This window comes from Notechis scutatus, chromosome 2 (genome assembly GCF_049901735.1).
Source record: "Notechis scutatus isolate UNSWTSFEM ecotype Mainland chromosome 2, rNotScu1.2, whole genome shotgun sequence".
NCBI classification, from domain to species: Eukaryota; Metazoa; Chordata; class Lepidosauria; order Squamata; family Elapidae; genus Notechis; species Notechis scutatus.
Genome location: NC_142010.1, coordinates 98,791,750 through 98,863,838, shown reverse-complemented (window position 1 = coordinate 98,863,838; position 72,089 = coordinate 98,791,750). Strand labels below are relative to the sequence as shown.

General features: G+C 35.8%; 1 protein-coding gene across 7 annotated transcripts; it reads left to right on the top strand.

Moving 5' to 3' along the window:
- Window positions 1-13,130: 13,130 nt before the first annotated feature.
- On the top strand, window positions 13,131-52,689 carry GABRA1 (gamma-aminobutyric acid type A receptor subunit alpha1). 7 transcript variants are annotated; one of them, XM_087955498.1, is made up of 11 exons: window positions 13,643-13,728; window positions 14,539-14,656; window positions 15,800-15,888; window positions 20,075-20,187; window positions 27,489-27,556; window positions 35,089-35,309; window positions 36,356-36,438; window positions 38,136-38,279; window positions 42,639-42,791; window positions 45,890-46,092; window positions 49,691-52,689. In XM_087955498.1, the coding sequence occupies exons 3-11, from the start codon at window positions 15,821-15,823 to the stop codon at window positions 50,003-50,005; spliced, it is 1,368 nt and encodes a 455-aa protein (XP_087811624.1). In that variant the 5' UTR covers window positions 13,643-13,728; window positions 14,539-14,656; window positions 15,800-15,820; the 3' UTR covers window positions 50,006-52,689. The 7 variants fall into 7 exon arrangements, with proteins under 7 accessions (XP_087811621.1, XP_087811625.1, XP_087811624.1 ...); XM_087955496.1 differs by having other exon boundaries at window positions 14,539-14,661; XM_087955495.1 differs by lacking the exons at window positions 13,643-13,728; window positions 14,539-14,656 and adding an exon at window positions 13,131-13,596.
- The last annotated feature ends 19,400 nt before the right edge of the window (window positions 52,690-72,089 follow it).

Genomic DNA, 72,089 nt, shown 5'->3' with positions numbered 1-72,089 from the left:
AACTACCTTCTCAAGAAAGAGACCCTATATCATTCCAAACAAATGGTTGTCCAATCTCTTCTTCAGAAGCTCCACTAATGGCATACCCACAACTTCTGGAGGCAAACCATTCCACTGATTAATTGTTCTCACTGACAGGAATTTATCCTTAGTTCTAGGTTGGAACTTTCCTTGATAAACTTCCATCTGTTACTTCTTGTCTTACCCTCAGGTGCTTTGGAAAATAGGTTGACCCCCATTCTTGTGAAATTTGAGATGTGTCCAATGTCAGAGAAATAACTGTTCCAAGTCATGAAAAGTTCTTCACAAGTCCCTGTCGTGCTAGTTTTAATGACTGGTCTTCTTCTGAGTTAAGTAATTTCTGAGCTTTTAAGTCATTCATAACTTTAAAGGTTAAAATCAACCATTTTAACTGAGCTCATACAGCAATTGACAAGTAGCACAGAGCTTTTAAAACCAGTCATGATAAATTCCTGATGTCTAGCTTCCATATTCCAAAGTATCTGAAGCTTCTGGAAAGTTCAGGGTTAGCATACATGAAGCATATGACCCAGCAAACTATTGAGGATATAATTAAGATATTCCCTAATCTTTCTACTGACAGTTGAGAAGTGCTTAAAGAGAGTTACCATTAAATTGTTGTTGCAGATAGAATGCCTAAGATAATGAATAGAAAGGGCTTTTAAAGTAGCAAATAAATGCAAAATGTCACCATTGTCATTCAGATCAGTTAATCATGCAAGGTAATTATTGACTTCTTGAACCTTTTTATAGATACAGATTAAAAAACATAAATAAATAAATAAATAAATAAATAAATAAATAAATAAATAAATAAATAAATATATCTATCCAGCAATCCTGGATAGTTTGCCCCAGAATTCCTCCAGGACCATTTCATCAGAAAGGTGACTTAATTATGGAAAGCTTATAATTGTTCCCATAGAAGTATGATATTTAATTGAAAAATAATGTTAAAGAAGTTAAGATTTTAATGAATACTAACATTAATGATAGAATTGAATTGGAATTATATGTGTTGTTTTAATTAGATATATTTTATATATTTTTTTCTTTTTTTAAGAATATAGTATGTATTTTAAGAATGTACCAAGCAGAATCCGAATGGAAGTTATGTATTATATTGAATGTTATAACTTTAGGGTATATATTGAAGCCTAAATAAGAGTTAAATGGATAAACTTAAAATATATAAAGGCGTCATACTCCAATCAGTAACCACAGGAGAAACTTTGTTTAATGAGAAAAGATAATAGATAATTGAAACAGGACAGACAAAAAATATAAATATAATGATTTGAATTGAGATGAGATAATTAAAATAAAATTGAGAAAATTAAAAGAGGGGAGAAGCTATGCAGAAAATGTAAAACAGTAATAAGATATGGAATAGAACATAAAAATGAGCATGAAATTGAATTTGTGTCTGTACGAAGAAATGTAACCCGGGATTAAACTACTTTCAAAAAAGATGTTTTATTTGTATTTTTTTTTGTGAAAACTCAAATAAAATTTACAAAAAAAGAAAAAGAAAAAGAAAGGTGACTTTAAAAGGAAAAATGAAATCTCATCCAGAATCAGGGGTAGGCTGCTGGTTCAGCCCGGTTCTATAGAACCTGTAGCTGCGAAAAGCAGCTGACACTGAACTGGTTTGGTGTTTGGCCCACCCACCTGCCCAGGCTCTAGATTGTCTTTTATTCCCTGCTTTTCCCTCCTCAGCTGCTTTGCACGGCACAGCTGAGGTTGAAAAAGCAGGAAACAAGAGGATTTTCAAATGCTGTGTACCCGTGCGCAGCGCTTGTCAGCTGTCCAGACGGCACAGTTGATGGTTTCTTGCAAACGCTGCACACACGTACGTTATAATTATCCACAGTTCGGAGATCCAGCAAATCGCTCCACTGGCTGGCCCCTCCCCTCCCCTCCCACTCACTCCGTACCTGGCATGCGAGCCATCCAACTTGCCTGGTTTGGGAAGTTGCTATTTTTCCTTCCCCCACCCCCAACAATCAGCTGTTCTGCTCTGCCTGGAGATTTAGATTAGCTAGAAAGCAGGAAATCCTTGGATTTTTTGCCTTCTAGCTAATCTAAAAGCAGAGCCGAACCTTCCTTAGGACTGAAGCTTTTCAGCGCAGACTCAGGTAGCTGATTGCAGATAGATAGAACTGTAAGTGAATCTGTGATTCTGTGAACAACTCAATCTGCCTGCCTGCTTTTGGGTAAAGGTTGCTCTTTTTTTAAATAAAAAATTCAATATTTACATACATGGTGTGTTGTGAGTTAATTTTGTGAGTTTACTTACAAGCAAATTTTATGTGACAGACTCAGGTAGCCAATTGCAGATAGAGAGATCTCTAAGTGAATCAGTGATTCTGTGAGCAATTCAATCTGCCTGCCTGCTTTGCCTGCTTTTGGGTAAAAGTTGCTCTTTTTATTAAAAAAAAAATCAATATTTACATCAATATTTATAATATTTACATACAAGCCATGCCCACCCAGCCACATGACCACCAAGCCACACCCACAAATTAGGCCACACACGCACAGAACCGGTTGTTAAGAAATTTGAATCCCACCCTTGTCCACAATATAACTTAACTATTATCTGAGTGCTACGATTAGGAACATTTAGCACTGCAGTCACACCAACAACTGTGACAGCCATGCTATGACAGAGTAAGCAGAATTACTCTGGGATTTATGTCATTGTTTGGGCACTTGATCTACAATTAACTACTTTGACATTCAAAAAGCATACATTGTATTATAACCGTGGACATACTAGTATCTATCCAGATGAAAAGCAGACAGGCTTCATATTAAAGAATAGTATTAATACTTTAGCAAAAGATTGTAGGAACTTTTTTTGCATTTTTGTGCATTGACTAAATCATGAAGGTATAAGATTACAGGTCATATCCAATTTTTCATGATGTTAACCTGCTTTGTGCTTGAATCAGTTATTATGCCAATCTGACAAATTTACAAATGGTACTGTTATTAATGCATGTTTCTCTACCTATTTATGCATTGCTTATGCATTAAGCCAGGAATGGATAACCAAGCAGCTCCTAAACCACATGCAATCCCTCAGCTGCATTTGTGTGGTTTTGCTTGCTTGCTGGAGAATTGCAATAGTTTTCCGTAATTAGTTGAAATGAGGAAATCTAAGATGTGTGTCATCAACTAACAAATAAGAAAAACGCATTCTCTCCCAAATATTTTGCCTCATTTATCCCACCCTTGCACTCGAGTTATCATTTGACATAATAACAAGGATATAATGATGACTCTAACTCTTTGCTCCCATCGAGTGGTGGGCTGGAATTTTGCAGACCAGATATGGTATCCCTATCTCACTTAATCACATTTGTTTTAAGTATGGGCAGAGAATGGACAGCAAAGGAGAGTTGAACTGGAACTCTATTTCTATGAGCTTCAAGGTGGCTATCTCCCCTACATTTACTAATTTTAAGCCACTGATTTGAATACATATCTACTTTCTGGACAGTCTTTCTTCTGAATATTCCTTTGTATCAAGTGGCAATTTGAATTATTGAATTAACTGGGGTACTAGTTCATTTGCCAGCTACTCAATGATTATCTCAACATAATCTTTTGTGGTTGGAGCATTGAGGTACACCTCTTATGGCAAACATGTGTCAAAATCACAACTCAGCATCATGCTCTTACAAAAAAATTATTGGAAGCCATCAAATGATTGGGTTATTTTATCATAAGAATAAACTAAAGAGTCCTAAAATCACCATTTTCAGGATGATTTGGGAGTATTTGGAGGTGTGGAATTTTAATGGTAGGAATAATAGCAATGTGGAAGGCTTCCTGCTCAAATTTATCCTTTAAGATTTCTCCAAAACAGCAATATTAAGTTATTGGGGCAATAAGTAGTGTTAAATCTTCCAGGGATGGGATTCTACCAATTCAGACTGGTACTTCTGAAAGTAGTCTAGTTTGAGAGCTGTAAGTTAAACATGAGATGTCAGTTACCTATTAAAAACAGATGTTATTTTTGGGGGGGATAAGTCATTGCAGACAACTCATGGTGGCCAACTCACTGCGGGACAATTTGCCATGGAACAATTCATTTAATTTAATTTAATTTAATTTAATTTAATTTAATTTAATTTAATTTAATTTAATTTAATTTAATTTAATTTAATTTAATTTAATTTAATTTAATTTAATTATTTAATTTAATTTAATTTAATTTAATTTAATTTAATTATTTCATTCAGTTACTTTTATTATTGGTGACCATGTTTTCATCAAAATTTTATCGTAACTCTTGTATTTCTGGATTGACTTTCTTGTTATATTATTATTGGCCATGGTTTTGTCGAGATTAATTTAACTGTTGTATTTGTTGGATTGTCCCACAATGAGTTGTCCTATGGCAAGCTGTTCTGTGGCCAGTTGGCTGTGGCAAGTTGTTCCATTCTGTATTTTTGGATTCATTAATAGCTCACAGGAAACTGTTCTACTATGTCTTAAACAAACTTCATTTACAACAGAATGCCTAGTTGTGGGTACCAGTTATAAATCCAGAATGACAAACTGTAACAAGTTCATAGGAAGTGTGCTAAGATGGTGAAGGTCTTGAAATCAAGCACTTTGAGGAACAATTAAAGGATCTTTAGCTTACAGAGGAGATGACTGAAGAATGATACAATTGCTGTTTTAAAATTTTGAAAGGTTATCACACACAGAAAAAAGGAGTGGACTTAATTTCTTTTTTAAAAAATTTTTTATTGGTTTTTAAGACAAACATAGAGAAATAAAACATAAAAACATCAAGCCATCTTCCATATATATACATACAGTGTGCCGGTTGGTTTACAAATTGTTTTGTGCTTCCATTTCGTAGTCTTCAACTACAATTGCATTGTATATATTCTCATATTTTCAATCAAGTATTAAATACATTAATATCATTGTTAATCAATCATTTGACTATACTTTTATTCATTCATGTTTTACCAAATAATCATATTTTATTTAATTTGTTTTGTGACAGCTCATATTATCATCTCAAATCTATCCTACAATCATTTTGTAGATGTAATAAGAAAAGAATACATCTTTATATATTTATTATTTTTTAAGAATCTACATATTTCATTACCATGTTTTATTTTCTGACCATTGATAGAATAGATCCCAGATTTTATAAAATTGTTTATCATCTTGTTCTCTGATTTCAAATGTCAATCTACAAGGAGATGAATGGCCAATCAATTTCTCCTTTAATCTCTCATTTTATTGTCACACATGCGTATACCCCCACCCACCCATAAATCCATATCACTATATCCTAGTCCCTGCCCTTTCTCGGTTACTTTTATTTAGAATAGGGCCCAATTTTTCATAAAAACATCCATGACTTTTACTTTATTACCATTTGTTGGCAAATGGCATGAGATATTTCCAAGATACAGATTCATAATCTCATATATATTCATATCAACCTAGATGATGCTAATTCATATTTTCTGACATAAATTTTAGCCATTTTGTTCATAGTTTAACTCACATCTGCCTAGATTTTTTTCAACTCACCCTGTCGCACATCACTCAGGTTTCAAACCTGGGCTGTCGGTTTGAGTCTTAACCACTGAGCCACCGACCACCCCTTGTTGACAATTGTCAGTAGTTGAGTCTATAAATATTGACTCCTATGCCCATCATGGTTTGGATCAAATGATGCTTGCCTATAAATTGTTTTTAAGAAGATGGAGGGAGGGGCAGATTAGGTTACCGGCCTCAGTCATTGCCATCCCACAATGAAGATTTCCATGTGAATAGTAAAGCCAATACTAATCAACTTGGGTACATTTTGACCATTCCATTTCAAGCACAATCAACATCCAGTTTTACTTCAAACATGCTCATGCCATTCTGTGCAATCTAGAAAATATCTAGCAAACCAACTGCTCACACCTCACCATTTTAGAAAGTATGTGGAGTGTACTGACACATACCCAGGATGCTTCTATCTTTTATATATTTATTTTCCTCATGCCTACTGTATTTCAGGGAAGAAATGAAATTGAATCTTTCTCAGTGATTTGGAAAATAGGATGATGGAATCCATTCTAAAGTATTATTCAGTCAAAATCTCTTAAATGTATTTGAACTTAAGGTCAAAGTGACATATGAAACTACCTTTAAAACATCTCTCTCTCTCTCTCTCTCTCTCTCTCTCTCTCTCTGTGTGTGTGTGTGTGTGTGTGTGTGTGCGTTCATTTATGTGAGTTAAGCTAAATCTGGGATACAATACTTTTTAGAAAATTGCATTTAGAAAATAGCAAGCAGACTAAAAAGAATGCTAAACGTGCATATACATGAAGACCAAAATGGATTTCTCCCGACCAGACAAATTAGGAACAATTTAAGAATAGTACTAGATGTCTTAGAATTTTATGAAGCTCACCCCGAAAAACAAATTACACTTATGTTTTTAGATGCAGAGAAGGCCTTTGACAATTTAAATTGGCAATTTTTAATCCAAAAAATTTATAATATGAATTTAGGCACCAAATTTGAAAATATTATAACAACTATTTATGATACACAACAAGCTAATATTATAATAAACGGGGAATATACCCGCCCAATAAAAATAGAAAAAGGAGTCAGACAGGGCTGCCCACTCTCACCCCTGCTCTTCATATTATCATTAGAAACATTATTAATGCGAATTAGACAGAACCCAGATATAAAAGGATTAAAGGTTAAGAAAGAAGAATATAAGTTACAAGCGTTCACGGACGATATGATTTTTTTCATTGAGGAACCAATAGAAAGAGAAAAAAAATTGATGAATGAATTAGAACAATTTGGAGCAGTAGCTGGACTCAAAATTAATAGGAAGAAACTAAATTAATGACTAAAAATTTAACAGAAAAACAGAAAATAGAGTTAGAAGAGGTTATGGAAATACAAGTGATAAAGAAAGCTAAATACTTAGGAATATGGTTGACAGCACATTGTAAGACACTCAAGGAAAATAATTATGATAAATTGATGCAATAGGTAAAGAAGGATTTAGAAACATGGGGTAAGCTGCAATTTTCATTATTAGGCAGGATTGCTGCCATTAAAATGAATATTCTTCCAAAATTTCTATATCTATTTCAGACGATCCCAATTAAAGTACGCAAATTTTTTTTTGAAGAACTTAACAAAATAACTGTTAAATTTATTTGGCAAAGGAAAAAAAGGACTTGCACTTCCAAACTGGGAGTTGTATTATATTGCTGCCTCTTTAGTATGGTTGAAGGAATGGGTGAATTTAACTAACAAGAGAATATTATTTTTAGAAGGCCATGATTTGCAGAGGGGGTGGCACGCTTTTTTATGGGATATAGGGAAAACTAGTCAGAAATATTTCCACAGACATCTACCGTGTTTCTCATATAATAAGGCCGGGTCTTATTTTTTTTTGAGCCCTGAAAAAATGGCTAGGTCGTGACTTAATTCCCCCCCCTTGCATCTTCGGGTGGGTGGGTGGGCAGCGACAGCTTGGATGTTGACCTCGGCATTGGTGGGGCACTTCGTATCGGGGTCAACGCAGGCAGCACCATATCCAGGTATGCAACAAAAGTACTTCCTAACGGCAAGCCCTCCCACCATCCCCCCCCATTTCACATGTTTTAATATAGGCCTTAATTTGGGGGAGGGGCTTAATTTCATTTCATGCCTATAAAACATGCTGGGACTTCCTATTGGGAGAGGCTGTATTGTTGGAGAAACAGGGTAATCAGAGACTCATTATTAACTAATTGGAAGAAAATATGGAAAAAAACACTATTTAAAAGTACCAATCTGGATTTCAACAATGGAGGCGATGATTCACCCAAATAATCTGGATATCACTAAAATGATTAAATATAAGGACCTATTGGATACACAAGGAAATTTGAAATCGCGGCAAGAACTTCAAGAGCGAGGACAAAAAATTGATCAGTGGGCATACCTTCAAATTCAAAGTAGATATAAACAGGACAAGAAAGAATTCGGAATCAACTCCAGCAATTAGATAAAATTTTATTAGGATCAGACAAAAAAAAATATAACAAAATTCTATAATTATTTATTAGAAGTCGAATTAGAAGAAGCAATTGTAAAAGGGAACATGATTGCCTGGAGTAGGAATGTAGGACGAAGCATCACCTTAACAGAATGGGAAAAGGTCTGGGGTAGAAACAATAAGATTACAAAGCCGGTAGCATATAAAGAAAATGCCTATAAAATATTTTATAGATGGCACCTTCCTCCTTCGAGATTAGCGAAGATGCTCCCCAATATGAGTCCGAATTGCTGGAAATGCAAAAAAAAAAGAGGGAACTTTTTTCCATATGTGGTGGTCCTGTACAGAAGCTCAAAAATATTGGCAGAAAATTAGAATTTGGCTGGAAGAAATGACAAGAGAGCAGATCGAATACAAACCAGAGTCCTTTTTGTTAGGGATCTTGGACAAACAAATATCAAAAAAAGCGAAATACATAATAATACACATTTTGACAGCGGCCAGATTAGCTTTTGCCCAATGTTGGAAGCAGCCTCAGGTTCCATCACAGGAAATGATCATTCAAAAAATTGTGCAGAAATGGACAAATTAACTTTGGCACTAAAGGATAAAGACACCTCAATATACTACAATAGCTGGAACTATAAGGTAAAAGAGGATAGGATAAAACCATAGTAGTGATATACAGATATATGTAAGGATTAGGTGTGTGTATATGGCATAAATTAAGGGTTAAAAAAATAGATCTTACAAACTGTTGAAAATGAGAATGTTTTTAATTGTTTTCTATTTTTTCTTTCTATTTTCTTCTCCTTTTTTTCTTTTCTTTTCTTTCATATGTGTATGTGTTGTTGGTTTGTTTTAATTGTAAAATCAATAAAATTTATTTATTTAAAAAAAAAAAGAAAATTGCATTTTGGCTGGACAGAGAAGAAATGAGGTTACACGTTTGTTTGACAGAGGCCACTTATAATTTGCCATTCTCTATGTATACTAGTCATATGCTATTAAAATCTATACCATAATTGCAGGAGATTTTAATACATTAGGATTGCACTCTAAGATTTCCAAGGACATTCAGTGAAGATCACATTTTTTTACATCCTAAAAAATAGTTAAAATAAGCTGCCTTCTTATGCTTGTATATTTTACTAATGAGAAGTATTGTCTTCTTATGCTGATATATTTTACTAACAAGAAGTATTGTGTCATTAGTTCTCATGTACAATATTGAATTAGATCTAATAATACCTAATAACAAAGCTTCCTTTTAAAGAACTTGCAACCCTGTAATCATTTTTATAGTTGTTTGTTTAATTCAAAAGGCTCACTGAATTTAGGAGAATTTTATCTCAAGCAATCACATATGTTTGCAGTCCATATGGCTATTTTCTATATAAAACAAGTAAACCACTAAATATTTTAATTCAAACAGCACAAAGCTCTGTATGATGAAAAATATATTCACTGGAAAACTAGCTCTATGGGTTTTTTGTAAAATCAATCTAGCATTCAAAATCATAACAAAATATGAAAAAGATAAAGAGGGTGTTTAAAAGATTCCTGGCTTATCTATTGCCACTAAAGATCAAAGTAAAGACTCTAGCCATATCACTGTGGGTAAAGATCAAAACATTAGAGACAAACTAGTGAAAAATCCTTATTCAAAAGACCTTCATAAAAAATCCCCCATATTTCTATCTCCGTTAAACTGAATGATTACAAAAAGAACTGAATATACAACTAGAAAAACTTTTAAATGATTATATTGTGATTGCCTTTAAAATACTAGCACTTTCCTGGTCATTTCACTTCAGAATATTCACCTAGAAAAAATACAAAAGAAAGCAAACATGAAAAATATGAGATTTTTAATTTATGTTACCTTATGGAGAAACAGATTTTTAGCTTAGAAGTGTAAGAAAAGGCATAATATAAAATCATGTAGTATAAAAAATGTGGACAAAGGTAAATTTTTATCTCCCAATATTTGAATTTGAATCATTCATCAAAGCTAATTGAGGCGAGATCCAGAGATAATAAAATAAATTGCTTCTTTATATAACATAGTGTTTAACAGTGGAATTAGATTTGATGATGGCTATCAACTGAAATGGCTTCAAAAGGAAACTAAATAAATTAATGGAGGATAGAGTTTTCAGTGGTTCTTAATCATGATGACTTGTATATTTCCACCAAAATTAAAGGCAAATGGTACTTTGATACTGGAAGAGGCTTTTGCCTTTATGTCCTACTTGGATATACTTGGTCAGCACTGAATGACAGAAATGGTCTTATTTAGTAAGCCGCTTCTTCAAACAGCAGGAATATAAGTTATTCACTCCCACGACTTTCAACAGGCAGAAAAAACTGGAAAATCTATACCCAGAGGATATTTCTTTAATATCACTCCTGTTCTCTTGGTTTATATCAGGCAAGCCACTAGACTAGTCATAATGTCTGCTACATTGGAGCTTTGACTTGGGCATGAAATTGCTCCATGAGTTTCCTGCATTAATATTGTTGGAAGTGCAGGATTCTTTCCCAAGATCTCTATTTTGTTCTCTGTGGCATAAATTCTACATGCCAGTAGGAAGAGATACAGGGAAGAACTCAACTCCTATCCTTTTTGACTTTTTTCCAAGTAGGCAACTATCTGTGGAATATATCCTCTTTTATTAAGGCATCCTCTAGGAGTTTAGAATGCCAATATTCAAGCATTTAAAATAACAGAAAAAAACCTTCTGTAGATTGAGTAGGCTTTCCTCTATAACAATTGCCTGACATGCAGAGGTTTATAACAACTGCAAGGGAAAAGGTATAAGCAGCATGTTGGTTTGTTCTTCCTTTCCTTAAGCATAATTAACTCATGTGCCATGTTAAAGATTGGTTTTAAGGAAGAGCAATAAAGAAAAAACCCCACACTTCTATGTTTTACTACTACTCTCATCTCATGCTTCAGAGAAGACACTATATTTTTACTCCTGTCACCCTTTCCAAGATTAGTTATACGCTGACACTTTGGAAATTGCTAAATTAAAATCTAACGAAAACTCCACCCAAGAGGTTAATATCTTCATCAACTTTTTCATATGGATATAAATCCTTTGAGAAAATATTGAACTACAGATCTCAGTATCAGAAAACGTTCTAAATATTTCCAGAATACAGGAGCTTTTTTTTTTTTAAAGATGCAATTTTCTTTCCAGAGAGGGAGGAAATGACATTGTCACATAGTCTGGTGAGAAAGAATGAAGTGGAATGAATGTTACTCCCCCAAATTTCAGAGTCTTAGTAAAGCCCCCATTTTAACTCTCTCCTCTTTATCTCTTCTTGATGTATTGCTTTCTTATTCACATGAATGATTTTTATTTTCAGCTTAGGACAATTCTACCATCTCTTTTCCAATGCCCGCCCCATTCTATAACAGACCACTATATTCAAATCCAGTAAAGCATTTTTTCTTAGAAATTACCAGTTATCAGCTTTTCTGGAAGTTCACATTCTGTGCAAAAAGGCATTCACAAATGGGCAGGGTTTTTCATTCTGTTCACTAGGGTTAGGTGCTGCACAAAAAGAGTATCTTCTCCCCAAGAGTTGAAATATTTGATTGTAAACGTACTAACAGTGGCTAGGATTGTATTTGCTAAGAATTGGAAAAATGATAAAATACCTATGCAGGAGGAAGTTATTAAGAAAATTATGGACTGTGCTGAAATGAGTAAATTGACATTTGAAATTAGAGAACAAGAAGATAAACAATTTTATATGATATGGGATTTGTTTTATCAATGGTTGGACAATGGTAATGTAATACACTAGATAATTTTGTGATAGAAATTTAATAGATTGATATAAGACATAATATAGACATATATAACCATTGGTTGAAAGTATAACATAAATTCTAAGATAAAACCTGGAACATTTCGTATAAAATGATGGAATATCACAAAAGAATAGCACAAAAGATTTGTAACCAACTGCCACACTGTATGTATATAAAATGGAAGATGGTTTTATGTTTTTATGTTTCGTATGTGTATGTTTGTTTTTAAAAATAAAAATTCTTTAAAAAAAAAGAAAAATATCTCTTTCCCTTTAGGCTTTCCAGTACCATGGAGAGCTCCATTGCTGGTTCTTTTTTGCTTTTAGAAATGCACCCATTCATAAAATGAGCAGTTGAATTCCACAGATGAGTAGTAAGGAAAAGAGATGGAAGGCAATATAGCTTTAGGAAGGCATATGTATACTCAGAGAAAGTCTAGTATTTAAGGCCTAATAGTTTGTTATTGTCCAATTGATTTTCTTATTGTGCTGGGCACTGTGGAGAGTGAGAGATGCTTTCTTAAAAAGGAACAGAATTAAAAGGATGCTTAGCTGGTAAGGGTCTTTCATTGAAACTGATTTTAAATGGTAGTGTGTTTTTTTAAAATGCTGCTTTTATTACTTATTCTCCCGCACCATTTGGCAAAGTAAGTGAACTGTTCACTCAGAAACAGAAGTGACACACACACATCCCTGTCAAAATATACCCCCTTCCCAATAGAGCTCGCCTTTCTCCACAATATTGTAAAGATTGCTTTAGACAAATATTACCTCCCAATTAAGAGTAACCAAAGATGTAGAATGGCTTAAGCATTTTATGCTTTGAACAGATCTTTCTTGAAGCCTCAATTAAGCACCCAGTGCCTCTCTTGGCTGCACAAGACCTTTCCAATGGAATCACACAGAAAACATACCCAATGGGTGCATGTAACGAGAGAGAAAAAGAGAGAGAGAGAGAGAGAGCGCTTTAATCTCTTCCAGGTACCCTGTATATTTATAAACTGGAAGAATATTTGTCCAAAGACTGAATAAAAAGAGAGGCAGAGTGGGGCCGATGAGTGGTGAGGGTGGTGTTTAGTGACGGCTATCATTATTCCGCACCAGTTTTCGGTCGCAACTCTCTGAAGATTGTAAGTGTAGTTTCTGTCCTCCATCTGGTCTCCCAAACATTTCCCTTCCCTTCCACAGTAAGCACCACAACAGCAACAGCCATCGTGATGCAGAGTGTAGAAAGGATTTGAGCGTGCAGCCAGAGAGAAAGAGATTAGGGCGAGAGAGCTGAAGTTAAATTGTGCTGCATATTTGGAGAAAAAAAAAATGGGCGGATTAGTCTCTAGATGAGAGCTTGGTACCACCTTCCTTTCTAAAATAAAATCTCTCTGGCATGAAGTCACAGCCTATTTCACATCCGGTTTACCCCGGGACGTACTACTACTGTCTTGGTAAAGTGCAAAGCTTTTTGTTGTAGAGCTGCGAGCCGAATCCCACGGAAAGGGAATCTGGGTGTTAAAAATCGAAGAGCAAAGCAGCGGCGGCGGCGGCGGCGGCAGAGTCCATGATGGCTAAAAGCTCGTGAGTGACTGAGAAGAGCCTCGGAGACTCAGTGCTCTAAAGCGCCCTCGCAGCCCTGGCTTCTTGGCGGAGCCGCTCGGGCAGACTTTCCCGCTGCATCGGCGACGCCGTGCCCAGAGGGTCTCGAGGTGAGTACCGCTCTAGAATCTTTTTTCAGGCTCCCCCCCTTCTCCCTTCCCTTTGCCAGCCCGCTCCCTTTTTCACAGGAGGAGCATTTGTGGACGGAGAGGGCTCCTTACTGCTGCTTTCTTCCTTAGCAGGTATTTCGTCGGAATGCTGGACCCAGCTTTCTCCCCCCTTACCTCCCGCCATCCCCCGACCCCGGTTGAAAATCTGCAGCGGTGGATGGGCAATTGATCAGACTCGAGGGGAGGAGGAGGTGGGTTGGAGGGCGGGGGGACTAAAACGGAGGAGATGGGGACCCAAGGATTAGCAGGGATTATTTCAGACGTTTCCAACCAGAACTGGATGGATTGGGGGCAATGGATGACTTTCTCAGGGAGAGGAGAACAAAGTTGCTATGCTGGCTGCAAATCCATAAATACCACCCCCTCCCCTTTTCACCAAGTCTTCATCTCTGGCTCTGAAGCAGGCAAAAATGATTTAAGGCAGAAATGCCTCTTGAATGATGGCTCCAGGTTTGAACGGATGTGCCCATAGTGGGGAAGAGATGGACTGGGATTTCCCTTTTGCTCTTTTTATTTCAACCATTCCAAGATTAGGGTGGTAGAATGGAGCGGCAGGAAAGGATCAGGAGCGGATTGGTTTGTTTGTCCATTTGTTTGTTTGTGTGGTTTGTTTTCACACTTGGTGATTTCCCACTTTCCCCTCTCATCTACGGGCAACTCTAGCAATGTATCTCCCTGCCCCCATCCTCATTAATTATTTTAAGGATGGTGGTATGGGAGAAATGTAGAATAAGAAGAAAAAGCGTCTTCCATCTGCTGGTATCTCTGAAATGACTTGCAACAGCAGGTTCAGTGTAAAAGTTCAGGCTGAAAAGAAGTGGAGCTTTTCTCATCTCACCTAGAGATGCAACACTCTTCCTCCTCTTCTTCTTCTTTTTCCAGGAGAAGCAGCATTGTGAACCTTCATCTATTAAACTCCACCTGGACACCTGTCATCATTTTGTTCACCTTGCCTTGCCTTTTGCTTTAGGTTTCGGACATTTTATACAAGGACCATCCTGTTAGGTTTTCTTCTTCTCTGCCTTTTTTTTTTGTGTGGTGATGGTGGTTATGTTGTCTGGCATTCTTAAACTGTACTGAGCTTCAGGGCTGTCAGGAGGTTTGGGAGAAGGAGGGAGGAGGAGGAAGGATGTATCTGGTAGAAACAGTGCAACCGGAGTGGATTTCAGCAGTAAGTATGGAGCAAGGAGCAAGCAGCTAAACCTGGGCTATAAACAGGAAAATTACAATGGTCAGGCTGCCTTGCAAAATTACCAGTTAATTACCAGGTGGGAAATATAGGGCAGGTTTGCTTTTAGAAAACATCTTAGCTGAAACTGGACTGGACTCAGTCATTAAGTGAAAAGGTGCCATATGGAATATTTTGCAACAGGATATTCTAAAAGGAAGAAGGAAGGAAGGAAGGAAGGAAGGAAGGAAGGAAGGAAGGAAGGAAGGAAGGAAGGAAGGAAGGAAGGAAGGAAGGAAGGAAGGAAAGGTTTGAAGGCAATATGGATGCAATAATCTTCATCATTATTTCATGTTCATTTCATATGCTTTGGGGATTAATAGAACTATTACTAGTGAAAGAAAGCACTGCAAGTCTGTATCTTATACTCCTAATAAGCTTTTTAAATATATGCTGTTGTTCAACTAGCTTGCTAAATGGGCATATGCTTGAATCTCTCTCCAGAAGAAAGTTCTGCCCTTTTCAGGACCTTCTAGAGCTTTCAAGGACTTTAGGAGAAGATATTTCTTCTTTTTTCCCACTGAGATAATCAAGCAGTGGGATCTGATTCATTAATGCTAAAATAGGTTCTAAGTTCGATGTTATTGTAAAATAGGTATACAAATTGTGAACTTAACAATAATCCTTTTTTAGGGATGAAAAAAAATTAGAAGGACACTTGAATTCCAATGTTCTTGAAAAAGAAAAGAAAATGATTTAACCTTTACTATGAAACTAACTCAGGGATACCCTACTTTCAAGAAAATGAAACACATAAGTATACCTGGAAGAGACCTTTCCCTCTGAAAGTCCTACCATTGTGAGATAACTCCTTGCTTTTAAGGAAAACCATCACAAGTTCTTTTAAACCTGTTGTATTTTCAAATAATTTGTCAAAGCAAAGAATGCTTACTTCTGCTTTTCTATTGTTTTCAGCTTCCATAATCTACTAGCAAAATGATGCATCTCCTTTATGACCGCTTTTGGGCCTGGGTTCTTCTTATGAGCACTTTACATGGAAAAAGGTGGGAAAAGAGTTTGTTTTTGTTTTTTTTTAAATATTTTGGATTGTCTTTTATCATTGCTTAAAAGCAAGTGTGGAAAAAAAGGTTTGATTCATACATACTGTTTTGGAGGGAGAGGTTGATTCTGCTTCAATCCCACCTAAGACAAAATCTGAGGAAATTAACATAAAACTAAAGCTTGGTTGGAAAACATCTCAGGTGGGATTATGATTGAGAAAGAGTTTAGCCAGAACTATTGGATCCAAACTACAAATAGATTAATGATTTCAATGTAGCTGCAAAGAGAATGGTCCTCTTTGCAGATAAAGTTTGCCAGCAGTAATGCTGCATGTAGCATTTTACATAGGGATGTTTCTGCTGCTATGATCTTGTGCTTTCACAGAAAAATTATGACCAGGCTGCCAGACTCTTAAGATTGGCTTTTCTTCATGAAAGTACACTTCAGTAAAGATATTGGGTTGAAGATTATAATTATAATAATAAGGTCTGGTTATTATACATATGAACTGAACATTTCATATCAGCAGACAGTTTGCATGATCAGGATACAGTCTGAAAGCAGTAACTTCATGGGGAAGACTGTCATTAACATTAGTTGAATGAAATCCACTTCACCTTCCTGAACCCTGCCTGAATGGTAAATGGAAAGCCTTCTTATGCTGACATCTATCTATATAGACTGCATTTCTGTTAGCAATAGAACTAATGAATGAAAAAATACATCTTTTCCTTTAAATTACAAATACCAATATTGGTGCACTGGTAATATCCGTTGTTCAGGAGAGTAATTTAAATTAACCTTACTACAAATAATATACATTTGTAAAAAGAATCTGAGCATCAGAGGCAATCCAATTTAGTTTTACCGTGTTTTCTAAAAGAATAGAGCATAAAAGGATACAATACTTTATATAACAGATCAGTGATGAAAGAAGAAAAAGCTGATCTCCTGAAGAGACAAGAGAAGGGAAAGGCTGTTTCTTTTATAATTTTTTTCCATACCACATGCTGGCTTGCATGTTTCACCAGAACTAAGATTTGCACCAGAAAAATCAAGAAGCATTTCCCTGCTTTTGAAAAATTGTATGAGGTGTTACTATTATAATGACCTGTAGATGGAGTCAGTGTACAGTGTTTTATTATACTTTTTTTAATGTGAAACACAGACATTGTAAATGACATTTTTCTTCAAGTTGCTTAAACTCTACATTAAAAAAACAATTACTTTTTAGATAACACATTTGCCCAATCTTTACTCATGTATGACTTCTAACCACTAACAAATCAATAGCACAAAGGGAAAAAAATTTCAAGGATTGAATGATCACCAGTTTTGCTCAATATATCTAGGAGGCCCTTCCTTCCTTCCTTCCTTCCTTCCTTCCTTCCTTCCTTCCTTCCTTCCTTCCTTCCTTCCTCCCTCCCTCCCTCCCTCCCCTCCCTCCCTCCCTCCCTCCCTCCCTCATACAAAGCTAAGTAAAAGTGAAAAATGTGGGCAGTGTTTCATATTGTATTATTATTTGGATCAGGCTATTAATGTTAAGGTTCTAAATATTAGCAGAACATGTGAATGCCCACATATCTGAACATGAACACCTTTTATTGTAAAATAAATGGATATATGAATATAGTATTTTTTAAAAAGAAACTAATAGTAGTAGCTTGCTTTACCTGTAACTTGATAATTATGATACACTTAAAATCCAATTCCTAAATTAATCACATCTCTAGTTTATTACTGGTATATATTCACACTTGTCTTTTCAACATGTATATTTATCTGTAAAAATATAGGCTTGACCACTGAATTCAGTGCTGTTGAAGACCTTCACTCTTCAGGGAAATTCCAACTGGTTTTATTAAAATATTCAAGCATTAAAATGAAACGTGTGGCTTTTGGAGTAGTATCCATGGTTAAACCCAGTCTAAATTCAATTTGACCTCTAAGAATTAGGTTGATTTTGAACAAATTGTGTTGGTATTGAAAATAATGGTAGTCTCAGAAGACAATCCAGCTTGCTTTTAGATAGTGCAAATGTATACGAAAATTTGATGCATAGAAAAATTAGAAATGATTCCACCTCATGCATTAAAAAAAGAATGGGATTTCATTACATTTCAGCGAGAGTTTGACTACACTTTATTTGATAAAATGTCTGAGTGAAAATACATGGGAATATTTTGTCTTACCAAATGGTTGTACAGTTGATAATTATAATAGTCTGATTTTGATACTGACTTTGAAATTGTCAAAGGATTCAAACAGGATGATGTTCTAATATGCAATTTTATATTAATGCCATTTTGAACCTTTAAAACTAATTTTATAATGTCTGTAATTTATCCTTTTTTTGTTTTTTTTTAATTGGTCTCTTGGAATTTTTTGTGCTTAGAAAAAGAAAAAAAAATACGGGGAATTGCAAGCTTGGTACCTTCTGCCACTCTTAGCTATTAATGACATGCCTACAGTTAGTTTTCTGAAGTGAAAATAACTTTCAAATGCTATCCACCCACCCACCCACTAAAAAGATGTAGTTGATAGATGATACAACATGAAAGTGGGATTCCATCTTGAATGTATGAAGGCACTCATCTCTTTTTAACCAAATAGTATAAGATAGCTCATTCTGGTTCTAAATTTAAATCTAAAAATAATATAAAAGGTTCTCTACTATCAAAAGAAGAAATATCTACTGAACTACCAATTTACAATTTGAACAGAAATGTAAGTTTTGGTCAGTCCTCTAGAGATGAGGTATTATTAACAAACAATCAATTAAATGTTATTACTAATGATAGGTAGACAGCATTAGGCTAAAGGCATATAAATTATACTAAAAATATGAACCAAATTTGCTCTTCTAATCTTGGATTTCACATTGTTCAAATTTATAGTTACACACAGCTCACAGACTTATTGAGTGAAGTTTAATTTTCAAAATTGCATAATTCATTGCCTAAAAGAAATATTTCCTAGATTAACGTTCGTGAAGCTCCATAGTTTGGAAGAGATATTTCCACCAAACTATGTTTGTTAATCACATCACATTGGATATCTAAGGAAGGCTGATTCAGTAATAATGCATGTGACAAAATGATGAAGAAGGAAGCAGCTGGAGGTTCAAGGGCTGAGTCTTGTTGAGTTTACACTGGCAAACATCATATTTTACAAATGGGATCTTCCCTGGTTAAAGGGTAGAGGAAGGACTCCAGGATTTGGCTCTGAGACAACCATGATAGATAATTAGGAGAAAACAGTGTAATTTACTGTAGAGAAGAAAATATAGGGCAGTCTTAATAACAAGAACAATACAGATCTGAAGATGAGATCAAAATTTAGCTCGTGACTATTGCAAATACCTGGAAATTACTTGCTATAGGTATTGCAATGTTTTGCCACACACAGACATGGACATGCACATAGGCATATGCAGTATACACTTTCAAGAATGTTAACTGCCAAATAATAGCATTGTGGAAAAAGAAACATGGATACAGATCCCTGGGCTATTATTATAAAATTTGGGAAGAAAGAGGAAACTATCCATGTCACTCTAAAATGGAATTTTCGATTCACCAGGAAATGAATTTATTTTGCTTTCCTAAACTAATTCATATATCAAAAAAGTCCAAAATATTTAGATTAAAAAGGAAATGCATTATAATAAAAATAATAAAATCATTTAATTTTTCCCACAATAGGGATTGCAGTCTTTACCAGTATATAAAAGAGGCTGCATTATATGGAGCCATTATATATTTACCAGTATATAAAAGAGGCTGCATTATATGAGCTATCAGTGTATTTTTTGTATGGGCAAGGATACTAAATTATTTTAGGATTGGGTAGTTAATGGGAAGATGCTTTGTTATACTTGCATCAGAAATACATTAAAGATGGGCTGAACAATAAAACTCCCAGTGTAATTTATTATCGAGGTTTGACATAAGGTTTTCAAAGAATATGAATACTTGAAAAGTGAAAAGAGAAGGAATCGTATAATACCCCTTTAATCCATCATTGATGGTAGAGCTTCCAAATCTACTAATCAGTAGAAGAATGATCAAATAAGTTTCAGGAATATCATTGGACAAGATTGTTGGTGGATTAAAGACTTAAATTAATAGCACGAGCATCTTTATTTTAGGCAGTAATCAGCATATAATATGGTGGTTTTGTTTTCAGCTATGGACAAACTTCCTTACAAGATGAAATTAAAGACAATACAACTATATTCACCCGAATTCTGGATCGTTTACTTGATGGTTATGATAACCGTCTAAGACCAGGATTGGGAGGTATGTATTGTTGCAATTTTTGAAAAATCTGCAAAAACAATGTTATTTAACATGCTTTTTATGCATTTTAGCCATTTTGTTTTGTAGACTTATAAAATGATAAAATTATTAAATTAATAAACTAAATGATGAAGATGGTTAAAGACACTGAGCTTGTCAGCTGGAAAGCCCAGTTTGATACCTGAACACCATGTGACAGGGGAAGCTGCCATTACCTGCCCCAGCTCCTGCCCATCTAGCAGTTTAAAAACATAAGAGTAGATAAATAGTGGGACAGTAACAGCATTCCGTGTGCCTCGGGGTGTAGTCATGCTGGCCACATGACTACGGGAAGTGTCTTCAAATAACACTGGCTCCCTCAACTAAGAAACGGAGATAAGCACTTCCTCTTAGAGTCAAACGGGAATGGATGGGGAAACATTTTACCTTTACCTTGAAAATGTACCATGTACTTTGATGCAAAGCTGAAGAAATATGTTTTCTAGGACCCCTTTTAATTTGGTCTTGAAACATTGGTTTTTCATTATAATAACATGCATTGAATCTGGAAATAATGTTTCAATTAAAAAAAAATGAAAATTGGGAGATTACTTACATCGCATGACATTCTTCAAGTATTTTCCATTAAACTTGATTCAAAAAAAGAAGACATTTTATATTAAAGTGTCTGATTGGCTGCTAGTCCTCCGGACAGATTGGTTTAAGCAGTATCAGTTCAATTCAAATGAATCTGAGGTAAAAAAGTTCAACAAGAGATACATTAACAATTTATTCAGTTTTGATTCTTATTAATAGTTCCTCAGTTTGTATATGAAGTAGAATGCCCTTACTCTCAAATATGTACTTTTTGGTATTGCCCAATTTAGTCCTCAATTTTTAAAGCATTCTTAAAAATATGTATATTATGAAAGGGTATGATGCTTGCAAAAGGTTGCCTATTCTTAGTTGTGTATGAACACATTCCTGAACATAAAGGGAAAGTAAACTGAAATTTAGATCACGCATTAAGAATTGCATAGACTTGTAATTCATGACAGTTAATATCCCATATGGTTCTAGGCATTACTATTAACATTTAATTTACATTTTCTATTGGGATTTTCCAGTATGCTTTAATATTTAAGGGTAGATTTTATTTTAATTTTTTAAAATTAAAATTTTTAACGTGTGTGTTTCGGGTCAAGGATGGGATGGAACCATGAGAGTTTTTGTGGTCAAGAGTTATCATACTAAATATAAACCAATTATAGCACTGTTTGCAGTTTTGATTGTTATTTTATACAGCAACCAGAAATGTGAATTTCAGCCGAAACTAATATTTCACGATCTAATTGACTTTCAAGTCAACAATACACCTAATAAATTGTGAAACTGTGAAAATGGAGGAAATTGAAATTATAATTCCTGGAAAAAAATAGCTTGTATCCGAAGGTCCTATAAGCATTGTCTATCCTGAAAAGGTGTTTTTGAAAAGAATAATTTAAAATTCAGGAACAATGTAGGAGATGAATGGAATCCATGGTAGTTCGAGATTTGAGAGTTTTTTCTTCTTCTTCCCATAAGAATTTTTACTAGATGTTGGTCACTTACATAAACTAAATAAACCATTCTGTTCATAGAGGGATAGTCTGGATGCAAACTGTACCTGTTTAAGGTATTGTTCATTAGTTTCTGCAAATGCTGTGCCAAAAGCAAAAAAATAAAATAAAAAATGTTTGTTTGTGCAGCCCTCACTTTAGAGGCACAGAATGGTCTGTCTAGATCCTGAAGCATCGGCTAAGAATAAAAATAGTAAAAAGTGCTTTCAATTCTCACCTATGCATCCTTCATAGAAATCTAAAGATTTGACCAACTGCCACATTTAATAGTCACCAAAAATCATTAAAGAGTTCTGTAGTTAATTAAATATTCAGTGCCTTTTATCACTTTCTGCAATCTATTTAAAATAAGGTATTTGATTGAATTGTGTCCAGTAGTTAGTTCACTTAAGCAGTTTTCATCATTCATTCTACTGATGGGAACTCTAGAAGGTAATGAATCTCTTGAATTTTGAATATAATTTTGAAAGTAAAATGTAAGATTATCAACAGATATTTGGTTGACTTAAAGTAATAATATTTTTTCTGCCAATTTTTTTCTGAAGTAACAATATTTCTGTGGGATAGGTTCCAAAATAAATATTTCTCAGTTCCTAATTAATACAATGGTAACTGCTACATCAGTCATTGAGAAAGAACTAATAGTATCATTTAGCATAGTATAGAAATAAAAGCAGATGCATCTCATTTAAGAAGAGTAAATAAATTTGTATAAATGTTGTATCTCAGATTTCAGGATGGACGTTTGATATAATATGATTAAAATGCTTCAGGGCTACTCGAGCTAGGATTTGGATAGCTCCAGGGGTGGGTTTCTACCGGTTCTGTCCACCTCTGTAGAACTGGTAGCTCTGAAGAGCAGCAGACATAGAACCAGTTCTATGTCTGCTGGTGTTTTTACCCATCCGCCCACCCGGACTCTTACCTGATCTTTATTTCCTGATTTTTCAACTTCAGCTGCTGAAGGAGGCACAGCTGCAGTTAAAAAAGCAAGAAAAGAGGGCTGTTTCAAAGGCTGCTTCTCTGCATGCAGTGTGCTGATGACGATTTACAGGCACGCCCGCTCTCAGTGTTTAGGGAAGCACATCATAAATCACTGAACCTCGTAAATCCCGAACCGGTAGTTAACCCTGTAGTATCCCACCCCTGGAAAGCTGTGAATGTAGGACTGAAAATCAAAGGGCCCAGATGGATACTGGTTCATGGCTATACCCTGTAGACAACTGAATAAGCCCAAGGGCATCCTATTATAGCTGAGATGGTTTGGAATTCTTTGTACATTCTGGTTTCCATGCCTAAGATTTATTTCCCGTACATGGCTGAGATCAGAGTATCTAATTATAGTACAAATATTTGGTTCCTTATTCAAGGTTATTAAACATTAATTAGCACCTACTTCTAACACTTGCATCAGCATCTCCACCAATGGTGGCCATTTGTAGAGGTTTTGCTCACCTTTTATTTTATATAAAATCTCTTTTTGCTATCTGTAAAAGAAGAGATGAGGAATCAAAGCAGAACTTCAAAGACTGAAAATAATATATAGGTGGCATGCAGAACATTTTCAGTCTCTTTAAATACACCTTTAGTGTCTTACTGATGTCTGCAAATTCATAAGACCCTTAGAGATACATTGTGCACATGAGATGATATGCTAAAACAGTTTGAATTAGGCAGGAACCCCCCCCTTGAGGTTTTTTTTATTGTGTTTTCAAAATAATTATTTACTATACTTACAATTTGGAAAAAAAAGTAATAATTTCAAATGAGAGTAAAGTAAGATAAGGACATTTTCAGTGTATATTTCTTTGATTATACCGTCATTACAGGTCACTTCTAACTAAATATGTAGCAACCTGAGAATAACCCGTAGGAGGGGTGATCTTTTCATGATAATAAGCACTGATTGATCCATATTCAGTACAGAGAGTCGAGCAATTACACAGACTTCAATTTAGAATTGTTCCAGACAAAGCAGATATTTGAAAGAGCTGAGATTGGATCAAGTCATAGCTGTGTCTATGAGGGGAAGATTTGGCCTTTCCAAATCTGGCAAAAAGTCCAAGGTTTGCAAAGATAAAACCAGTGGGCAATGTGTGCCTTAACGAATAAACCATAAACAAACATCTCTCCGCCCTTACATCACTATTATGACATTTTAGCCCAAGAGTATAAATAAGAAATTAGAAAGTTCTAATATTCTTCTACATATTCCTTTTCCATAATGCTATATAAAGAAAACAATTGGGAAAGCTTTGATTTTTAAAGTAAGGTGTATTGCATTAAATTATATACCTTCTTCATGGAAGTTAACATGTTCTGAACAAAGGTTACTCATGCTTTAGGAACAGCAAAAAGAATCATTCTTAGCAGATAGAAAAAAATATAATAATTCCAGATACAAAGGATTTGATTTTAGAGATGTGCGACCTAGCAATTTTTAAGAAAATTATATTTTCTGTCAATCAGAAAATGTCACATTATCTTTCCCTTTGGAAAAGAATTATTGGACAGGCTGGGGAAAATCTTGAAAGCTGTTTCATCTTTTGAAGATTTATAAATCCGGTGCACTTGGGATATATTTCAATTATAGTTTTTTTGTCTTTTGATATGTTTTATTAGTGTTATTGTGTTGGGTTTTCCCCCTTTTTTTGAGTAGTCTGTTGTTCATTTTTATTTTTTTAATATTTGAAAATGAACTGCCTTATATAACTAATGAAATATATTTTAAAAAAAAAAAGAATTAAAAAAGAAATTAGAAACTGAAAAAGAACAGTTGCATTAAGAAAATAAGTTTTTTATAGAAAGTGAAAGATTTGGAATTGGTTAAAGGAAGGAAATGGTTTTAGAAAATGAGGTTTTTTGGAATTGCAGAAAACCATTTCACCCTCATCAAAAGAGAAGCTTAAGTTGATGATACACATGTAGTTTCCAGGAAGTGAGTATTGTTATATCCAATGGAACTTCTATTTGAAGAAATTTATGGATGATCTGGCTATGAGTTCTCTATAATACCTGTTTCATTTTAATCTATATTATTGGAAGGTTATAAAAATAATATTTGAAATATGGCATGAAACCACTGGCTGATGCTTCCAGTTCTGCATGCCAGAGCACTTCTTTAGCTGCAGAAAGGCTCTAGTGTGGAATCCAGCACAATAGAGAAATAAATTTTAAAAAATTAAAAAAAAAATTCAGCATCCTGGTGGGATGGGGTGGTTAGATAGGGATTATGAATGCAAATAAATACATGAGTAGTGGGTATAGTCAGATTTCAGCTTCATTAAGAATGGGAAAAGACAGGGAGGATAAATGAATAGCAACAGTTAATCTTTCATAATACCCTTTTCAACCATTATAGTTAGCTTACAGCAATTTTCATTCAAAGATCCTAAAAGATTTATTCTGTTACATTACTATCTGCCCTTGATTTGGGATTAGATCCAGCTCTGTTTTGAAATATTGCAAACTTTCCAACCCCTTCAAAATAGTAAAAAAAAATAAAAAATAGCAAATTATCAAACACTTTTCTTTTTCCACGCTTTCATTATTTTCAGAATAGACCTTAGTCATAGTGTTTTTCACTGGACCTAAGAAATTTTATTTTATAACTTGAATAACAACACACTAGAAATAATTAGAACTTGTTCCATGTTCCATTTGAAGACTATGGTTATACCTGTATCTTTTTAGCTAAATTCAGAAAGCCCAGAAGTTTTGTCTTTAGTTAGGATTTTTTTAAAAAACATTATTTCAGTAAAAAGCATTGTAAATGGAGAATAATTTGAGACAGACAGTGGGAGTCAAATGAAGCATTAGAAACTCTTCCTCTTCTGTTTCTCTGCTTCAATTCACCCTATCTGAAACATTTCCCCTCTGAAAAGGAAAGTACCCATTGCTGGCTCAGTTTGTAGTCTAACTAGCTTTCATTGAAATCACACAAAATCAAAGTTCTGGTAGTGATTGCTAGGCTAAGAAAATATTCATTTTTTCAGGATGAATATATTTCTTGGGGGAATCACCTTAGACTTGCAATAACAGGTTAGTTCTCATTGTGACAGTCTTTAGAATTCCCTCACAACCTAATTAAATTTTAAGAAACCCCTTCCTCTAATATCCTCATAGGGAGATTTGATTAGATCATACCAATTTTATTGGATGGCTAATTAATAGAGTCTACCATCACAGTGCCTTTTCAGCATCACTCTTATGGCTGTTGGCCCTGGGAGCGCTAAAGCAAAACAGAAACAATATATTACAGTCATGGTAATGACTGTAATGATATATTGGCATCTTTCTTTAATGTTTAGACAGATTGATAAAATAGATTTTGAAGTCTTTATTTTTTCAATTTTTCAGTTTATATAATAGCATACTGCATTATTATGGCCTTCCTAACCAGATTGTAACTATGATATGTCTGCTTATTTTTTCTCTTCCAAGAAGGTTATGGGGAAAAGATCGTATATATACCACTGACCTTTATTTTATAGGATATTTCTCTGAATTCCAAATGGAGTTCTAAATTTGGAGGACTATACATGTAATCCTTGATTTACAACTATTCATTTAATGAAGTTACAAGGGCAGTGAAAAAAGTGACATGATTGTTTTTCACACATGACTGTTACAGCATCCCCGTGGTTGCATGATCAGAATTCAGGTGCTTGGCAACTGGCATGCATTTATGATGGTTGCGCTATCTCAAGATCACATGATCACCATTTGTAACCTTTCCATCCCATTTCTGACAATCAAAATCAACGGGGGAAGCCAGATTCATTTCATGACCACATGATTCACTCAACAGTGGCAGTGTTTTGCTTAACAATGGTGGTAAAATAAGGGCATAAAATGAAGTGCAACTCACTTAACAACTGCCTCACTTAGCAATGGAAATGTTGGCCTTAATTGTGATCATAGGACTGCCTGTACAAAGCTTTGAAGGTTCCTTCTGAGAACTTCTTTTGAAATAGAATTCCTTCTGAGAAGAAATGTGTCTGGTATGCAAAAGATCATACGTAGTTCGCAGATGATTTTATGGGTTTAAGCCAGGGATGGGATTCAACCGGTGTTAGTACCGGTTCGGTGACTATGTTTTGCTGTGCGCGCATGTAAAAAGCCTTAAGCTGTGCCACCCAGACAGCTGAAAAGCACTGTGCGCAGGTGCTCAGCATTTGAAAAGCCACTTTTTACAACCTCAGCTGTCCCGCGCAAAGCAGCTGAGGTTGAAAGAGCAGGAAATAAAGGAGAGGTAAGAGCCCGGGTGGGTGGGTGGGCCACACAGCAGAAAACACAGAACCGATTCGGTGTCTGCTGCTCTTCAGAGCTACCGGTTCTATAGAGCCAGGCAGAACCGGTAGCATCCCACCCCTGGTTTAAGCTTAACTGATTAAATATTGATGTGGATGAACTACGAATATCTACAGCCGCATCAGACTAGGTCTCTCTAGTTCTGTATGATGTACACATGCAGTAGCTTAGTAACTGCTCTCCAGAGGCAGGGTTTTTACAAGTCTTTCATAAGTCTAAATGGACAGCCCAGAGATTGCACATGTAAAGCATCTAATACAGAGTTATCACCTCCTTTTAGTATCTTTAATAAAAATAAATGTGTTTTCTTCTGGAACAAGATAATATGTTGCTTGAATTTAAAGAAAGTTAATGATCGGCATTCACTGTCCCAATTTCCTGATTCATCAGAGCGTGTAACTGAAGTGAAGACTGACGTCTTTGTTACCAGCTTTGGTCCTGTTTCAGATCACGATATGGTAAGTAATGCTCTATTGCCTTCTGGTATGTTAAGAATTGTTTAGCCTTCAGGAACAGTGTGGAATTCTGAATGTATCTATCACTTCTCGTGTCCAAAAATCTTTCTACATCTCCAACAGTTTTACAGCCTTGCAAATGACAGTTTCTGAGTGCGTTGAGACATTCATCTTGAATGCCATCCACAGTTTAATGATTCAATTCATTTGAAATATTTATAATATTTGGTTCATTCCATGGCCGAGGAGCAGCAAATGGAAGGGAAACATGCCATGCGAGAATAGGCTGTTTGAAGCCTAAACCATCTTATAATCTTTATAATAAAGATTGGAATAAATTCTTTTTTCTTATGATTGTTCAGGCCAATGATCAAAATAGTAGTAAAATAATTCTACATCGCTTCATGTCTCATTTGTTATTTAAAAGATTGGTCTTCCATTTATATTTTTTGATTATGAAGAATTCTTTTTTTCTCTCCCTGTAAACATGTTGTAATTCTGAGGTCAGGCTTGACTACACAGAACCTTAAAAGCTGGGCAATAAATTGTGAGGCATTAAAGTTCCAGCGTAGGACTGATTCTGAGGAATTTCATTATATATTATCTGCTGGAACAAAGCCACAAGGAAGCACATTTGAGTCCAAAGGAATTTGCCTACATTCTGGCTGCTGATGAACAAACATTATTATATAAGATGTGTTAGTAATAAAATAAATGAAAGATTTAAGAGAAACCAATAAAGTTGGTAAAAGCATTTCTTTATAACCTGGGTTTTATCTGCAAACAAACAATCAAGATCAGAAGGTACCAAGGACTCCATAGTTCAATCCTGAGCTACATATGATATATTCTTTCCTATGGCCCTATTTCCCCAAACTATAGCAGCTCTCCAGTTTAAACTGGCATGTCTATTGTAATCTGCATTTCCTCAGTAATGTAATGATTTATTTTACATTGAGGAAATTTTCTGTCCACTATGACAGCATAGCCATTACCTTATGTACATCTTTCTGGGAATTTATTATGTTCCTTTAATTGCTGAGAATCTTCTAGGTATAACGCCATAGCTAAAGGATGATGAGCCAGATAGAGCATCCAGATCCTTTAGATTAATGTGTGTGTGTGTGTGTGTGTGTGTGTGTGTTGTATGTAAAATTTTATGATGAATGTATTTTACAATGACTATGTTAATGATATCACTATTGTTCTATGTTCATTGAGAGCTTAAGCACTGGAAACAAATTTCCTGTGTGTCTGTCTAATCACACTTGGCCAATAAAGAATTCTATTCTATTCTATTCTATTCTATTCTATTCTATTCTATTCTATTCTATTCTATTCTATTCTATTCTATTCTATTCTACATCTACATCTACATCTACATCTACATCTACATCTACATCTAAATCTATCATTATCATTATCATCTTTCTAGCAATTGTCTATCCAGTGCAGGATGAAGGCCACTTCCACATGTTTCCAACCAATATGGTCTTGAATAATATATATATATATATATATATATATATATATATATATATATATATATATATATATATATATGTGTGTGTGTGTGTGTGTGTGTGTGTGTGTGTGTGTGTGTGTGTGTGGTATTCAGCTTTGTTGGGTATTTTCCCGTCATTATAGTTGTGCTTTTAAAGTTGTAGCAACGTTTTGGCAGAATCTCATCTGCCATCATCAGGCTTCTGTATTGTGTTCGTCTGTGAGTCAGACATTTCAGTTTTAAATTTTAAACGGCTGTGAAAGTTCACAGAAGAACACAATACAGAAGCCTGATGATGGCAGATGAGATTCTGCCGAAACGTTGCTACAACTTTAAAAGCACAACTATAATGACGTGGGAAAATACCTGAACAAAGCTGAATACCATACATGTAAGTACCCATGAAAACTTAAGAAAATATACATATATATACATATACATATACATATACATATACATATACATATACATATACATATACATACATACATACATACATACATACATACATATATATATATATATATATATATATATATATATATATATATATATATATATATATACACATCCTGTTTCGATGACACATTTGTTATTTGTCCCCATGGAAAAAAAAACCTAAACAATTTCCTAACACACCTAAACAGCACACACCCCAAAATCAAATTCACCATGGAAACGGAAACAAACAAACAACTACCATTCCTAGATGTACTAATCTACATACTAGGACACACCATATACCAGAAGAAAACACACACTAACTGCTACCTCAATGCCCAATTCCACCACCACCCAGCACAGATAAACTCCGTGGCCAAAACACCAATTGCCAGAACCAAACGCCAGGCAGACAAGACACACATAAAGACTGAACTATGCTCCCTGACTAAAGTACTGACAGTCAATGGCTTCCACAAAAGCAAAATCACAGGCCTGATCCACAAAAACACACTGAGACATAATAGAGACCCAGAAGATGAACAGACCTATGGAACAGCTGTCCTGCCCTACATAAGAGGTACTACAGACAAAATCAGTAAGATACTACACAGGCATCACATCAAGACTGCCTTCAAAACAGACAGAAAAATCGCAGCCTTCCTAAGAAACCCCAAAGATAAAATTGACCTGGAAAACCAAGGCATATATGAAATCCCCTGAGCATCATGCCCTGCCACATATATTGGACAGACCAATAGAAGAATAAGTACCCACCTGGATGAACACAAAAATGCAGTAAAAAAAAGCTGGAACACACTTCCTCACTAGGCCAACACATGAAAGCCACAGGTCATAGCATCGACTTCAATGGCACCAAAACTCTAGCCACTATAGAAAACCCCAGCTACAGAATTATCAGAGAAGCCATAGAGATTGAAAAAAGACCTGAAAGCATGAATAGAAGAGATGACTCCACCAGACTGTCAATTATCTGGTAGTCTGCACTCACAAACAAAAAAATCTCCACACCACAAGCCAAGCAAACACCTGGGCACAAACAGACCCCCCGATACCTCCAGCTCAAACACACCCCAACCAGGCACCCAGATGAAACCTAGCTTCCTAATAAATGATAGCTGTCCACTTACCCGAAGCCAAGCCGCACTAAAAGCCTCCAATACAGGAAACACAATGTTGCCAGCCAATCAAGACATAAAAACCCTACAAAACAGACAGAACATATACATATATTACATGCACACTCACTCACACACACACATCATGAGGAGTACTACATAATATATAATGTAATGAAGGCCCCAGCTTTCTTACACAGGATGGACTTCTGATTCAGGATGGACTCAAAGGAACAAGAAAAAATAAGCTTTCTCAATAACAATATTGTTTCCCCCCTACTTTGTAGTTATGCCATAAAATTTAATGTAGTCTGCAATAACAATAAGCTGGGAGTTAGGGTGCAATGACAGGGTTTTACAGGAGAAACTGGAATTTTCAAGAGAATATTTGGCTTCACAGATATGTAGCTAGAAATATGTCTGTCCCTTCTTTCTTGAGTAATGTCATTTGCAGAAAACTAGCTCCCAATTTTTTTGAACTAAGAGTCAAACTCCTCAGCTGTAGCAGAATTTTCTGGAACTAATTAATAGCCATTGTAAAATTATTCACTGTTGCACAGCAAAAATTCTTTTTTTTAAAAAAAGGACCTGGGAAATTTCAGGTGAATTTGTAATGTGAATTTCAGCAAGGAGTTGCACAGAAATCCTTCCTTGCCCATCTATTTGTAGTCCTAGTTTTAAGATCCTATTATAATGTTGCTATAAGGTTAGTCTATGCATAGTGCTCCCATTCAGCAGCAAAGTACTTCGATGGAGATGCTTTTAGTCTAAACTGCAGTACAGTCAGTGACCTCTGGTGACAGATATGTGATTAAATTACTTTCTGAATTTAAAATGGCTTGAGGAGAAAAGTGGGTATCATCCAAACCTTAGCAGCAAATGGAGTGCTGCTATTTACATAAATGGCTGCACAAGCCACATTTTACAGTTCACATGACATAAGCAGCCCAACCATCCTCTTCTCAAGTCAATTTGCATAGATATATGCTCTCAGAGAAAGACAGAGAGATGGGAAAAATTAGCTGTTTGTCATACAGTAGACAAGACCAAGGCTTTCAGTATGGTATTTTCACAGCTAGAGGGGGAATCTTGGAAACTGTAAGATTTTTCCACCTTCATATATTGTATAGTGAGTTAATTAATGTGAAATCCCTCTGAATCAAGGGTGTCAAAATCATGGCCCGCGGGCCGGATGCATCATGCGCTGGCGATGCCCACCCCTGGTTTAGTGAAGGGGAAAAAGTCATGATATGTCACTTGATGAGAACAGGATGCCACGAGTTTGACACCTCTTATCAGCTCTGAATGATTTGAAATGCTTCTACGCATTTTTTTTCCACCTGGGCTAAGTTGTTTTATACAAAAACCTGTCAACCAATTTGTCTGCTATCTTGTGATTGTCTATGTCTGCCTTCTCTTCCATTCCTCCCTTCCCCATAGTCTCTTTCACTGTTGATAATTAATAAGGTCTTCACTTATTTCAGGAATTCTCAAAGTTTGTAGTGAACTGACTCCATGAATGAAGGCAATGAATCGACTCCATATAATGGTAAAATCTCTTTCCTGATCATTTAGGGAAAGTTATTTTATCATTTACTTCCTTAGATGTTTTAGATTTAAGCAAGAAATAGCCAGATAAACCATGCTATTTATTTGGAATAATTAAATTTCAATCTATATATCAAATAAAACAATGATTGAACTCTAAAAATTTACAAAAATCAAGCCTTTTAACTGGAAATGAAAAAATAAACTTCAAGTTTAAAATTATATTTAATAGGATGAGTTTTGCATTAGTTCTGAAATGTGAGTTTTAGTTTGGAGATGGTGTTTCTTAGTCATTTAGAATTTCTGCTGGTTCTTTAGAGTGGCAATTTCAGAAAATCCTAAATTTGTTGCCAGCTGTCTGAGCACCACAGGGACATGTGCAGCCAGTGATCCAGCTTTGCATATGTAAGCTATCAGGCTGTGCTTCAGCCCTTACTTTTATTTAGCTTGGACAAGCTGGCTGCTGGCTTGTTAAACTAAAGCTTGTGATGAAAGTCAAAAATAAAAAAAAATATTATATCAACATGTAAAAAGAAAAAAACCCAAGGTAATGATTGGTTCATTAATGAGAGAAAGTGGCAAAAAGGTGACAAGCAATAGGGAGAAAGCAGAACTGCTTAACTCATTTTTTGCATCCGTCTTTACACAAAACAAAAAAACAAAAAACAGTCCAACCTATCAAAAACAGTACCATAAAAAACAGATTAGGAATACAAGCAGGGGTGGGATTCAAATTTTTTAACAACCGGTTCTGTGGGCGTGGCTAGGTAGGCATGGTCATGTGACTGGGTGGGCATGGCTTTTTTGCAGCATCCGCCCCCCAATTTTTTTGTATCCTGGGCCTCAGTGAAGCCTCCTGGGGGGGGGGTGTTTTGCTCCCAGAAAGTTTCCCTGGGGCCCAGGAAGGCAAAAAATGGAGCATGGGGGGGCATGCAACACCCCCTGTGCTCCATTTTTGGGCCTCCTGGGCCTCAGGGAAGCCTTCCAGGGAGGTGTTTTTGCTCCCAGAAGTCCTAACCCCCTCCGAGCATCCCTTTTTGCCTCCTGGGCCTCAGGGAAGCTTCCTGGGCAAAGCAGTAAGACAGCGAGGGGAATCCTGGCACAGCTGATCATCAGAACATTTGAGTTGCTATAGAAAAGGGGGATGGGAGAGCGAACTTTGCTGCTGCCTTAAGGAGCTGGTATCTCAGTCAAAACAAGGCACATTCCACCAAAACCTCCAAGGCTATCTCTGTGGGAACCCACAGTGGCTGAAGGGAGGGACTTTTACAACCTGCAAAATTGCTTTCTTGGGGAATGTGACTGATGACACATATTGGAGGGAGAGGGAAACAGGATCAAAGGCAAAACACAAATTAACTGAGGCCAGAGTTGGCTCCACCTGGTTTGTGCCGGCATGAAGCTCCTAATAAATAACTGGATTTCTTTTGAAGCTTCGCTTGAGACTCATGATTTAATTAGGGTATCTGTCAGAACCCTGACACCAATACAGTTCTAGGCTCAGAATCACAGGGACAGAATCAAGATCATGTGAAGTGTTAATAACACTTTACAATGCCTTGGTAAGATTGCACTTGGAATACTGCATCCAGTTTGGGTTGCCATGATGTAAAAAAGATGTTGAGACTCTAGAAAAAGAACAGAGAGGAGCAACAAAGATATTAGGGGACTGGAAGCTAAAACATATAAAGAACAATTGGGTATGTCTAGTTTAATGAAAAGAAGGACTAGGGGTGACATAATAGCAGTGCTCCAACATTTTAGGGGTTGCCACAAAGAAGAGGGAATCAAGTTATACTCCAAAGCACCTGAAGGCAGAACAAGAAGCAATGGATGGAAATTAATCCAGGAGATGGAGTAATAAATCATAAATTTTTTGAATGCACAGAAATGGATAGACTCACCATGGATTTGAATAACAAAGAGGACTCAGAATACTATACAATTTGGAATAATTGGTACCAATGGATAGATACAAAACATGAAAGATATCGGTTAAAAATAGAAAAAATATATTTTGTATACTTGTATGATCAATGAGAATCTTTTGAAATGGATGGACATTTGGAATGTATAAATACAGCCAAGATTTTGTACTGTCAAGAAAACGATGGCGAAATGTACCAACATACTTTTCTTTTATAGATATATTTGTATATATTTTAATATGTTAATTTTCAATAAAGGTTTTTCTTTAATTAAAAAAAAGGAAATTAATCCAGGAGAAAAGCAAATTAGAACTAAAGAGAAATTTCATGCTAGAACAATTAATCAGTGAACCAACTTGCCTCCAGAAGTTCTGAATGTTCCAATACTGGAAGTTTTTAAGAAGGGATTGGATAACCATTTGTCTGAAAGGTAGACTGGGAACATGTTTTGATCCTGCTTTAAGTGTAGAAGCCCTACCAGAATTTGTTCCAGACTATGCTCTCTGTGCAAAGGCGGAGACTATAAAATTCTGCATTGTTTTTGGTGTCTTTTCTATTTCTTCTAACCGAATAACTCCTTTAAATTTCTTTTTCTAAATAAAGAAGCCCTGTTCAAACTTGAAACTCCCTCAAATTTGCTTGTGATTTCCTGGAGTTGTGACCCAGAGCTTGAAAATTTTATCTTAAAATTGGGTTGGCTTTGAAGCTGTTGAAATAAAAAAAAAATCATTTTATAAGACATAATTGTGCTAACCAAAATTTGTTGGAGGTTTTAGGAATCCATTCTTTTTTCAGAAGAAAGGGCTACCCTTATTCATACTTCTGTTCATCTGTTTTATAACTTGCACAAATGACAAAACACAGATGTGCAGTATGAACCGGTTAAAGCTCAGTATTGTTCGGAAAGCCTTGTGCTCTTCAATGGGACTATTCACAAATGAAGTAGTTTCAAAGCTCACAATTCTCTAATTTTAGGAATATACAATAGATGTATTTTTCCGACAAAGCTGGAAAGATGAAAGGCTGAAGTTCAAAGGACCAATGCAAGTACTCCGACTGAATAATTTAATGGCTAGCAAAATATGGACACCAGATACATTTTTCCACAATGGAAAGAAATCAGTCGCTCACAACATAACTATGCCTAACAAACTTTTGCGGATTACAGAAGATGGGACGCTGCTTTACACAATGAGGTAAGAGAAAGGGATGTAGTATTTTATTTATGAAAAAAAAAACAAAAAAAAACCTCTACATATTTTTCAAGATAAGTGTTTTTTTGTTTTTGTTTTTGTTATTTTGCTTTAATGAGTTATACATTTTCCAAGATTTACATTAGATAGTAAAATATGTACATCCTTAAAGGAATCAGTAGAATGTAGCTGTTTTAAGCAATTTTTCTTTTAATTTGTACTTGTCTTTTCATTTTCTCTTTGAGCTTACTACATTCATTGGGATAGAAGCAAAAACACCATATTTTATTTTAACAAATTTGGAGATTAGTCTCCTGTTACAACTCAACCTTATGGAGTGGCAGTTTGCATAATGTAAACAATTATGTTTTATTAACCTATTATTTGTAAATGGAAAGTAGGACTTTGTTTCACTATATTGATTTCAAGGGGGAAAATGATATATTTTGTGCTCCTTTTATAATCAAGTAAAATACATGTTGGATGGAACAAGGATAGGGGACATTTCCGGTTCTTGGCCAATTTCAAACAAAGTCCCTATTGTGGAATAGAATAAAGGAATATATTGTGTAACTGTGAGACTTGGAAATTAGATGAAGTTTGATTTAAGAATGTTAATATAAACACTCTATAAAAATGTATTCTTTGTGCTCAAATAGTGGAAAAAATGGGACAATTGGGGGGCATAAAACAACCCTGGCATAAATCTATCTTAGCATATTATGCATCACAGAGAAATACTTTTGAATTACACATTGCAATTACCAGTTTTCAGAAATGGGACCTGATGTCGATACTGGAATAAGTGTTTGCTATTTAGGGCAAAAAGTAGCATAAACTTTGAGGTGTTTTTTTTTAGTGAATTCTTGTATAGAACAAAAAAAAAAAATGGGCTTTTAAACCAAGTGAAATTTTTTTGGTTAACCTTGCTCCACACAATCATTTCATACGGTTTGTTAACCAAGAATGCACTAAAATATTCTATTACCATTTTCATCAAAGCCACGTTATATTCTAAATCTGTTCTAATGCTTTTGGCCTGTTTGCAGACTTACAGTGAGAGCAGAATGCCCAATGCATTTAGAAGACTTTCCCATGGATGCACATGCTTGCCCATTAAAATTTGGAAGTTGTAAGTTGACTTTGATAATTATTTTCTAGCTTTTCCCTTTCTGTGGGCCATTGGCCAGTTAGACAGGGCCTTGGCTTACAGCCAAGGTTAAGTAATAACTAGCAGTCAGAATGGGTTTGTTAAGAACAGATCATGCCAGACCAATCATTTCATTCTTCAACATAGTGACTAAATTAGTAGACCAGCAAAATACTGTGGACATAATATATTTAGATTTCAGCAAGGCATTTGACAAAGTAGACTACAACCTACTTCTTAGTAAGCTAGAAAAAAGTGGAATAGATAGCACCACCACTAGATGAACTTGCAACTGGCTGGCAAACCATATTCAACGAGTAGTCCTTAATGGGTCTAAGTCTACATGGAGGGAAGTAAGCAGTGGGGTGCCACAAGGTTCCGTCTTAGGCCCAGTACTCTTCAATATCTACATTGACGACTTAGATGAGGGAATAGAAGGGGAACTTACTACATTTGCAGATGATACTAAGCTGGCAGGAATAGCTAACATCCAAGAAGATAGGCTTAAGATCCAGATGGATCTTGACAGACTAGAACACTGGGCCGTATCTAACAAAATGAAATTCAATGTAGAGAAAAGTAAAGTCCTCCACTTAGGCAAGAATAACCAAAAGTACACATATAGACTGGGTGAAACCAGGCTCAATAGCAGTAACTGTGAGAGGGATCTTGGAGTCTTAGTGGACAACCAGCTAAATATGAGCCAGCAGTGGGCAGCAGCAGCCAAAAAGCTAATGCAATCCTAAATTGTATTAACAGAGGGATACAATCAAGATCAAGGGAAGTACTAATACCACTCTATAAAGCCTTAGTAAAACCACACCAAGAGTACTGCATCCAGTATTGGTCACCACATTATAAAAAAGATGTTGAGACGAGCAACCAGGATGATTAGGGGACTGGAGGCAGGAATGGTTGCAGAAACTGGGCTTGGCTAGTCTAGTAAAGAGAAGGACCAGGGGAGACATGATAGCGGTCTTCCAATATTTGAGGGGCTGCCACAGAGAGGAAGGGGTCAATCTATTTTCTAAAGCATCTGTAGGCCAGACAAGGAATAATGGATGGAAACTGAACCAGGAGAGATTTAACCGGGAATAAGGAGAAACTTTCTGAAGTGAGAACTATCAACCAATGGAATACCTTGCCCTCAAAAGTTGTGGGAGTGCCATCACTTGAGACTTTCAAGAAGAGATTGGACTGCCATTTGTCAGAAATAGTGTAGGGTCTCCCATTTGGGCTAGATGACCTACAAGGTCCCTTCCAACTCTGATTACCTATTATCTGCTATGATACTTTCCAGTTATTGCAGCTTTTTGCAGATAGCTACATGGGTAAACATAATACAATATTTAACTTGGGCATGAAGAAACTTGAGGAGGACACTGTGATCCCTCAATTCTGCTTATCTGTCGTTACATCTTATTGCAGAAATAATATCTTTAGTGACTTTATTAATGCATAAATAAAATATAGGATTTACTTCCAAGATTGATTGACTGTCAATCTGTAGGCTATCTCAATTGTTTTCTGACATTCTGAACTGTAGATCAGAAATAGAGACAAACATGATATTTTAAATAGCAACAATGGAGGGGAAAAAAAGCATTTGTCCAAACTGACATGGACAGGGATATTAAAGAAACTTTGGAAATGTTTTTTTTTTTTTTTAAACCAACTAGATGCTTACACGAAATCTGAGGTAATATATGAATGGACCCATACCCCTGCACATTCTGTTGTTGTTGATAAAGGTAGCTCTCGGCTGAATCAATATGATCTCATGGGACAAACAGTGGATTCCGGAATTGTGCAATCCAGCACAGGTGGGTACAAAACCCCAGAGCTGCTATATGTCCATTGCTTGTACCACAGCACAGTTTTATCTCAAAAATATGATGTCTTAGATGAGTATGACATTCTATTAAAGCCCCATCTTTCAGTTGTTTTTTTTAAAACAAACAATTCCTAATTTGTGCTGCATTCTAAAAATTGTGTATGTCCCACTGAACGTATTTTATTTAAATGTATCTTAGTTTTGCAGTGCCCCTGAGAAACAAAACAATTGGCTGTACTCAATGTTCTCGCTAGGTTCAGATCTCATTAAACCTAGGAAAGAAAACTGTAAGAATCTTCCACCTTTCATCCAGGTTCATTACGTCTTGCACAGCTTGATATCCTCTATGAACAGTAAAGCTCAACACATGTTGCTTATAGCTACACAAACTGGATTTTTCAAGGCAATCAATTAGTTTATTTTCTTGTAACGCAAAAAAGGAAGAGTCTGAAAAGAAAAACATATTGAGACTGTTGTAATAGGCAAGATGCTGCTCAGGGTGAATATTCAGCAATATAAACTTAATCAATGCCCCTTCCCTCAAAACAAAACAAAACATAAGCTTCTCAAGGAACATGTCTTAATCCTTTGAAGGTACAAAAATATGTGAGACATTGGCATGGTATGGACATGGACCTTGAAACATGGTAATGTCTAGAATATAGATCAATATGAATATCTAATAAACTGATCCTTGGAAGCTTGGAAGTTTCTACAAAACTTTTTTTTGTTCCTATTCTACAAAGGAATATTATTCTATTTTACTACAGTAAAACTGTACAGCCACTATAGTAAGCCCAAACCATCCTTATATGTACATAACATTTTCTTTCATCAGTCATGAATGAAAAGGCAACCAAAAACTTCACAATTGCTTAGACCTGCAATCTACATCTTCAAAAAATGAACAAATAAAATTCCCTCAGAGAAACAGAAATTAAAAACTACTTTACATAATCACCCCTCCCCCCCAAAGTAATCCAAATGGAAAGATCCTTGTTAGCATTCCAGCCTTATTTCACAGCATTTTATACATATTGTCAAATATGAGGCAACTCGGGAGGTGTGTGTGTAATTGCAAAGGTATCAAAACAAAATTAATATCATAGCCTAAAAGACATTAATCATGGTTATTTATGGTTAATAACAAGTTCTGCATTAAGTTGGCACTGATTAGTAACAGAAAGCATTCACTAAAACCACTAGAAGCACTGTTATTAGAAAGGGAACAATTTCAATAATTACATTTAAAACATGATTATGGTGTTCAGTTGTAGTAGTGATAGTAGTGGTAATAACAGTACAAAATAAAGAAAAATGAAATTAAGTTGTAAAACAGGAAAGAAAAATGGGTAAAAGGAAAACTATGTCTATAGATACTGACACATAATTGAAATTTATTTATTTATGAATTTAGTGCAGTGGATTTCAGGAAATTTAAGACTCTGAATCGATACCTTAGCTCTAGTTTAGTCGGTTTGCAGAATATGGTTGTCTAAAAGACTTCCAATACTTTATAGTTATTAGGATTACAATTTAATGATTTTGTGAATGGAATGCAAACAAAAAATACAATAGTTGTGTGCTATAATTGTATTATTCATGGTTCTCTTGTATATTGCTGAACTGAAGCAATTTGTAGAACTAACCTCAAAATATAATGAAAATTGCTTAAATACTTGGGTAGTTAATGTTTTATAAAGTCAGCTAACAAATTTTATATGGTAAAAATGAAATTGTAAGTAGAACAGTCTGAATCAAATTTCTCAGAACTTTACAAAATGAAAACTAGTGCACTTTAATGGGATTTGCTCCATTGTGCAGTGAAAGCTGGACAAACACTATCCATCAAACATCATTGAAATGAATGAAAACTGAGCAGGAGTACACTTATTTAAATGGATATTTTTCTCATTTCGCTAGTGAGACCACTTTTGTGATAGGAGTTTGGCAGTACAGTTTTTGAAATCATGATAAAATGGCTATGTTGCACTTTCTCTATTGTATGGATTTAGAAGTAAGGGTTCCTAAGGCTGGATATAAGAACCTGTTTGTAGTTTGCTTATCTGAAGACCTTGAGGTGTCTATTTCAGAATGCTCTTACCTAACTCATACTTCATGAGTTGACAAAAATGTATGGATGGGGAATTGGAATGAGATTAGGATTATGGCAATGATGATGTTATGGCACTAGCTGGGTAACAAAAGGTCTACAAGCAAATAATCAAGTTCAAAGAGTACCATGGACTCTTTAGGATTATGCTCAAACATTATAAGCAAATGTTAGCAAATGATAACTTTCCAATCCAGCAAATATCAAACAAAACTTAATGTTCCAGCACTATATTTGCATTAGCCCAACACTGAAATAATTAAGATTTTGGACTGAGCCAAGGTAGATTCATATCCAGGTTTTTCTTCAACATAGAGTTCACTAGATGATTGTATTTCACAAGACTGTACTGGGTATAAAAAGAGAGGAGACCATTATATTCATTGCAAAATTCACAAAGAAGGATGGGCTAAACAATTATCATTGTCAGCATCAAAAGAATGATGATGACATCATTCTTGTTGTTCATCCAAGACAACAGTGCCTGATCTTGAATAGAACCAGACTGAAATTAGATTTTTCAAATCCCCACGACTATTTCATATGTCAGTTCTAATTTTGGAAGAAGACTTATTTGATTTCAACCTTCTCACTTCTTTTTTCAGCTAACATTTGTTTTGCTTTGCTTCTGTTTTGTCAGTACTGAATGTAATGCCATATTACTAGTACCCTAAGGAATTTGATCTTTTCAAGATATTAATTTAAACTAAAAGTCATAGAAGATAAAAATAAAAATGAGATGCTTGTTTAATTTTTTGAAAACACTCATTTTACAAAAGCCATTAAATAGTGAACAGCCACCACCAATGTTTAATAACTGAATACTTTCCCTTGATTTACAAAACAAACAAACAAAAACAAGAAATCTAAAAGTGGCACAGTGAGGAGAAAGAGAATGGGATCAAAAGTAGCTGTAGATTAATTGCCTCTCATTAAATGAAGTCAGCCCATTCATTCTTCCTGCAGATTGTTCTATGCCAAGCTCTGTAAGCATTCAATTATAAAACTAATGCATTAGATAGTCTGATCATCATTAGGGCTGCACAAAACCATTCAAAGAGGAGCTCTGCAAAGAAAGCTAGCTAATCCTTTAAAACCATTGCTTGAAGCATCAAAAAGTCATCGTCTGTTATAGGTCATCCCAGCTAGTTTATGGCCTTTTCTTGACCAAAACAAAGGGATGTCATTTGGACTGATTGAAGATTTGCAATATCAACATGCATTGCCCAGGAATGATGCTTCCACACTTCAAGAAGCCAACTCAGATGATGGCTTAGTACAATGTCCTCCTAAATCATTTTGTATAAGCCTAGTGAGCATAACAACATAATCTTAATTTTTTTCATTCTTTCTGGATATAAAAAAAGAATCTTATTTTTATGTTACAGGCCATCATACCACATGTGTGGCTTTCAGGCCTACATATAACAACAGGAACTGTGGTTGAATCTCCAGGCACCTCCAAAAATAGTTACTAGGTTGACAGTTTAAGTGAAAGGAGAATAATCATGTGAACAGTATGACTCCTTAATTAGCTGCAAATGATATGAAATCCAAGTGCTGGGTTTTATCCACACATTTTCATAGTGCAGTTCTCAACATGTCATTCAAGGACCAACTAGTTCCTTTAATTCACAAAAGGCTCACCATCCCTACTGCTACAAGGAAGATGAGCTGTGTACATCCTGATGACTAGCAAGTAGACAAAGAAGCCATGAAAAAAGAACAGATATTGGAGAAGTATTCTTTACCTCTAAATGTCACAATTGGCGAATGTAGTGAGTAGCAAACTATATTATTGAGGTCAAATAAATCACAAGCAGAAGAAAGGAGAGAAAATCCTGAGTCACTAGCAAAATCCATTGAACTGAGGGAAAAGATTACTATTATTTATTAAATTTATTTGCCACCCATCTTGTCAGAGGCGACTATGTTGTGTCTGCAACTAAGAATATTTTAGAATCAAGGTAAGGAGTTGTGTGAATATCAAGGGGGAGGGGAGGGGCTCTTTCTATTTTTTGCAGAATACTAACTCTTCCTTCTAAAAGACTAGAATGTGGAATCATTCTTGATGTTCAAGGTTAGTACTTGTGGAAATATATAATAATTTAATGGGACAAAGGTACACTAATTTCTGAATTACTGTATTTCTGATGGAAGACTTCCAAGGAATTCTTCCTCCCCTCTCCCTTATTTATATTCTAAGAAATGTCACTTTTTTTCTTTTGCATCCAGGGGAATACGTTGTGATGACCGTCTATTTCCATTTGAAGAGAAAAATAGGATATTTTGTCATTCAAACATACCTGCCATGCATAATGACAGTAATTCTATCCCAGGTATCTTTCTGGCTTAACAGAGAATCAGTTCCAGCAAGAACTGTGTTTGGTGAGTGTCTTGCATTACATAAATATGTTTGAATTGTTCAAAAGCATTAATGCATGTAACATTAATACTCTTTAATTAAAATATCACACTTAAGATGCCATGGCAGCAGTATTTTGTCTCAGTGAGGCATTTTGTAATGCAAAAGTGAGATAATTTGTCTTGGTGAAGTGATGCATTTGCTTCATTGGGGTATTTGGACCTGCTGGGCAAGGCTTTCGAATGAAGGAAGAAATCTGTCTTGCATTGCAATAGGGAAGTGGGTGGTATATGCATGCAAGAGAGCAAGAAACTTTGTAAAAGCAGGCAATGATTGTAAGCTTTGTACACTATCAATAACACTAAAGCATAATGTGACTGGTTTGTTTGTTGTTGAACTAATTACTGCCATTTTGCATTAGTATTTTGTATGAACAAAACACTAATGCATGGAATTAAATCAATAAACTATGATTTTAAAATTCTGATTCAACATTCATTGATTTATTAGATAATTTGAAATTCAGTTCAATTAATAAAAGTTTGGTGAGTTTTTAAAAACATTTTTATTGATAAAGTGAATGCTAAGCAAATTTCTTGCATGAGTATGTTTCATATCTGGAATATTGAGGCAGATAGGTGAGCTTTTGGCGATGGGAGAAGACTTTGAACTGGTCTTTCCTACTTGGTTTCTTCAGATAGTCATATGCTAAGTTGTTTAGGGATTTAAAGGCCAACATGAACTCTTTAAAATGTCTGGTAGACAAATAGTGTCCAATCAAATCTTTAAAACAGGCATCATATAATCCATATATTGGTAAACCAACTGCAATTTCTAGATCTTTTTCAAAGATAGACTCCCCAAAAGGGTACTGCAAGTGACTAAGGTGTGGCTAACCATCACTAATTCCAATCAACCCAAGAAAAGCTGAGGTTGATATATTAGCTGAAGTTAGGTAAGTGCATTCCACATATTATCTGTCAACTGCAAATTTAGTGTCAGATGGACATCAGGTAGAACATCCAAAGTGTGAACCTGGGTTTTCTGGACAAACTCATTACCATTCAATGCAGGCTTCATTTCAGTCCCAAAGTTTAACTTTCTTGTTACCAAAATGGCTTCTAGGACTGTTTGAAATTAATTTTGGCTTGTCTGAATGATTCCTGGTGAAATCTGTGTGTCAACCTAACTTAGTCAATGAATACCTCATTACAGGAATAGCTGATTTACATTTGAGAAAAGTTCCAGCCCAAATCTGAGTATGGCATGATCCTACCTATTGTTTGCATTGATATGTTATACATCACAGCCCTTGGTTTCCTAAAAGTGTTACATATAGGCTTTGGGTGCCAAAATTCACCCCTCACTAATTTGGAGTTCATTCAATTCTTCTCTCCCTTAACTATCCATTATGTTGTATTGGATTAATTGGGTTTTCTATGTGAACTTTTGTCCATTTTGAAGTTGGGGTGAAGATGATTTTTCGCCCCTATAAGTATGCTTCAAATATTTTGTGTAAGCACCTGAAACTAGAGAGATAGAAAGTAAAGTTTGATCAAATAGCTTACAATTATTAGAATGGTTGGACCCATCCCCATTATATAACTGAATTAAAATAATTTAAAATCCTTCCTCTGAGTAGAATTGTAAAGTTGGGGGTAGTGGTAGTAGCAATAGTAACAGTCTGAGCCATTTCAGAACAGAATTGATGGAAAATGAAAAATCAGATTATTTTCTATAAATAATGCATCTGAATATGGGTAGTGCAAGATATTTTCGATTGCAGTAAGTTTTGGCTAACAAATGTCACAGTGAAAATATACTCTAGCAGATATTTAATACATGAGATGTGTGCAGTTGTCAAGGTAACTGGTGGGCAGTGATTTAAGGCAACGGTAGAAAGATGCAGATTTTTTACTCTTAGTAAAAGCTCAGTGGTTAGTTAAAACTATTCTACAGCAGGTAAGGAACAGTGCTTTAGAATATGCAAAATATATTGTCACAATGGCATCTTTCCTCATTTCTAACTCAATCAATATTAATAGCTAGCTTTTGAATCTGAGCTGAACAGTTGCAAAAACCAGCTGGAAAATTCAAGATAGGTTTCAGAAATGAGCTAGTGAACAGAAAATACCTTCCATCTCTCTTTTAGATTATCAGAGCAAATCACATTGTAACTTTAATTCATCTCAAACAATTGGTTTTCTGCCAAACCAAACCCATCTAAGAGATATAAACAAAATGACACACCATCAGTGATAAATAAGTAGTAAAGTAAAACCTTAATACAGTCCCAAATTTTGAGTGCAGTATGAACACTTGTCACTGGTAGACTATCTCACCCTGTCCGATGAATTGTCCAATTTCCCATTTCATTCACTTTTATTACCCTCTGGGTGCAATTTTAATTCACCACCCATTATTAGTTTTCAGACAGAATGGAAAATATGTCATAGGAAGATCATTGCAAATTAATCTAAGATGAGAACAAACAACTTGCTCTTCTGTTTGAGCCACAACTACCACAGTCCCTTAATATACACCTGATTATCTAGGACTAGTGAGAGTCTGCCTCTACTCTAAGTTCTGAATCTTCATGTCTACATACATTTACCCAGGAAAAATCACCAAATGAAAAATTAGAATCTAGTGTGAACCCATATTCATTTGCAGACTACAACTTTCAGTATCTATTGCTTTCTATCAGTGAATTTGATCTGAATTATCTCAATTTCCCCAGCCTTATTAAAATAGCATTTTGGAATCAGAAAGATTTGTTTTATTATTGATTGGAATATTTGATTGAATTTACAATATATTCCAGGTTTCTTCTGACATAATAATTTAGTTACTTTTAGCAGGCTCAGGAAAACAAAGAGAGCCAGTTTGGTTAAGGTTGGATAAGGCATCAGGCTAGAAACTAGAAAATCATGAGTACTATGCCTGCCTTGGGCCAGTCATTTTTTTTTGGCCCTAAGAAGGAAGCAATGACAAACCACTTCTAAAAAAGTTTGTCAAGAAAATGGCAGAGATCTTCAAGGACAAGAAAAACCTTTACCTTGAAGTGAAGGTAGCAACAAAATGGAAAATTTGGAAATATTGTTGTTTTGGTTTATTTCAGGTGTGACAACTGTGCTAACAATGACCACCTTGAGTATTAGCGCACGGAATTCTCTTCCCAAGGTAGCTTATGCTACTGCTATGGATTGGTTCATAGCCGTGTGCTATGCATTTGTCTTCTCAGCTTTGATCGAATTTGCCACAGTGAACTACTTTACAAAGAGAGGTTATGCATGGGATGGCAAGAGTGTAGTTCCTGTAAAGGTAATAAAACAGATCTTCATATTTTATTTTATTAAAATATTTTATTTGTATTTGAAATGGTTGCTTCATATGCTATGTACAACATGTAGCGAGTAAGGAAGATGACAGAAAAAAAAACCTGTTGCTTCGTCAAAAGAGGCCAAAGGATTTTCTAAATCCAGAATGCTCCAATAACATTCAGAAGCAGCTCAGATACCTCCTAATTCCCTGAACTGTAAGAACAAAGAGGTACAGCATAATCAGCTTTTCAAAATGCTGTTACTATAGCAATCTCAATAGAAGTAGTTTCAATCTTCCTATGGAGTTGATTTCATGGTCTGATGTACCTAGTGTGTTTTACAAGTACAAACCTGCTAAACAAATGATCATACAACATTACATGATTATATTAATAGTAACCTACTGAAAAAAGTTTTCAGACTTGCAATATACAAGTTTATTTAAAAGTAAATCTATTGAAGTTTCAAACCATTGGCTTAGATATTTGTCTGTACCAAATTACTTTCAACTGTATTTTCACAATCACAAGGAAAGAAATATCAATGACTTTTAAAATAATCCAAAAGATAAAATTTCACTTTAGATATTAAGAAGCAAGGAATTTATTAATGCATTAGTTCATTAAATAATTAAAATCATATTAAATCTATATGGACATTTCATATAGTTTCAGGCTGTTTTCCAGATTGCTGTTAAGGACAAAATCACACATGCATGCTATTTACTCAGGGATTATCAGACAACTGCTGATATATGTGAAACAGCTATCACTCATCAGAATCCTCAAAAAGAATTTTCATACCACCCACTTATTACCATCTAAAAATAAGATTTTTCAATAGAGAAAATCAGGACATTCAGCAGCAAGTTGTTGAGTGATGATTCATCATGCCATAGGACATGAAGTGATGTATATGCATGTGTGATTCAGACTCTTGAATTTGGAAAAAAAATAATTGCAAAAAGGTGGAATTCTGACAACACGGGCAAGAAATAAGCTAGGCCTGGCTATTTCACACATACAGTAGCACTACCTGAATCTGACAATACTTGATAGAACCTAGAGCATAGGAGGTCTGATTTCCCCATCACATCCTCTTCAGAAGAAGCCTTTGAAGTGAGACTATTCTTTGGCTTCTAAAATGATCTCAACAGAAGTGTCGAGGCATCTGTCAATCACTCATGGTAGGCCAAGTCAAGAAATAAGCATAAGCAGGGATTACAAGAAAGATCTTCATTGTAGCAAGATAGAATAACAGAATCTTTAAAGCCTATCCAAATTTATCTGTCCTTTCTCACACTAAACAAAACCTAGGTAGGATCATTTGAGGTTTCTTCCTTATACTTTCCTTTTTCTCAGGATGGAATATCGCTCTCCCCACCCCCACTCTGAATTGCTCATTCTTTCTCAATTTTTACTATACATTCCTTTCACAGAGTTTGTCAGCACAGTCTGTGAGTCTGACAGATCAGAAGTTAAATTTTACAAAACAAAGTTTAACCTTGGCTATCCAGTCCTATTTCTGCCAAGAAATTATGACCAAATTCAAGATGTCACCATAGATCAATTTTGCCCTTCCAAAAAGACCACTCCAGTCCCCAGATCAATGAAAGAAGTGAATTATATCTTGGATAACCAGCTGTCCAATAATGATCTCAATAACATATTGTTTCATTCATTGGGGATTATTTATAAGAATTAAGATGAAGTGACAAAGTTTTAGGGTCCTTTTGCCATATGTAGGATTATAATGATATTGGAAGATTTTTTAAAAATAATAATAATCAGAAGGAACTTGGAAGCCAGTGCTGAACAATATCAGTTAATCGAAGTATACTTGACCTTAAATAAATAATTTTTGGATCATGCTCTGCAAACGGATTAATTTGTTTATTTTTCTTATTAGATGAAAATAGGCTGCACCTTTTATCCAAAAGATTTTTAAAGGATTTATTCTGTCCATGTATTATTTCTTAACTTCAAAATATATCACATTAATACAATTAAAATAAAAAATAAAATCAGCCATGAATATAGCTAACAATTAAAAGCTTGTTGAAAGAGATTTGTTTAGACGAGACTTTCATAAATATCTATTGATTTAATATTTAATTTCATCAGTTCCAGAGATAAATGTTAATACAGGGGGAAAAACTACAAGCCATCTGAAAAAAATACATCACTAGGAACTCCAAAAACAAATACACAACCAGTTAGGGTCCATCTTTGCCGGCAGCACAAAGAACTTCCATGAGTACAGAATCACTACCAAAGGTGTTTTCTGACAGGTTCAAGCATAATACCAGAAGCAAAAATGATTTGCTTCTGTCCAGAAGTAGAAGAAAAACAACTATGCAGAAAGTATGTTTTGGGCGGGTGGGGGGAGTTGGAAGGGGCAAGTTCTTTTTTTAAAGAAATTGCCTATGCTGCTTACAGTGTTTGGTTATGTTTGCCCCAATACATAAATATTGAAAATATATATTTCTCTCTCTCTCTCTCTCTCTCTCTCTCTCTCCCTCCCTCAAAATAGAAATCAGTATCTAAATATTTGATGCCTTCTTTTTGTGCTAGTCAAGCTGCATTCTGGATAAGGGTCCTCCTGTCACATATTTGGCATGCTACTCCTAACTCTTTTTTTAAATATAATTTTTATTAAAAGAAAATTTGGCATAAGATTGAAAAAATCTATGGAAAAATAAAATGAAAAGTAGAAATATGAAGTGTGAAAGAATAAAAGCAAAAACACAACAACAACAAAATAAATATTTGTAAAGAAATGATTTATAATCTTTGCAGCAGCAGTTACAATCATAGTAACTACCATTTTCACTCTCCCAATGTATATGTCAAGATTCCCTTCTTTTCATAAACAAAACTTTTGAATCAAGAAATCCTGAAATCATTAATTCATTTTTACCCATTCTCAAAAAAATATCCATAAAGGTTCAAATCTTTTAAAAACCAATAGTTCTTCCTTTTTTAATCAAACAAGGCAGTTTCTGCAAGCTCTTCGTGATCCATTCCTCCATTAATTCCATATTTCTTCATTCTTTCATCCTTGTGCCTATAATAGCCATATTATAGTTGGTTGAGTAATATATATGCCATATTGTGTATAAACCTTTTCTAGATGACTTTCCATAGGCTCTAATAGTAAAATACAGGTTTAATTTGATTATTAATTTTTAAAATTTACTGCATCACCCATTCACAACTCTTTTGAATTGACAGCACAACTTTTCTATTCATATAACTTTTTGGAACTGATAGTAACGTTCTATATCATAATATAGATATAGAGCTTTATCTATCTATGATAAACCAGAATGGGAACCATTTGATCAAATGAGATGTCTCTTTGTTGACAACTGAACAAGCACTAATTTATCAACAGAAAATATAGTATATTCCTGATTCTGTTTTCTCCTTGTCTACTTGACAACATACAATATCTGGACAAAGGGGAAAGAAAGTATTTTTAGACATGGCTCTCTGAAGGGCATATGAGCTGAACCAAGTATTTACATTCCAGAGAGGTAATAGTTTTAAATGGGTGAAATGATGTGTCATTTAAAATCTTGTGTTCTTTATTCTTAGCCAAAGAAAGTGAAGGATCCTCTCATTATGAAAAACAACTCGTTCACAGCACCAGCACCCACAACCAGCTGTACCCCAAATATTGCAAGAGATCCTGGACTAGCTACTATTGCTAAAAGTGCAACGATAGAGCCCAAAGAAGTGAAAGCTGAAACAAAGCCACCTGAACCCAAGAAAACTTTTAACAGCGTCAGCAAAATTGATCGACTATCAAGAATAGCATTTCCACTGCTCTTTGGGATTTTTAATTTAGTGTACTGGGCTACCTACTTAAATAGAGAGCCCCGACTTAATGACAAAAACCCTCCACACTAGCCCCATCATCCATAAGAGTTGTCTATCTATTTTGCACTGGGAATTGCTTTTGGGTTCTAAACACACAGCAGTTCTCATTTGCTTCATTGCCTCTGTTTTAAAGAAATTGAGATGTCCTTATTTTATAAAGCAAAAGTATATATTATATATATACGTATATATAAAATAGAAAAAAAAGATATTAACTCTGTATTCTAGGGCTGTAATAATGTGATGTAGACACCAGATTCTGAACCGTGACTTTGAACAAGGGAGGGAAATATAACAGAAATCCAAATCAATTGTCAATAGCTTACCTCTGGATGTTTCCAGAAGGGATGTTGTACATGTCAGAGCAGAAATATTTTTATGCAAAATGATAGAAGGTAAAACTGTCTTTATATATGTTCATGTTGCACATAAGTATTCTAGTTTCCATTTTTGGAGTGCTGCTTATTTGAATTATTTTATAGGATATGCATCTATCCAAAGTGCTGGATTCCAGAAAATATAGTATTTTTCTTAGATTTCCTATTTGCTGAATTATCCAACCACCAATTTTAAAGCAAATTAATGTTCATATTTACATACAAAACAGTCTATTTCCTAATGGTAGATTTTCTCACAGAATAGCACATTGATTCATAGAATGAATGCTTTAATATGCTCTCTCACTTCAGTCTTATTTTAAACATCAGATGGTCACTTGACTCGATAATATCAACCAATGGCACATTCAGTGCAGATCTAAATCTCTTTGTTTCTGTTAGATAAAAACAATACAGGGTCGATTCTTCTTTTGTGCTTCTGTATTTGTATTAAGGCTTTTGTTCGTTCGGTTGTTTGCTTTCGAAGGAAAACAATATTTAACAATCTCTAGGTACACTGAATGTATTATTTTATCAAATGGTACAAGAGGCTTGCAATCCTAAGCACCCTGACCTGAGAATTATCTAGGGACTTTGGGGGCCATATCTTCAAGTCAATAAGTAGAGAGATTGCACTGAAAAGTTTTAGGTTGCAACACATGGCAAAAAGAAAGACAAAATGTATTATTTCAACAACGTGTAAATATACTACATGAGACTACATTTTTTTTTTACTTTTTTATGTTCATATTATGCCTTGTGGGGGTTAGTTCTCTGAACTCTTAATAGGTTGCATTTTTAAAAGAAACATTTAGAACCTGCACTTCTTTTTTTTAAGAACAGTCAGTGGCATTTGAAAGAAAAGGGAGAAAAAAAGACAAGGAAGAGAGCTTGGAATAGGATATATTCCATTTGTAAAGCGTTTATCTTTAAAATAGCTTGCAATTTGAAACCTATCATCTAGTTATACTATTAGGTTAATGACTGGTATGCTCAGGTAATGCGTGAATACAAAAATATGGAATTATATTTGGTAGGACAATGGTAAAATATTTAAGACAAACGTCATCTGTACATTATTGCTATATTTGCTGAAACATAACTGTTAACAATAAGTGATGTAATATATGTAGCATTAAATACAGAAAAAAACATACTCAAACGAATGTACAGGAAAATACATTTTATTGAGTAAAACTTATTACATTTTATTTTTACTGTAGCAATATATTTGTAGGAACAATATGTAAGGGCTTTAAATACAAAATGTCCATTTTTCAAGTTATTAGTATTCCCAAAATAATGCTACCCAGTTTTATTTCTGCTGAAAAATTATTTTGAAGAGGGGGAGTGGAAATCAAATTACCAAGATGGATATTTTAAAAAAATTGAGTGGAAGCATGGATTTGGGGAGGTGTTAATATAAGGGTTCAGAATTCATAACACATGGTAGTGAATGCATATTAAAAAAACAAAGTTGTATGGACCTTCAGTCAAAATAGCTAACACAATCGATATCTATACATGTTACAGGCAATGTTTTATATACTATTTCTCAATAAATCAAAAGGTTGCTGCAGTTAGTATCTACAAATGAAATAGTTTACTTTTTCCTTAGAAAAGGTGACTTTAAAAAAAAACACCCTAACGCTTCATTGTCTACCATTTAGTCCTGTCTAAACTTGATGAGCTAATCTGACTGAAGCTTACTAAAGAGGATCTGTTATCTTCTAGTATTATGTGTAGATATATGTATAGAAAAACAATCAAAATAAAATATGAATTTCACTTCAGTATTTGTTTATCTTGTTATTTTGGCGTTTAATCTAGTGTGTTCATTAAGGGCATTTGACCTTCAGAGTTATCCATTTGGCTCCTTTCAGCCTGCATTTGGCACATTAGAGATGAATATTACTTAACTATTCTGCTTTTTTTTATTTTGCTATGCAATCATGCATTCTTTCATCTCTTAGTTTCTTAGTCTCTGTGAACAGTATCCTGTATAAATCTGATTGCACAGTTATCAAAGACAAGGTACTTTCTGTGTAACTTTTTTACAATGCTTTGCTAAACCATGTAATAATAGTAAGTCTTCCTTGAAAAATAATGATACACTCTTATAGAGGTCAGTTTCTGTTTACTCCTGGAACAATTAAAAACAAGATGACATTGAATGTTTATTGCACTTCAGTGCAGCAATGTGGCAATAAGACCTAAATCTATAACAGAGATTGTTTATGGCAGATGCATGTAATGCTTTACAGAGTTTAGCAAAATCTCATTATTTTATGTTGAACTGTAATTCTATTATACTAATAAAGTTTAAAACAAAAACTATGAGTAATACAAGTGAATGTTTTACTTGGCTTATTTATGTTTATAAATGACCATGCAGGCCAATGTATGAAAGGCTGAAGGATTTAGATCATATGTCAGAGAAAATTTGACAAGAGATGTAAAAAACAAACAAAACACACACAGCTCCTGCTGTTTGTGCATATTGTTTGAAGCATTATTCTGTTTTTTTTTGTACAACATAGTCCTTGTTTGATGTGTTTCCTTTGATTTATGACCCATGCTTTATGGATTGAGATGGACCATTAAATGCATAGTAAACTCAAGACGAGAACAACCCAAATGAAAGCATAAAGCAATGATGAGTGTTCCTTTAGATGCTTTGATTCCAACCTTTCAAATCCAATCCAATAACAGTGAATGACTTGAAGACATTTTCTTATCTACAACATATAATTATCATATGGTCTAATAAAAATAAAAGCTGAAGGAGATATGGAGGGCTTATCATGAATATAATAATCAGTCATCTTATATTTCATCTTTTTCTCTCACATGCTACTCTTCTACAATAGTAACTGAGAATGTACTTTTTCTGGTCCTTTTTATCAAACTATATGTAGTTAATCCAAAAACTTGCACTGAATTATGAACCATCATACTATGTATTTGTCTGGATGAAATTCAAAACATAATGAAATAAGCTACAACTTTGAACCAGTCAAAGACTAGTTAACTGATATATTTTCACTTTAAATGTATTATTTTAAAAGAATAACACTTCCAAGATCTATGGTTCATTTCCCCCCCTTTTTAATAAATAATTTTTTATTAAAAGTTTTAAAGAGGACATAAAAAAATTATCGAAAACAGAATAAACAGAATAAAGAAAGAGAAAGAAGGGAAAAAACAAAGATGCATAAAGAAAAGATAAAAGCTTCTGATTTTATTTGTAGTATATGCAAATATAATTACAAAGTTAAGTCTTTATATTCACAAAAAGGTCACTTTCTTCTATTATTAATTTTTTTGATCATCAAAACCATGTCATAAAGGGGTTTCTAGTCAATCAACTTTTTTTCAGTTCAGTCATCGCTGTAAATTCCATTAAATCACTAACCATTCCACTATTGTTGAACTTGTTTCCACTTTTGAACATATAACAATTTCCCCATAGTAGTCATATATAAAAAACAAATTTCCATTGTTTTTTCTAGCTGTTCATCAGTCCCAAAATAAAAGTCTCTGGTTGCAATTGTGCGTTAGTCATTAAAAGCCTCTCAACTAGTCTATTTAGTTGTATATAGATTTTTTTTTTGCTTTTTTACAGATGCACATTACATTATAAAATGTATCTCACCTCCTATTATTCTTTTTCAAAGAAGCCACCTGGACTTTTATAGAAAAAGTCACCCCAGTTTTTCCAACCACACACCTCTTTTCCCCCTCTTTCCAGGTGTGCAGCCATCATTGCTTCTTCCCTAATGCCCGTTGATTTTAAAATAATCCTCAAAACTGCTTAAAAACCTAAAATATGACTGTGGAAAGCTGCATCTTTTTTTTGTCCCTGCCAAAAATCAAATTTATTCAATAAAAGAGAATGGTATAAGAGTTCTTAAGATTTCCTGTTCAAATGAAATGGTCAAATTAAAAGCTTCTAAAAGATGTCAGAGCCTGTGTTTTTGTCTCATTGCAGAGAGATAGACAGACTAACATCACCGATGCTGATAATCTCATTTGACTGAACTGCTGTGGGAGTTTTGAAACATCAGACTAGATTTTGTATTCATAACATAGCTACTGATTACAGACTTTTCGGCAAAAAGCCGAATTCTCTTTACTTTTTTTTCCTTTTATAATATTGTCTAGTATGCACGAGACGGTGCTGATTACTGAACACCCTATAAAAACCAGTGATGCATTCTAAGCTTAATCCATCAAGAGGAACTATGAACCAGTATTACACAAACCAGGCAAAAATAGATTGTATTTTGTCCTTTGACCAAATATATAAAATAGTCTTGTGCCAAAAATCAAGAAAATGTAGCAGAACTTAAGATATTAGAGATATAGAAGAAACTCATTTAAACAGTTTTTCTTACTTCATCAGTTGTGATCTTGGCCAAAAACATTAGCTTATGAAATGGGTACTTCCTGAATGTGGGTATACCAATGAAGCAGTGATGGGATTCAAATTTTTTTTACTACTGGTTCTGTGAGCGTGGCTTGGTGGGCGTGGCAGGGGAAGGATACTGTAAAATCTCCAGTCAGAGGTGGTATTTGCTGGTTCTCCGAACTACTCAAAAGTTCCAGTATGGGTTCTCAAGAACTGGTCAGAACCTGCTGAATACCACCTCTGCAATGAAGATATTCTTTCATATGAAAAAGAAACTAACAAAATAACAGAGTTGAGTTGGTGTGCTCTCTCCAGCCAAAGTATCTGGTCTCAAAATTGGATGACTGATAATCTGGCTGAGTCTCAAAGGGAGGCTTAGATACTGTCAAGAAAACCCATCCAAATTTATCATCCAGAGTCCTGGCTATATCCTGATATGGAAATCAATGGGAAAAGTGAAGAGTTATTTTTAAAAAAAACACCTTTGTGTAGCATCACCCCCGAATGAACCACTTATGATTAAGTCCTTCTGTCCCTCTTCTCAAATAACCAGTCTGCCTGACATTGACACACCTTGTGAAATTTGTGGGGCTTTAATTAAGATAATACTCCTCTCTAGCCAGAGGTGATAAATCAGGAGATTGCAGCTGGATCAGGAATTCAGCCATTTCTGAACTCCACTTCTGGATTAGGATTGTCACTTCTCTTATGGCCACAGTAGTTTGTTTGTTTTTTGCCTCAGAACAACACTATCTCTGCCTTTGCAGGGGTTCAGATCTCTCCCCCCTCAGTCCTTTTTTTCTTGACAATCCCCCTTTCCCCCCCCCCTCTCTTTCTCTCTCCTCCCTCAAATTCAATCTTGCATTTCTTGGTGTGTCTCTTTCTGCTCTCTGCTCGTCACTCTTGAAGTCGCTCTTCAACTTTTCTGAGTTGCCAATGAGCAATGAATGAAGCATTTCCTTTCTTTTTTCCTAAACAAGTTCTTCAGTGAGAACTGCATCCTCTACCTCAGAATTATGTAAATTATGGTTTGTAAACAATTAGTCACAAAATTAACATACTTGATAACTATGCAATGAATTTGGAATGAAGGCAACTAGCATTTCTTTTTATCTGGTCAAGTTTAGCTGCTCATACTGATTTAAGTATTTTTTATTTGGTACATAGACATAGTTTTACCTTCTTCAAACTCTGGTTGTTGGTTGCATAACACTTTGGATACTGCAGCTTTTTTCATATACATCTGAAAGTTTGTTTTCAAACATTGTAAATCTCATAAATGCATAATTATGAAGGCACTCACTACTACACAACCAATGGCCCTCGGCTGTGCTATGCAACATACTATTCTCCTGATTCTCTGGGTCTTGCCTTGTGCACCAAAAAGGCAATTTCCTGAAGGTTAAAGACCATTTTTATCTTCAGGGATAAAGGGAGAATTGTAGTCCTTCCATCTTTTATAGGAGCTGAAATTTTCCTGATCCAATTATCTGCTTTCTTTTCTAATCTTTCCTTTAACTATTCAGAAAATTTAAGCCATTTCCCCTCCCTTTGACCTACCCTGGCTGCAGTCATAACTCTGTTGCAGGTTGAAGTGTTCTCTTTATTTATTTATTTATTTTGTCCAGGCATCCAACCTGGGCAAAAATAAATAATTAAAATAAATCATTAGTTTGTTTTTAATGGTTGAAGCACATCCTTATTCCTTTCCACATTCCTACCCTTCCTCTTGTGCATCACTTTTTTTTTTTGCTTCATTGTCCAATTGGTGTCCATGTACAGTGCCAGGAGCCAGCAGTAGCAGCTGTTGTCACATTTTCTGTCTTTACCTTAACATAATAAGAGTACTTGGGCTCCAAAATCCAGAACCTATAGAAGGGATGCTCGGCAAGTGTGTCAGTCCTTGGTACCAAATTGTAGCTGGAAGGGAATCAATGGTGGTTACCCCAAAGGTGCTTTTTCAAGAAGTAACTGGACTTTCTGGTTTTTTCATTGAAGACATTTGCTTCTCATCCAAGAAACTTCTTGGATTTGCCTTTTGAAAAAGCACCTGTGGTACAACCATGACCCAGAAGACTGAGAATGTCCATAGACATTCATCAGCAGTGATAATACCAAACAATGGAAGTTAGAAGCAAATGGGGTTATATTGAAGTTATTTGTGGGGATATGACTAAATGGCTGATAGCAATAGCACTTAGCTTTATATACCACTTTTTAGTGCTTTACAGCCTTCTCTAAGTGGTTTAGGCTAGGAGTATAAGTCACCTAACAGGTATTTGGGTTAGAAATATATAAATCAGGATAGACATTTTAATACTGTCTCTTTAAGAGAATCCTAAAAGTGTAATTGGGTGTGGTTTCTCAAACAGCCATAAGATGGAGCCAGAAACCTGGGTAGTTTTAGTCTTAGTCTCAGAACAAGTCTCAGTGAGTCTCTCTGTTTCCTTCTGTTGGAGAGTTTTGCCGTTCCTCCTAACTGACTGATATTCATGGATTTGATGTAAGTCTGATACTGAACTGTTTTTGACATTGGACTTTGTTATTGGATTATTCTTGGACTGAAAACTGACTGATCTTACCTGTGAATGACTTTGGACGGCTTGTTTTGAACTTTACTTAAACCTTTCTGGAAGTAAAAACCTATATTTACTGTACAGTATATCTGTGTGCTGTGTGTGTATTATTCAAACACTACTCTCAATACGTCTCCCTGTATGCGCTCATTCTCCTAACGGGGAATTACCTCAACAGTTTACAGTGTCAGCATGTTGTCCCCAACAATCTGGGTTTTACCCACCTCAGAAAGATGGAAGGCTGAGTCAACCTTGAGCCTGATAGGATTCAATATTCCAAATTGTAGGCAGCTGGCTGTCAGCAGAAGTAGTTTGCAGTACTGCACTCTTACCACTGTACCACCTAAGGTCATCTAAGCTCATGTTGCTGTCTGTCTCAACGTTTGTTAGCAAGCCCTTCTGGCAAAGCATGGATTAATGCAAATTAGGATCCAGGGTGAAGGAACTTCCTCAATTATTTCATTATCAGTTTTTCCTGCACCCAGTCTGCTGAATGGGACTGGAAACTCCAGAGTCTGTATCTGTAGTTACTATGGAAATTTGGCAATGGGCCTTTGGGGAGATCTATGAAGAACTCAGGCCTTGAAATAAGCAGAAAGAAAGCAGCAAATGAAATGCTTGGGAAAGGAATGGACTTCGGTGTTATTAACATCATCCACAGTCAATCAGATTAATAATAGCATGAAAAAAAAGCCAGAATTAGAAAATTAGGGATTTTCAGTTCAGCAGCTAAAAAATACAGTATATATACCAAAGTAGAGAGAATAGGGAGAGACCTTTTCTTCAAAACCTGCTATTGCAATCATTATACTGTATATGTCATTTGCTCATTGCTCCCATAAACTCACACTTCTAAGTATTTTCCCAACCAGGAAAGTTTTTATAGAGTCAGATCTAGAATTTTGTTAGTTCATCAGGACACCAGAGTCTAAAAATAATTCTTTACAAATTAGGGATAACAAAATACTATTCTCAAAGTATATAATGTTGAAGATGGTAATGAACATGGATTAAAAGAGATGGGTTAGCATGTGGCTAGAGATGTAAGCTTTTGTTTGTCATGAATGACTAGTGCAAAGAAGGAAGTGGAATAAAATGGAAATAAGAAATGACAATTAAAAAAAGAAAAAAAGAATGAGACCAATAAATCAAGAAGTGAGAAACCCCTAAGCAAAACAAAACCAAAACCAAAACCCATATGCTTGCTATATATCTATATGTAAGGCAGGCTATTTATAACTACTGGTATTCTTAATGGGAAAAATAGTAAGACAACAGGCTGTTTTACGACCAACTCTTAATGGGAATTACACAATGGATGGGTCTCAGGAGGCCATAAGTAGCTATAAAGGTAAATATTGGCTCTAAAGAATGTCAGACAAGCTATTATACCTATGTATCCTGAACTCACAAAGGGTTTTATCAACTATTACTTTGTTTTACTATCATTACTGTTCTATTAACCAAGAAAGTTCACTTGATAGATAAGGTAAATTTATGAGCTTGGAAATGTAAGTTCAATACAAATAGGAAATGAAAATTCATATGCTTTTATAAAATAACCACAGCTGAACTGGGAATATTATTCAAGAAATGTAACTTTTTGTTCAAAGCATATAAATCAGACAAATCAAAAAGTAGCAGCTATGTTATTTCACTAGGAAATGATGCAATTATAGTCCAAGACCTCCTGAATGGCACATATTAGTCCTGCCATAAATTTACCTACTGCTATCACTATAGCCAAAACCTATACTGAGTGGGAATTCAAATAAGTGAACCTTGACAATATTAATCCGAATATGCTTAAAATGTTCTGGGTAATCAAGAATTGTTAAGTTTAGTTTCATATCACCTAAACATGCAAATATTTCCTTTCAAATGTCTTTTTTTTTCTTCTGAAGTTTGAGTTACATCTACCTTCAGCTGGATGCAGATGTTAGGGTTAGACTAACATTATGAATCATTAACTAAAGTAATTAGAAATTGTGCATGCAGCTTCCTAGATACAGTATAATGTATGTTATATATTATCTATGTATCTATGTATCTACAATATGTATTTATGTATCTATCTCTGTACCTATATCTATCTATCTATCTATCTATCTATCTATCTATCTATCTATCTATCTATCATCTATCTATCTATCATCTATCTATCTATCATCAATCAAATTTTCATGAAATTCCTGCCTCTCTCCCAAACTACAACTCTCTCTCTTTCTCCCCCCCTTGTGTAAGAATAAATGCTAAAAATACAATTTAGACTTAAAGTTAATGCATTTTGTCATGATTTTTTCCAATCAGTTTCTCTGTACTGCCAGAAAAACACAGCCTTAAGGTCAGATATCCTTATGTTATAGCCTGTCAGTTCATCATTATATCTATGTACCCAATCTCCAACTTTTAATTGTTTAATCTGACTTAGTTTAACAAAAATGCAATTGCTAGACACTGTTCCACTGTCTCCAAGCCAGTGCTTTTGTCAATCATTCATGGTAGGCCAAAGCAGGACTAGAATTCAAGAGTCTCCAATTTTTAGCCTGATGCCTTAACCTCTAAACCAAAATGGCTCTTTTGAAATATGTGGTGCATTATAAACATTGCAATTAATTTAAAATGAATTAATTACTGGAAATTCATTTGATGGGGAAAAACAGAATTGACAGGATATTGAGGATCTTGTGTTGGAAAATATTGAAAACGTCCAGCTAGCAGCAGCAGCAGCAGCAGCAGCAGCAGCAACCTGCTATGACCTAATGTGCAAAGTTATGTCAGGCTTTAAATGCACCATGTGGAATGCACCAGCAAATGCAGAATCAGCAAAATTGTCATTGATTGATTATGTGCCATCAAGACTACAAAGATAGATTTTATCCATGATGATTTGTCCCTAGATTAATCTTACAAGCCTTCTACATACACCTATCTATTTGTCACTATTGCCAAAGATCGTTATGAGTCAGGAGACAGGCAAAACATAAAACTGAAATAATAATTGTTTGTGCCATAAGAGGCTTGAAAGCTGAAATGGGTTCAGGCAAAGAGCAATCTGCTCAAGGCGACCTATGTCAGCATCAGAAAGCTCTTGCTTTGAGACAGCCGTGTCCCAGAATTTAACTTACAAACACTCAGTGTGCTAATATCAACCACTTTTTTAATCACAGCTGTACTATGGAAAGGAACTGATGCAAAATATAAAATTAATAGACATAAACATCTTATTTCTCTTTCCCCTCAACCATTATTAGAACATTAAACAACAAACATTCCAAAACACATCAAAATCAGTTCCTCTATTCTCACAAATCAAAGCGTAATTATCATTAAGAGGTTAGACTACGGTGGATTACAACTCATCTTATTTCCCAGTCAGGATAGCCAGTAGGGGAGGCTATCTGAGAAAATATTATAAGATTTTCATCAAGTTGCAAATGAAAAGATGCAGAGAAGCTGTTGCTTCTTGAAAATGACATGGATACCAATGGCTGGCAGAGCTTCATTACAGATGGCCTTCATCTTACAACAGTTCATTTAGTGACCATTTGAAGTGAAGAAAGTGACTTATGACTGTTTTTTACACTTATGACCATTGCAGAATCCATCCCCCCATGTTCAAAATTCAGATGCTTGACCACTGACTCATATTTATGACAGTTTCAGTGTCCAGGGGTCATGTGTTCACCTTTTACAACCATCTGACAAGCAAAGTCAATAGGAAAGCCAGATTCACTTAATGATTGTGTTACTAACTTAATAACTGTAGTGATTTACTTAACAACTGTGGCAAGAAAGGTTTAAAATGGAGCACAATTCACTTAACAACTGTCTCACTTAGCAAGAGAAATGTTGGGCTCAATTGGGGGCTCTATGTCAAGGACTATCTGTACATCAGCATTAAATCAATTCAAGGAAGATTCACCTTTAATGGGAAGAGTTGTGATAGAGCAAATGCATTGCATGTTGAATTTCCAAGACTAGGTCTCTGGCATTTTTACATATTCCTGAGAAAATATTCATAAATGAAACCTTGGAGATTTGATGTGGGCAATATTCAGCTTTGTTGACTGATTTCAATAAAAGTTGTTCCTATATCACATTAGAATAATAGAACTGGAAGGATCTGTTTAAGTCCTCAGGTCAAAGCATCTACCATAACTGTCTCTCTAGTCCAGGGCTGTCAAACTCCTGGGCTGTGGGCCAGATGCGTCACGTGCTGGCCATGCCCATGCAGGGGTGGGATGCTACCGGTTCTGCCCAGCTCTATAGAACCAGTAGCTCTGAAGAGCAGTAGACACCGAACCGGTTCTGTGTTTGCTGCTGTTTGGCCCACCCGCCTGCCTGGGCTCTTACCTGTCCTTTATTTCCTGCTTCTTCAACCTCAGCTGCTTTGCACAGCACAGCTGAGGTTGAAAAAGCAGGAAAAAAGTGGCTTTTCAAACGCTGCGCACCCATGCGCAGCACTTTTCCGTTGTCCAGGCGGCAGTTTATGGTTTTTACATGCGTGTATGCGCACAAAGCGTAGTCACCAAACTGGTAATAACACTAGTTGAATCCCACCCCTGTGCACATTCCCAATTTAGCGAAGGGGGAAAAAGTCCCACTACATCATGTGATGCTGTTGTGATGATGTGAGTTTGACACCCTTGCTCTAGTCTCTCCTGTCCAATGAAAAGAAAACTATAGTTTCTAGGTAGGAAATGTCTAGGAAGTCTCTAGGTAATTGGTTTCATTTTCAGTATGCTTATTATTAGTTTCTCTAATATTTAACTAGACTCTGATTTCCTGTATCACAAAGATCATTATTCCATGTCCTATATTCTAGGTCATGGCTTTTTTTGAGGAGATGAGGGGGGGAATTGTACAACCATTCAGGTCAACCATTCAGTCAATTCTTTTCAAGCTAAACACAGTCTGTTCCTTCCTTTTTTCAACTCACCATTTTATTTAAAGCTAAAGGCATCCAGTTCTCTCGATCACTCTTGTTAAGCCTGGATTCCCCAACGGGTGTTAAGGAAAACAAACTAAACAGAACGTGTAGCGAAGTCAGATAGGAAGACAGGTAAATGTGTGAGATAAGTTTTCTAGTTAACACGCAGTAAAAATACAGATACGCTTGTGCTATCAAAAATATAATTTATTCCATTTAAGAATTATAGCATAGTCATTATAAACAGTCCATTAGTCAAATACCAAATTCAGTCAAGTCTTGTCGAGGATACTCTAATTGCAAAGTCGTGTCGAATAGCCAGTGTACATATAATAAATCTGTCCAAAACTTATCTTCTCTCCGTTGAGAAATATCTTCAAAGTAATCCAACATTTCTTCTCCTCCCCGATCCAGCAAGAATGCAGTCTTCAATAAGCCAGCCAGTAAGAGCCAGAGAGTGCCTTGCTGCTTATATAGTACTTTTACAGCTGCACCCTTAATTACATTCCTTTAGCTTAAAGTCACATACACTTTATCTGACAAACCATGATTCATCATTTTATTATCTTTACCCAAAACAGTTAGGGTAAAACAATGTTATCCCTAACAACTCTTCTGAGGATTTTAGTTCTAAACTCCTGGACATCCTGGCTGCCAAGAATTCTTCCATAATTCAGATTGCCTCACATATGTGATCTGCAGTCCTAATCTGGGTGAGGATTGAAGAGCATCAATTTCACAGGAGAAACATATCCTCAATTATGCCCTTGATTTTCTTGCAGCATTATAGGTAGTTATCCCCTCCCCTTGCATTGTTTGAGGAATAGACAAATGTAAATTTATTCAGCTGTTTGATCAGCCAGGGGGCTAACAATTCCCTTCTGTGGTGAAAGGACTGGGAAGTGAGCCAAGGTTTTTTGCATTTGCTTGGGTGCTCTCATGATGAAGATTCCAACTATGTCAGGTTTTGTCTTTCCCAAGCTTTTGCTCACTCTAAATTTACTTTCCATCTTTTTAAAGTTACAACTTCTTTCAGGCTTTTCTCTCTTTTCATTAGCAGAATGTTCTTCTTCATATTTCCTAACATTTTTTCTTTCCAAAAGAGTGCTTTGAATTGGTTTTAGAGGTTGCCAGATGCCCTCACCTCGCTCCTTATGATAAGCTTTGTTCTTTTCTGTGGCTTTTGGTTTTTCTGCTCTCTATTCCTGGTAGAATTTAAAATTATTCTGTTCTAAGTCTGCTGTTTCAAGCCAATACCCAAGGATCATATTGATAGTAAGGGAAAGGCAAGGTTATAGATAAGAAAGGAGAAAAGCAAAAAAAACAAAAAACAGGTCAAATTTGGTGGTGGCAGCATGCTTAAGTAACGTGCATGCTGAAACATGGTTGTGGATTCAGACACACAAGCAGCATGGAGACAATGTTAGCTTGTATTTTAAGCTATGCCTAATATGACTTACAACCATTTGGTATCCTGGCTCCACTCACTGCATTCTCCTGCTTCAAGGGGAGCTTCCAAAAAGTTGCAGATTAAATGCACAGGCTGCTACTTTTAGGCAAAAACTTCTATCTTCACTGACCCAGCTTGGCATCATTCAAAGTCATTAAGTTCGCCTTATTGTCTGAGCCCAGAATCCAATTTGCTTTGCCTGCTTTGCTTAGAAGCTGGTCTTACTGAATTCAGCAGGACATCTGCCAAGTTCTGTGTATATATATAAGTGTAGCTCTCCTTCTGGAAAAGAAAAATCCCTATACAGCAGAGGTCTCCAACCTTGGCAACTTTAAGACTTGTGGACTTCAACTCCCAGAATTCTCCAGCCAGCAGAGCTGGCTGGAGAATTCTGGGAGTTGAAGTCCACAAGTCTTAAAGTTGCCAAGGTTGGAGACTGTTATGAATCAATAAAGTAACTAGCATAAAATGCAAAGTAGGGTTTGAAGGCCTGCACACCTGATTGGTCCTCAAACAACGAACAGGGACTGTTCAGGATGAGGCCACTCCTTATTGGTTATTATTTGAACTTATCACAAAGGTTATTGGTTAATAGGGTAGCAGCCAACCCTATAAAAGGGTTACTGTTGCCCATAGAGTTGCTCTGTTCTATTCCTATTCCTGTTATTATTAAAGAGTTGAAGTCACTGGTCAGATGTCTGCTCTCCTTATTCTTCAAACTTAACACTGGCGACGAGGGTGGGATGCGGAGACCGAAGAGCTGACTGATCTACAGAGCAACCAACAGAGCACGTGGTCGAACATGCACTATCAACGGCAATCATGGCCAGCGGTGCCGTACCACCCGCTCCATTCAACCCAGAAACCGAAGACTGGGAGTCATACATGGATAGGTTCCAAACGTTTTTGGAGACCAACAACTTGAAAGATGCAACGGCCAGCAAAAAAAGAGCTGTTTTTCTAACCCACTGCAGGCCTACTGTGTTTAAAATGGCGAAGTCACTTGCCAAGCCAGCCAAGTAAAAGCAATGGACTGGGATGTCCTCGAGCCTTTGCTACGGGCCCACTCACGCGCCCACCGTGCCAACATTAGTCAGAAGGCACGAATTTTACCAGAGAGGCCAGCAGAAGGGCGAAAGCCTTGCCAACTACGTCGCAGACCTTCAAAACCTCGGAGGCCTCTGCGAATTCTCCAACTTAGAAGAAGCCCTCCGGGACCGCCTAGTTCTGGGTTTAGAGGATTGCACAATCCAGAGCAAAATCATGGCTAAGGGGGACATCAGCCTTACCGATGCCTTGGCAGCGGAAGCAACTAAGAAGTCGGCAGCACGAATGCGCCGTACCAGCGCACCGCTACGCCAACTCGCCGATGATACCTCGCCTCGCCCTGAGAGACACCGGTATCGACTCACCACGAAGACCTAGAATCCCCATCAGAAAGTGACGAGGAAGAGGTCAACCGACTCCGAACTGAACGAGACCAGTTCACACAACGCTCAAATCGACCTTGCGCAGGATGTGGAGCGAGTCACCCACGATCCAACTGCAAATTCCTCGACGCACTCTGCCGCGTTTGCGGAAAAAGAGGTCACATTGCAAAGGTTTGTAGAAGCAAACAATCCTCCAACTCCAAACCCCGACAAGTCGAATGCCAATCTTTAGGATTCCTCGGTACACACCGAGACAAACTGAACCACCAATGGGGAAACCACTCCTACAGAAACAACCCGTCCACCACTAACCCCAGGCGCGAAGAAACCAGACGGGAAGAAACCCACCAAACAATCACCATAGGCCACGCTACATCCTTAGACGCCGGAAAAATCCGAGTGAAGGTCACGATCGAAAACAAACCTTGTGTGATGGAGGTAGTCTCAGGATCATCCCTCTCGATGGTATCTTGGAAGACGCTCCAGCAGCTTATTCCAACAATTCGCCACCAAGACCTCAACCCTCAAAGGGTTCTACTCAAAGATTACCAGGGTAATCGAATTCCCGTCGTCGGGTCCCGCCAATTCCAGGTCTCTTTCAAGGACCGCACCGTCGCACTGCCACTGACTGTTGTCGACCGTGACCGGCCTAGCCTTTTAGGCCTACAATGGTTCGAGCCGCTCGGGATCACCGTAGCCGGAGTTCACCGGGCCGAGAGCAACGATTGGGAGGAGGCCCTCGTGCAAGAATTCCGAGACGTCTTCGCGAGCGGACTAGGCAAGTACAAGGGGACCCCAATATCTTTTAATTTGAACCCTGAGGTAGCACCCATCCGCCTTAAGCCGCGTCGGGTTCCGTTCGCCCTAAAACCTAAAATCGACGAACAACTCGATAAACTAATAGCACAGGGCGTGCTGGAACCTGTTAAGCCTGGATTCCCCAACGGGTGTTAAGGAAAACAAACTAAACAGAATGTGCAGCGAAGTCAGATAGGAAGACAGGTAAATGTGTGAGATAAGTTTTTTAGTTAACACGCAGTAAAAATACAGATACGCTTGTGCTATCAAGAATATAGTTTATTCCATTTAAGAATTATAGCATAGTCATTATAAACAGTCCATTAGTCAAATACCAAATTCAGTCAAGTCTTGTCGAGGATACTCTAATTGCAAAGTCCCTGTCGAATAGCCAGTGTCAGTACACATATAATAAATCTGTCCAAAACTTATCTTCTCTCCGTTGAGAAATATCTTCAAAGTAATCCAACACTTCTTCTCCTCCCGATCCAGCAAGAATGCAGTCTACAATAAGCCAGCCAGTAAGAGCCAGAGAGTGCCTTGCTGCTTATATAGTACTTTTACAGCTGCACCCTTAATTACATTCCTTTAGCTTAAAGTCACATACACTTTATCTGACAAACCATGATTCATCATTTTATTATCTTTACCCAAAACAGTTAGGGTAAAACAATGTTATCCCTAACATTCTCCCCTTTGGGTAATAATAATAAATATTACAATAATATATCCATTTACACTTTCAAATCATAATTGTCACAACTCTCTTTAAATTTTACAACACCTTGTGCTTTTGTAAACTGGTCTGCAATATTTTCTTCCGTCATGCAGTACTCAAGTTTAATTAGACCATTTTTAACAGATTCTCTAACATTTAAGTATCTTAAATCAGTATGCTTAGATCTAGTCTTTACAGCAATATTAGTAGCTAATTGTATAGCTGCCTGGTTGTCCTCGTACACAATAATAGAATCTTTAACAGTTATACCCATGTCTAATAATAACTGTTTGTACAGAATTAAGTCAGTGCATAGTAATGACAGACATGAAAATTCTGCTTCCATCGTTGACAAGCTAATATGCTGTTGTCTGATTTACCTCCACCCTATTAGTGTCTTACCAAATAATATAGCCATCCCAGATGTTGATTTTCTAGTGTTTATGTCAGTTGCAAAACTTGCATCTGCATAGGCACTAAGATTCAAATCACCTTTTGGCTCTAGATACAATGCATGGTGCATTGTTCCTTTAAGATATCTTAAAATTCTCTTTAATGCTTGCCAATGACATTGATGTGGATCATTATTATATCGTGCCAGCTGATTAACACTATAAGCTATATCTGGCCTAGACCAATTGCTTATATATGATAAGCTACCAATCAAAGATTGATATATGGTCTTATCAAATTTGGGACTTTGAGCATCAATTTTGCAAATTTCCTGACTCATTGGAGTCTTTGCAGGCTTACAAAGTTCCATTTTATATAATTTAATTAATTGGCAAATTTTATCCTCTTGAGATATCTTAAATCCTTTTTGGTTTTATTAATTGTCAATCCTAGATACTTTTGATTTCACCTAAATGTTTTAATTTTATCCTTTTGGCTAATAATGAAATAATCTCAGTAGCTTCATTATTGGTCTTAGTAATCAAAGCAATATCATCTGTAAATAGTAACAATAATGACACCGTTCCATTATTTTCTCTTTTAAACATACATGGATCTGCTAAACCAGATTTAAACCCTATATTGTTTAATTCTTTCACAATATATTGGTTCCATTCATAGCCAGATTGTTTCAATCCATATAAACTCTTCTTGAGTTTCCAACAATCATTGCTATTTACTTTATTATCATTTATACCAACCGGTTTTTTCAAATATATTGTATGCTGCAATGGTGCATGCAGATATGCAGTTTCTACATCTAAATGGTTAACTGTATAATTATTCTTAGCTGCCCACACTAAAGCGGCTCTTAAAGTTGTAGCCTTAAGATTTGGTGCAAATACCTCATCATAATCAAATACATTTTTGGTTAAATCCTTGTGCTACTAATCTAGCTTTATAAGTTACTTTCCCATTATTTCCAGTCTTTACTTTAAATATCCATTTGCACCCAATGGATTTTTCTCCTGGAGGTAATTTGGTTTCTTCATAAATCTTCATTTCCTTTAATGAATTTAACTCTTTTTCCATTGCCTTTTGCCAATTCACCTGATCCTTAGCAGGATACATCTTAAGTTCATCTATGCTAGTAGGAACTTTATTTACTTGGCAAACAATACTCGCCTGATATCTTTCAGGTGGTTTAGTTATACGCGTTGTGCGTCTAGGTATAACAGGACTTACAGGTGGACTTTCCTTTATTTCCTGTTCTTGACTATTTATCTCTTCTTGATCAATTATTTCCTCTTGATCTGATTCTATTTGCTCTTCATGGGCTTCTTCTTTAATTGGACTTTTCTTATAACTAGTCTTTTCTTTCTGCCTCTTGTAGGGTTCTATAACAACATCATTATCTGAATCTTGCTCTAATCTATTCCATCCTATATGTTCTAGGAATTGTGCACTAGCACTGCAGTATACTCTCGATGTACCTGGTTCCCAGAATCTATAAGATCTATGATTTGCTTGATATCCAAGAAAAATTAATCTTTTAGCTCTAAGTTGTCCTTTGTGCCTGAGTTGTGTAGGGATATGCACCCATGCTGGTGCACCAAATGTGTGAATATAATTCAAATCAGGTTTCCTACCATGCCACAGAGTGAATGGTAATTCACCTGTTGTTGAATTAACAACATTGTTTAATATGTGATTCCCACACATTATAGCTTCTCCCCACAAATTGTCAGGTAATCCAGAATCAGATAACATTGTCCTTCCCATTGATTGCAGTGTTTGGCCTCTTCTCTCAATAAATGCATTATGCTGAGGCCTATATGGTGCAGACTTTTTATGTTGAATACCTGCCATTCTAAGTCTATTCTGGAGTTTATTATTTGTAAATTCCGCACCATTATCTGTTATAAGAGTTACTAGTTTCTTTTTAGTTTTCCTCTCTGCAAATTTTAACCAATTAAAGAAATTTGTATACGTTTCAGTTTTTCTCTTCATTAAAAAACAGAAACCATACCTAGAATAGTGGTCCATTATACTTAATATGTATCTAGCACCACCTACACTTGGCTTTTTAGGACCTATTATATCGGCAAATACTACCTCTAAAGCCTCTTTGGTAGTAAATCCATCAACTCTATTTGCCGGTATAACTTTGCTTTTGTTTTGATTACAAGCAGAACATTGCAAATACTTATTACAAGGTTTCAAACTTATTCCTTTAGATAGCTGAACAGTTCTCTTAATCATTTTAAAATTTAAATGACCTAACCTTCGGTGTAACAAGTGAATACATTCATCATGAGGTTTTTTATTATCATAAATTGTGTTAGCCACTTCTAAACCATTATCATTTAACACATACAAGTCACCTCTTAAAGATGCAGTAATTTTCTTACCTTCTTTTTCAATTAAACAAGTATCTCCCTTAAAGGTAACTATGTATCCTAATCTAACCAACATTCTAACAGAAAGCAAATTAAATTTAAGTTGAGGTACATATAACATTTTTACGTTCTCATTTATATAAGAACAATGAGCTATACCTTGACCTTTTGCCTTCATTTTCCATCCGTTTGCTAATGAGATATGTTGTGTACTCATGGCCATTTTTACAAATTTTTTGTTATCATTTGTTATACAGTGGGACGCACCACTGTCAACCACCCATAAATTATTTTTTACAACTCCATTACTATACATTGCTAACTCATAATTCTTATTTCTTCTTTGATGGCTTACAGCATTCTGGCTTGCATTCTGGCACTTTGGTTTCTTACAAAATCTTGCAAAATGTCCTCTCCCCCCACAATTAAAACACCTTTTAATTGGGAATGCAGTAGGAGATTCATTATTTTCCTTTTGAGGTTGCTCCCTCCTTAACTGATCTCTTTCAAGCCTTCTTCTGGCCTCTTCAATCAATCTGCCAGTGATATCAGTTAAAGTTAGACTTTCTTTAGGCAATATTTCAAGGGAAGTTACGTAGTCATCAAAACTTTCGTCTAATGATGATAGAATTATGTAGACCTGGTGTAGCTCAGAGAAAATTAACTCCTTCTCATGAAGTTCTTGGAAAATGCTTTTCATAGTATTCAAATGACTCAGCATATCACCATTCTTTTGGAGATACGTGCGGAAAAGCTTCCGTGTTAGATTTATGTGAGCACCAACGTTATCTCGGACATAAATCCTCCTCAGTTTTTGCCAACACCCAACAGCTGTTTGTTCTCCGTGTATATGAACAAGCTGCTGATCAGTTAATGATAGTCCTATGATGCAAAGTGCTTGCTCATTTTTCTGTTTAAATTCTTCTATCTTTAGACTATCTTCCTCATCTGCAGGATCCCATTCTTCTACATTTGGTGGGTTTTCAATTATGTTCCACAGACCTTCTCTTCGTAGAAGTAGACTACATTTCATAGACCATGAAACATAGTTTGTTCCATCCAGCTTGGATATAAGGGACAAACTTTGTAGACTGACTTGTGCCATGTTTCACTATATGGATATAAAACTATAATTGATAAAACACAGCTGTCTGTTTACTGTAACGTGTAACAATACAAAATCTCACTTTTTACATAAACCTGTTTTTATCCTAGTTAAACAGACTTTGCAGTCTCTCTGGGCCCATAACCAGTGTTAAGCCTGGATTCCCCAACGGGTGTTAAGGAAAACAAACTAAACAGAATGTGCAGCGAAGTCAGATAGGAAGACAGGTAAATGTGTGAGATAAGTTTTTTAGTTAACACGCAGTAAAAATACAGATACGCTTGTGCTATCAAGAATATAGTTTATTCCATTTAAGAATTATAGCATAGTCATTATAAACAGTCCATTAGTCAAATACCAAATTCAGTCAAGTCTTGTCGAGGATACTCTAATTGCAAAGTCCCTGTCGAATAGCCAGTGTCAGTACACATATAATAAATCTGTCCAAAACTTATCTTCTCTCCGTTGAGAAATATCTTCAAAGTAATCCAACACTTCTTCTCCTCCCCGATCCAGCAAGAATGCAGTCTACAATAAGCCAGCCAGTAAGAGCCAGAGAGTGCCTTGCTGCTTATATAGTACTTTTACAGCTGCACCCTTAATTACATTCCTTTAGCTTAAAGTCACATACACTTTATCTGACAAACCATGATTCATCATTTTATTATCTTTACCCAAAACAGTTAGGGTAAAACAATGTTATCCCTAACATAACCCACCGACCACGCCCGGTGGGAAACCCCAATAGTGACGCCTATCAAGCCTGATGGGTCACTGAGAATTTGCGGAGACTACCGGGCCACCCTTAACCACACACTTCAACAAAGTGCATATCCAGTGCCAGTAGTGCAGCACCTGCTCCATTCCTTGGGGCGGAAATTTTTTTGCTAAATTAGATCTAGCGCAGGCATATCAGCAATTGCCTGTAGACCCTGCCACCGCCCGAGCGCAAACTATCGTCACCCATAGGGGTGCGTTTAAATGCAACCAACTCCAGTTCGGGTTGAGCGTCGCTCCCGGGATCTTTCAGAGCTTAATGGAGAGACTGTTGCAAGGAATAAGAGGGGTCGTACCGTATTTCGACGATGTACTCATCACCGCCCCTAACAGAGACATTCTAGAAAAACGACTCCGCATAGTTTTACAAAGGTTCCAAGACGCCGGCCTCAAAGTAAAAAGAAATAAATGCCACTTATGCACGGAAAGGGTAGAGTTTCTGGGATACCTCCTGGATAGCCAAGGGATCCATCCCACTGAGGACAAATTGAAAGCAATTAAGAGGGCCCCCACTCCAAGGAACAAGGCAGACCTTCAGGCATTCCTTGGACTTATCAATTTCTATAATGTATTTCTACCAAATAAAGCAACGGTAGCTGAACCACTGCATAGACTTTTAGACAAAAAAGCAACGTGGGTTTGGGGGCAACGGGAACAAAACGCCTTCCAACAAGTAAAAAAACTGCTAACTTCTGATTCTGTACTTATGCAGTACAACGAAACTCTGCCATTGACTATTACTTGACG

Coding starts and splice junctions, on each gene's coding strand:
- GABRA1 (XM_087955495.1), top strand. CDS start 15,821: ATGATGCATCTCCTTTATGACCGCTTTTGGGCCTGGGTTCTTCTTATG. Junction 38,280..42,638: donor AATTGTGCAATCCAGCACAG/GTGGGTACAAAA, acceptor TTTTGCATCCAG/GGGAATACGTTGTGATGACC. Junction 46,093..49,690: donor AGAGTGTAGTTCCTGTAAAG/GTAATAAAACAG, acceptor CTTTATTCTTAG/CCAAAGAAAGTGAAGGATCC.